General features: G+C 41.0%; 2 protein-coding genes across 2 annotated transcripts; one reads left to right on the forward strand and one right to left on the reverse strand.

Moving 5' to 3' along the window:
* Nucleotides 1-10243: 10243 nt before the first annotated feature.
* Nucleotides 10244-26919, reverse strand: spata2 (spermatogenesis associated 2). Its single transcript, XM_057830448.1, has 3 exons — nt 26737-26919; nt 25278-26084; nt 10244-15560 (listed from the first exon to the last, which is right to left on the reverse strand). Exons 2-3 carry the CDS (start codon nt 25626-25628, stop codon nt 14205-14207), a joined length of 1707 nt encoding a protein of 568 aa, XP_057686431.1. The 5' UTR covers nt 25629-26084; nt 26737-26919; the 3' UTR covers nt 10244-14204.
* An 845-nt stretch (nt 26920-27764) lies between these two features.
* Nucleotides 27765-33831, forward strand: rnf114 (ring finger protein 114). The gene is made up of 6 exons (XM_057827124.1): nt 27765-27939; nt 28895-29045; nt 29263-29369; nt 30811-30925; nt 31007-31114; nt 32493-33831. The coding sequence occupies exons 1-6, from the start codon at nt 27803-27805 to the stop codon at nt 32556-32558; spliced, it is 684 nt and encodes a 227-aa protein (XP_057683107.1). The 5' UTR covers nt 27765-27802; the 3' UTR covers nt 32559-33831.
* Nucleotides 33832-72089: the final 38258 nt, after the last annotated feature.

The raw sequence follows: 72089 nt of genomic DNA on the forward strand, positions 1-72089 counted from the left end.
GCTAACATTCCTCTTTGTACGTTTTTAGTTAGTTTGTATATTGAATTTAAAGGAAAATGTGTGTTTTGTTTTTGGCGAACTTTTTCATGGTGTCCACGAAAATGACTTCCTCACATTGTGTTGTGTTTGTGCTAATTAAACTGCTCACACGTGGAAAAATACTATTGTACAACGTTCATTTTGTATATTTCAGTTAACACGATTCGAGACCTCCATAAATTCAAGAAAAGTATTCCTTGTGTTTGGAGTGTTTCTTTTTTAGTTCACTGGATGTCTAGCAGCACATGCTCACGTGTTGTGAGGACAGCAGACTACAGATGACAGAATAGCGTCACTGACAAAGCAACAACTGGAGGGGGAGGAGGGAGCGTTGCCGCTCCAAGTCACTTCTGGCTGCATTTTTGGGACATGAAAAATAGTGAATAGAGTACTACGGTATGACGGAAAATTTTAATGGTTTTGAAACCGTGACATTTTCATACTAGGGTAAACATTGAAACCGGTAACCGGCACATGCCTCATATATACATATTTATATATATTTTCTTCTTTTCCTTTAGGCTTTTTCCCTTCAGGGGGCGCCACAGCGAATCAGTTGCCTCCATTTTACCCTGTCCATTGCATCCTCTGCTCTCACACGAACTACCTTCATGTCCTCTTTAACTCCATCCATAAACTTCCTCTTTGGTCGTTCTCTAAACCTCCTGCCTGGCATATGAAAATTCAGCATCCTTTTGCCAATATACTCACTCTCCTCTGGACTTGCCCAAACTATCTCAGTCTGGCCTCTCTGACTTTATCCCCAAATCCTCTAAGCATGCACTGTCCCTCTGATATGTTACTTTCACCTTCCAGGCTCTCTCCAGCTCTTCCTTGAAACCTTGGTATTTCTCTAGTTTCTCGTTTTCCTTTTTCCCCTGATATTGTCATCGTTGGGGATTGCTACATCGATCACAACACCTGTCCTCTGTTGGTTATCCATGATCACGATGTCCGGTTGCTTGGCCACAACCATCTTATCAGTCTGTATCCGGACGTCCCACAGGATCTCATTTTCCTCCACCATGGGAGGTTTTCCCCATTGCGATCTAGGGGTCTCCAGTTCATAGTCTGCACAGATGTTTCTGTACACCAGCTAATTGGTTATGGCGTTCCATGCATCTTACACCCTGCAATTATGTGTTGGACTGTTTCAGGGGCCGCTCTGCACAGCCTGCACCGGGGATCATACATCGTATGGTGTATCTGGGCCTCTATTGCTCTGGTGCTCACTGCCTTCTCCTGTGCTGCCATGATTAGCGCCTCTGTGCTGTCGTTCAGTCCAGCTGTCTCTAACCATTGGTAGGACTTGTTCATATCTGCCACTTCAGTTATCTGTTGGTCGTACATCACATACGGGGTTTTTTCCCACCATGATGGTTCCTCCAACTCCTCCTTTTCCAGTTCCAGTGCCTGGGACATTGACTAAGGGTTTCATCTCTTGGGGCAATGTACGTGATGTATTCGTGGAGCTTGGATGTTTCATCCTAGATAATGGTTCTGATACTCACTAATCCTCAGCCTCCCTCCTTGCGCTGAGCGTATAGCCTGTGGATAATACATTTATGGAGGGTGGAACCCTCCGTGGACGGTGAGCAGCTTCCGTGTTTTCACATATGTGGCCTTACCTTCCTTATATGGCCAGCTTATTATCTCAGCAGGTTATCATATCACTAGTAGTGCATAGCTGTTCTTTGCTTGGACCTATCTTAGCTGCTATGGTGCCTAACAGAAGCTTCCATGTTGTGGAGAGGCAGTTTATTGGCCGATAGTTGGATGGGACTGGTCCCTTCTGGGTTTCTTTTTGGATGAGAACTGTTCATCCCTTGGTCAGCTATTCAGCGTGGGTCCCATCTATCAGCAGTTGATTCATTTGTGCTGCAGCTGGAGTTAGCTTTTTTAACCAGTAGCTGTGAATCAATGTCTGGGCCAGGTACTATCCAGTTCTTCATGCCTGGGGTTTTTTGTTGGTCTTTTCTGGTCGCACCTTTCCGGAGTTCTGACAGTTGGCTTACTTCCCTCCGTGTTGCTTTGATTTTGGCATCCAACCTTCTCTGCCATGGTGCCTCCTTGTTGATCTTCATGTTATCATTATATTAACCAAGTATTTCCAGGATTACTGTTGCTGTACTGTATATCAGCTTATTGGTTTCAGTTTCAGGTTTCAGACTTTCAGGTGCTACTTCACTCATTCTCACTAGTCGGTGTCGGGGTTGACAGGCTCTTATCTTAGCAGTGACCTTATCTCTTAGGTCAGTTACTCTCTCAGGCTGCATCTACTCTAGGAAGGATTATGGCTTAAACGTGTAGGTAGCTAGACTAAACGGCATGTTGGCTACACTAATGTACCTCTTCTCCGTATAAGTTCTTGCACTGAGTAGGTAGCCATGTGTGGCAGTAGGGATAGATCGTCCACCTGTTGGCACTTTGGGCTAATCAGCCCAGGATGCCAGGGATCTATCTTGAACTCCCCAATTGCTCTTTGGTGTGGAAGTCTCGCACTTCCAATTGCCCACGTCCACTCCTGTCAGCTGTCAGCCGGGTAAGTTTGCATGGCTGCGAATTTTTATTTTTCCACTAAAAGACACCGATCACTTCAAACAGTGTCGTGACTACCCCCAAAAGCAAATCTCCTGCTGTCATCAGCACAAATGTGTCACACCTGGTGCTTTACTCCAGCTTGGTGACAAAAGTGCACAGACCTCCTCCCTCAGGTGGATCACGAACTCAAATCGGTATGTATGGTGCATTTGAAACCTTTTATTTAGACCATTTTTGATTAATGAGCCTCGTTTTAATTTTGGTCTTCTAGCGTGGAGTGAAAGCGGGCGGGCCATGTGACACGGCTACGGACGAGACACTGCTGTTTTGTTTTACAATATTTCTTTTGCTTCAAAAGCTTCCGTGTTGGGTGGAGCAGACGTCATCGCCGTGCGGGTCAGACGGGTTGCGTGCGCGCACTGCTGCCCTACAGTAGCCGGTATCACACGAACGGTACCCTCTGGCTGGCCCCTGAGGTCTTTGTAAATGGTTGTTTTGTTCTTGCTGTTTAATTTGGGATATTATAACACAAAATGCGACTTGATTATTTGCCATTATAGCTGCTTGTTCCGTTTCTCCTCTGGTCAGGGCTGAGGGCTTGCAGTTGGTGTGGTGGCGGCCCCCAGGTGTGCCGTGCATTTTTGTTAGGGTTTGGTTTTGTTTGCAGTGTTTTTGGGGATTCGCCCCCACTGGTAAGTCCAGGCTCTGCGGGTCCATCAATTTCCTTTGAAAAGTCTATTTATTTTATTTACAAAATAAAGAATTTGTACTTCGCAGACTGCCTCTTGCTATCCTTGTAGCACAAACCGTGGGGCCTTTCTCACCTTTTTAACCTTAATTACCCATCGCTTAATATAGACGGGTGTCTCCGGATAACAATCGGACACAAAGAAAGTGACTTTATTGAGTGCGCTATTGCCATTTTTAGTGCGGCATTACAGCATTGTAAACAATTGAAGGCGATTATCAAGACGTGGTATTCCTGCTCCTCTTTTCTTTTTGACAGCCATTGTTTTACAGTTTACCTACTACAGTCTAAAACAGGTATTAGGAACCTATGTCTCACGAGTCATATCTGGGTCTTTTGATGAGTACATCTTGCTCTCCGCCAACCCGTAATTTTAACCGTGGAACCGGCTGTGATAAGTTGATAGTGCATTCACACATTTTTCTTGGACCTTCAAACGTAGGTTGCAATAATATGCTTCAATTCAGTGCCCATTGATGGTCCTTAAACACACCTTAAACATAGTGCAGACAGGTATAAAAATAATCTGCAAAACAACCGGCAAAAAGTTATCCTTCCTAGTGCAGACCTAGCCTCATTCGGCTCCTCTGTCACTGGATCTTGGTACCCAATCTCTGCAGGGAGTTAGCATCAATTCCCCCCTCTGGCCTGGTGTCCTGACTCCCCCTTGCTGGAGCATTAATGTGTTGTACCTCCTCAATCTCCAGCTGTGATAGCGTTCCAACAACCGCAAATGGCAACTGCTGAGTTACTAGCTGTTTCAGTGTCAACATAGACAGTGGGTATCGAAATACCCATATGTCCCACATTCTCTACATGTAGCCCCGCCCACTAGGGATACTAGGGTAGTAGAATTCCAAACACTCGAAGTGAGAATACATACACAAGCATGGGTAGATTATATCAACTCAACAGAAGTAGAACAAAAGAACAAAGCCAAGATTCCAAGCCCAAACCTCAGCACTGCAATAAAGACATGCTAACTAACCACCAGCGCACCTTTTTCCCTAGATATGATCCATATTACTGGAATTCCAAATCGACACTTAGAGCTGGCCGCTAATGAAATTCTAATTTCTAGACAAAATAGAACAAAAATGAAACAATCGGTTGATTTATAGTATTAAGTTTGGAATGCATGTAAATAAAATGATGGATTTATTTAAAGCCTGAGGGGAGCCGCCTGTTCCTTTTTCATCTCCCTTCAGTGAAATCATTAACTACAGTGCCCGGAACTGTCCAATTTTTAGTCTCGTTTTTGCAGTTCTGACCAAAGCCAACAAAAAAATTAAAAAAGCAGATTGAGTGACTGCTCGAAAGAGTATCCTAAGAGATTATCATGGGTTCTGCGAATGAGAGTACAGTAATAAATAAGATTATGGTCACACCGCAAGGTATGATGTCCAATTCTGATTTTTTGTGTAGCTGTTCATATTGCAAAAATGTGTTACACACCGATATAGAAACATGACATCACATGCACTGTGAAAGGTCACAAGAAAATATGATCACTTAAGGAGGTCTCAACTGTCACGCTTTTGTAGCAATTTTTAAGATTTTATGTTATTGGACTCAACTTTTTTTTTTTTTTTTTTTTTTTTTTAAGATGGTAGCTTTACATGCATTACTAAAAACAAACCTATACCTTCATCCGCCATTGCTCGTTCATGTGTGTTTCGTTGAACAGTAGTATTGTATTTTAATTGTTGATGACGTACGAGTTGGATACATTTAGGTGTTCATACTGAAGAGGTGTTGATTAAAAAATACAAATACAAATAAGCCCCCAAAAAATCAGAATTGGACTGTTGGCACTGTATGAAAAACATCACAGAAATTGCCGATGGACAAAGCAATCAGAATAAACCAGCAGTGTGAATAGATGGCCTATGATACTTACTGGGTATGACTGAGCTTCTCTCCCCAACCACCTTAGAAAAAGTCTAATAGTTGTATATATGAAAAATTAAATTCATTGGAATGACACAGCAAGAAATGATTAATGGCATTTTCAATATTGTCAATGGGGAAAATAATAAAAGAAAATTTATTTTTTTAAAAAATGTAGTAAAAATATTTGAAATCAAAGTGCTTTGAGCCTAACTATTTCAAGTCAATGCTGTACAATACATTTTGTACAGTGCCTTGCAAAAGTATTCGGCCCCCTTGAACCTTGCAACCTTTCGCCACATTTCAGGCTTCAAACATAAAGATATAAAATTTTAATTTTTTGTCAAGAATCAACAACAAGTGGGACACAATCGTGAAGTGGAACAAAATTTATTGGATAATTTAAACTTTTTTAACAAATAAAAAACTGAAAAGTGGGGCGTGCAATATTATTCGGCCCCCTTGCGTTAATACTTTGTAGCGCCACCTTTTGCTCCAATTACAGCTGCAAGTCGCTTGGGGTATGTTTCTATCAGTTTTGCACATCGAGAGACTGACATTCTTGTCCATTCTTCCTTGCAAAACAGCTCGAGCTCAATGAGGTTGGATGGAGAGTGTTTGTGAACAGCAGTTTTCAGCTCTTTCCACAGATTCTCGATTGGATTCAGGTCTGGACTTTGACTTGGCCATTCTAACACCTGGATACGTTTATTTTTGAACCATTCCATTGTAGATTTGGCTTTATGTTTTGGATCATTGTCCTGTTGGAAGATAAATCTCCGTCCCAGTCTCAGGTCTTGTGCAGATACCAACAGGTTTTCTTCCAGAATGTTCCTGTATTTGGCTGCATCCATCTTCCCGTCAATTTTAACCATCTTCCCTGTCCCTGCTGAAGAAAAGCATGATGCTGCCACCACCATGTTTGACAGTGGGGATGGTGTGTTCAGGGTGATGAGCTGTGTTGCTTTTACGCCAAACATATCGTTTTGCATTGTGGCCAAAAAGTTCAATTTTGGTTTCATCTGACCAGAGCACCTTCTTCCACATGTTTGGTGTGTCTCCCAGGTGGCTTGTGGCAAACTTTAAACGAGACTTTTTATGGATATCTTTGAGAAATGGCTTTCTTCTTGCCACTCTTCCATAAAGGCCAGATTTGTACAGTGTACGACTGATTGTTGTCCTATGGACAGACTCTCCCACCTCAGCTGTAGATCTCTGCAGTTCATCCAGAGTGATCATGGGCCTCTTGGCTGCATCTCTGATCAGTTTTCTCCTTGTGTGAGAAGAAAGTTTGGAAGGACGGCCGGGTCTTGGTAGATTTGCAGTGGTCTGATGCTCCTTCCATTTCAATATGATGGCTTGCACAGTGCTCCTTGAGATGTTTAAAGCTTGGGAAATCTTTTTGTATCCAAATCCGGCTTTCAACTTCTCCACAACAGTATCTCGGACCTGCCTGGTGTGTTCCTTGGTTTTCATAATGCTCTCTGCACTTTAAACAGAACCCTGAGACTATCACAGTGCATTTATACGGAGACTTGATTACACACAGGTGGATTCTATTTATCATCATTAGGACAACATTGGATCATTCAGAGGTCCTCACTGAACTTCTGGAGTGAGTTTGCTGCACTGAAAGTAAAGGGGCCGAATAATATTGCACGCCCCACTTTTCAGTTTTTTATTTGTTAAAAAAGTTTAAATTATCCAATAAATGTTGTTCCACTTCACGATTGTGTCCCACTTGTTGTTGATTCTTGACAAAAAAATTAAATTTCATATCTTGATGTTTGAAGCCTGAAATGTGGCGAAACGTTGCAAGATTCAAGGGGGCCGAATACTTTTGCAAGGCACTGTATGTATCAGGTTTATACAGGTAGACCCCGGGTTACAATGTAGCCGACTTACGTGATTTCGCCTTTATGACGCCAGAACATTTGGTCTGTTTTTAAAAAAAAAATCTTTTTTTTAAGACACGTAATATTGTCTTGTCCGCCACCTCTCAGCATTGATCATAGGGACAGTATATTATTTGTCATTTAATTCTGTTATTTATTAAATCTAAATGGTTGATCTGTAATTGCTATGCATATCTGTTATTTCATTATACTCTATGTGCGGTCCGCTTTCCTTTGTTACACTCGGACTTGTTTGACGTCACGCCTGCTCAACTTTGTTAGTTTCGAGCGTTGCTTTCACATTGGAAAGCGGGGTTGAATGCCAATTAACATTACAAGAAGGCAGAAAAAGGGCAAACTACGCAGGCTCTGCGATGCCCTCCGTTAACTCGCTATTAGCCCGCTAGCTTACTAAGCAGCATTCGTTTTTACCGCTGGAACGGTGCCACTATGAGCTGCAGTTTTCCTTGTTGAATTGCCCAGGGTTTAGTATTCAGTGGCGCCACCAGGGGGTGGCTTGGTTGGCCACCCCACTGGCAACCCCGCTTGCCGGTATATCGTTAGATTGTTGTAGCATCAGTTATGCATTTCATCCCAAATGAATGCATTTATTTTGTTTTGTTAAATGTAGGGCTGTCAAATTTCTCGCATTAACGGGCAGTAATTTTTCTTAGTTAATCACGTGAAAATATTTATCACAATTAACGCATTCGCAGTACGACTCATTCACACATTGCCGCAAACAGCCTACAATGGTGCCATTTTACTTCTATACAGAGATAAGAGGCAGTGTCAAGTGAGTGGAATAGATAAAAGCATTCATTGGGGCTGTGCTTTTAATTGGCAAAAGCTTTGTCATCTCTCCCACAGCAGCTATAAATATTGTGGGAAGCGACGTGGGCAAGAATGACAGGTGTTGATCTTTTTCTTAACACCCTGAAGTGTATCCAACGCAGAGAAGACATAGCATTTGCAGCCACCACACACAGTCATGGTTGCACCACTTCCCATCATGCATTTGGGCAGAACAGTTAAGTCGCTACAGTATCATTTACTGAAAGCTCAACACATACACGAGATGGCAATATTTAGTCACAATATACAAACTCACATTTATCCTTTAAGAATTACAAGTCTTTCTATCCGTGGATCCCTTTCACAGAAAGAATGTTAAGAATGTTAATGCCATCTTGTGGATTTATTGTTATAATAAACAAATACAGTACTTATGTACAGTATGTTGAATGTATATATCCGTCTTATCTTTCCATTCCAACAATAATTTACAGAAAAATATGGCATATTTCAGAGATGGTTTGAATTGCGATGAATTACGATTAATTAATTTTTAAGCTGTGATTAACTCGATTAAAATTTTTAATCGTTTGACAGCTCTAGGTAAATGTACACCTTATGCCTAATATATACACAACACAATAAAACAGAATTGTTGGGGAACTCAAAATGTTGACTGGACAGTTACGGACTATGCACATTAAATCATTAGTAACATCAAATATTACACAATACACCAAAGTATATCAGTAGCCGTGTCCTTAAGTCTTTCCGATAGTTTTTCCCTGACCTTTTTACTGCAATAATATAATGAAAACCTGAAATTATGACTTTTAGTTTTGGCCACCCCAAGATTTTAAGTGGCCCCATCTGGCCACCCCTATGAAAAATTTCTGGAGGCGCCACTGTTAGTATTATTGTACAGCCATTGAGGTATGTTTTTGTAAGCAAATATGTCTCTATTGATTTACCTTATAACAATATTGTACAAATGTAAGTTATTACATTCCAGCTAAACCAGGGGTGTCCAAACTTTTTGCAAAGGGGGCCAGATTTGGTGTGGTAAAAATGTGGGGGGGCCGACCTTGGCTGGCGTCCTTTATGTAAAATATATTTAAACAAATTTTAGCAAACCATTCTGTGTGTCACATTTGCTTTGAATTTTTTTTAAATGAATAATTTCAACAATCTTACAGCTAGCCTTTGTGCCGTTCTCTTTCGACTCTCTGTCTCTTGCGAAATACTGCTGCTGTGAAATTAAACTAGCTTCATGTTGTTGTTCATGTTGTTTCTCGCTGCTTATCTTCCCTGAAATCTTGTCGTACATGACAGCGTGTCTTGTTTGGTAATATCGCCTCACATTGAACTCTTTAAAAACGGCGACTGTCTCTGCAAATGAGGCAGACACAGTTGTTGCGTATTTTAGTGATGAAATAGTCCAATTTCCTTGAAGTGTCGGCCATCGCAGTCAACTTTTTTTTCTTGTCGCCATTTTAGAAAATTGGAAGTAGAGGGTCGTTGCTTATAGTGTTGCTGCCTTTTAGTGGGTAAATGAGGAGCAGTATTTAGTGTGTAAGCTACTTCAAATGCTGGTAGCAGTACTGCTGACCAATTTATTAAGTCTGTGTGTGGGCCAGACGTTGATTTTATGACAGAGGCTGGGGGCCGAATGAAATTTGACCACGAGCCGCATTTGGCCCCCGGGCCAGACTTTGGACATGTCCAAGCTAAACAGTGTTTTTGTCCCTTTTACATTGTATACTTTAGCCTTCCTCTTGGCTGTTTGTCAGCACAGCTGTGACATTACCCAAAGAATGATGATGCAGGGCGTTCAGATGGGCACTCAAACAGCATTTCAATCATTGCCATCAGTCCTTCTGATGTCCATCTTGGCTCCCCTTTTCCAGATAATGACTGAACAGCGGCGTCCAGCCCCAACTAACACTGGGAGGATCTCAATCTTCAACAACGCCAGTCTTATAGGCGTTATTTTCAGTCATTATGATTACTTAAGAAGACAATTAAATGTTAAGCATTAGACTCTCACATTTGAGCCATGACTTTCCTCACCTCTATATATATATTTTTTAAATAAGGTGTACAAATCTTGTATGGTGGCGGGGGTGTCGACTTGGCAAGGGGTAACCATCATTCTGTTGGAGAATTTAGCTTGTGACCTACTTCTTGGACATGTATATTTACAGTTCACGAGTGATAACTTTGAGCATCTAATTCGCTTAGACACAGTGAGCGCATAAACATCTGCATGTTTATCCTGAGCATTTGCACATCTCAAAATAGCTTGTGGTAGATGACACCTGCCACGTATATTCGTCTCAATGCTAAAAAGGTATCACCTCGATCAAATCGTTACAATTAAGAGAATTTTCTCTTTGCCCCCTCGGATCTAATTATTTTTGCTATCTGTGTACTTGCAGCTTGTGTTTGAATAATTATAGAGCTATAGTTTACTTTCACATTTATTGTAGGCTTTTAAAAGCAGCTTAACGGAGGCACATTTTAAAAAGTTGCAGTTACAGATCTATGAGTAATTTGCGTCACCTGCTGGTCTATAAATAAAATTACACTCATTCCGAACAGTCTTCCTTCAATGTTTTACAAAAACTTTGGGTAGTTGGCAAAATAATTTCAGAATCTGATATAACAATTTCTCTGCATGCATTTCATTCAAACTCAGACAAGAACCACGTTTTTTCCTGGGTTTTATTCATTAAATTCTTATAAAATATCATTTACATTTGTTTTAGTCATTTACACATATTGTCACCAATCAACAATTTTGGCTATTTTCCCTTCCCATCCCATTTTCAGCCACACATTGATCGTATAAGTTTCATTGCCTTAACCAAGACATTGTGCAATGATCTCCAGTGTCAAAGTGAATGGGCAGGGGTGAAAGAGGAAGGGGGTTGTGAGGTTTTATTGGGTGAAAGGACAGAGGTATGGTTGTGGACTTGTAGAAAGCATGCCAAGAGTGGGCCAAAAACATTGGAAATAGGACAGTCTGACAGTAATACCAGTTAAGTACTTATCAGTGGACAACCACACACACACGCGCACACAGAGGTAAAGGGACCGTCGACCTCCAACCGATAATGTTCAATTGGCCCAATGCACAATTTCATGCCACAAAATAGCAAAGCTCTTGTTTGTCCAAAATCAGTAATTCATATCATGTGATAAATGTAAACTACTGTAGACATTTTCCTTCATTAAACTCAGCAGCAGTCCTGAAAACTGCTTAGCCCTTTTGTGACCTAAATGATCAGTCTGCTGTTCAAAATTGCGCCGGATGATGCACCAGGGCGCTTATTGACATAGATTTGCTTGCTAGGAAAAGGTTTATCGAGTCAAGTCTATACTTTAGCAAAACATTTTTTTTTTTACTAAACAGAACAATGACAAGACATCCAGGGCTGACCTCAGAATTTTATCGTTTATCATTTGTTCTTCATTTGGCAATGTCATCACAATTGCAAAACTTCTCAAAGTCACCTTTCTGCTGGTATGACTCACAATGACAACATCTAAACAACTGAATATACAGCACGTATAATGTATACCTAATATCAAATACATTTAAAAGGCTTTGTTAAATGGAATAAGATTGCACGCTTCCTAAGCTCACTTGAGACATTAGTCATGAATCTCAAAGACCCAAGCAGAGGCAGAACTCCTTGAAGTTTTTGGAAAAGGTTCAACAACTGAAAGCTCAAATACTAAAAAAGACATAAGAACAAAGTGTGTTGGAACAAACATGCCCAACAATCAGTCTTCTCGTAAACAGACTTCATAAATCACACCTGATTTACTGCCAACACTGAAAGACCACAGAGAGGGCTCGCAGTTGCACTGTGGTGATGCCATGCTCACAGGCATTTATAATGGGTACACAACAGGAATTCCTATATGAAAATGGCAGATATGATTGCAAGGCAATTAAACAGAACACAGCAGCCAAGAAAGGGTGTCAAAAAAAAAAAAAAAAAAAAATGCATCCTACAAACTGCATTAATTCATTGGCTGAACTGAGCAAACTGCATTTGAATGAGAAACTCAAAAGGCTTTTGGAAGGAAAGCAGTTCATTGGCATTACCTGCGTGGCATATGAACTAACTGGAATTACTGTGTGTATGAGTACAAAACATCACTAATTTTCATTTGCAATGACATGCAGAAAAACTTGCAGCATGCCATTTTGTAACGCTTCATTATGTGCTTAGATTCCTGCTCAAATGATAATAAAAAAAAAAGGTGGACTAGTTTTGAACCAAATATGGACAAGTGGCTTTATGGTGTTGGTGAGAGTCAGGCAAGTGTATCAAACATTACAAAATTTCACATTAGTATGGGTAGATGATGCCATCTCTCAGCAGCACAGAAAACTGCACCTCCATACGACAGACTCCATATGAAGTAAAAGATGCCATTCGGGTTTAGGGTCACACTTTCCCATTAATTGTAAACAAACCCAAATGTCACTTAAGGGATTTTTTTGTCAGTGTAGAGCAGCAGCTATTACGTGACAATAATTAGTGTTCGTGGGCGGAATATAAGTTCTATATATTTCAAGGAAGCAAAAGGTGGCACATTTATGTTCAAACTAAACGGGTTTTAGTGATGGTCTCTGTTGATTTTTCATAAAGTAGAGCCTAGATGCCCTCAGAGTCATCACAGGAACAATTGTGTAAGTCACATTTAACAGAACACGGCTTTGGTGTTAGTTGTAAAGTGCACAATGTTCTGAACTTTAATGGACATGGCCACCGGTCAAACTCTGGTCTAAAAACAATAATTAACCCTTCAATTGCAAACCTTGTGTGATATTTTAAGATCTCCAATCCTCTGCTGATGCAACATTTTACAGTACTACATTTACAAGTGTTTTTGTTAACATGCAGTTTCACCAGAATTGCGATAAGAATTTTGGCTGTGAAAGAAAAACTTGCATTTAAAAAATACATATTTCCTATTGGACAGCTTTCTTGGGAACCCTGATGGTAGCTCAGTGGTCTGGTGGCACTACTGCCACTGTGTAGGCCCAGGTCGATTCCAGCTTGTGGGTTTGCATCAAGGAAGTGCATCCAATGTAAAAACTATAGTGCCAAATCTATCATGAGAATCGACTGTTTCACTGTGGCGACTCCTGAGGGGAATAGCCCAAAGGGAGGGGGAGACGGACGGACGGACAGCTTGTTTGGGCTAAATATGAAATACAACACATCCAGAATTTTAGAGATTTAGAAGTCTGGAAAGTCACACTGGTTGGAGCGGTTTGAGGTAGACAAAAAGCATGACAAAACTTTCACATTAGATACTGTTTAAAACAAGTTTCGTATGCTTGAAGAGAATATGCATGCAATTGATTTGTGGTCCAGACACTTGCTGAGACTCCACCTGAGACTTGACAGGGAACCTCTGATCTAGTGAGGGGGAAATGCAGCATCCTGAAACGTGAGTTGAATGGGCTCCAAACACGCACACACACCCGAACAATATGATTAAGATGTCAAGAGCAGCACTAAAACAGTCTGCTGGAAACCATGAAGGGACTTGGAGGTTGGTCATTTACAAGGCATGAGTTCATCAAAACAATATGGCATCTGATCATTGTCTCAACATGTCCCTTTGAGATACAGTACTTCCTGTCAATCCTTAAAAGCCACTGTTATCTAAAGGTCTCATACTGCTCTACATAATTGTAGTTTTAAAATATATACTATTATGTTACTATTTCCAGTGTATCTTTTTTCACCATTTTCAAGTTTTAATAAAAGTTTTCTTCACGCAATGTCAGGAGGTCTTCTCAGCACACACATAGACATACAGGATATAGATTCTCTCTCATATATTTATATATATATATATATATATATATATAGTATTTTTTTTCTTAGTTTACAAGTTTATACCATTTTGGACATATTTCTAAGTGAGAAGTCATTCAACTTTTTAATTCCAGATTCCCTTTGAGGGAGCAAAAGTGAGGAACTGGGTAAGCACTATAGTATCACATGACTAGTCAAGAGCAGGTAGCAAGGCAAAATGTAGTAGTCGTCGTAGTAGTATATTAGATGAAAGGCCATAACTTAAAACAGTCAATCTGGCCCTACCAACAGTGAGACAAAATTAACTATTTGGAGTTCAAAAAGACTGTCAGCTTGTGAGTGTTTCGCGAAAAAATGGCAGCAGAGTCGAAGCAACAGTGCGTGGCAATGCCGTCGTTTAAAGGAGGGGGGCTAAAAGCGTAGAACCAAACCCTCAGTCTACCTGGATTATCGGTACACCATGTGAGAGATGGTGCCAGATTTGAAGTTGAGTTGATGGTTGGGTACAAACATGTGCTGGGGATTCTTGCGCGTGCACATATCCTTGGCATACAAGCCAATGCATGAGTCACATGATACCTTGGAGCAGGTGACACATGTTTGAGACGCACCTGGCTTGTTGCAAAACCTGCATCGTGATCCTCCCATGCTCATGCGCTCACTGCTGCTTCCCTTCGGCGTAGTCAAGGCAATTGACTTACTCGGGAACGGCTTTGTGGACAACAGAGGCTTGTCACCCACATGGGGATGAGGGTGGGAGTGAGTATGCGAATGGGTCAGTGTGAGTGGGTGGGGGTGGAGATGGGAGTGGGAGTGAGTGTTCGAGTAGACGGAAAGCTTCTCCTTGACAGGAACGTATCCATCGATTGGTCGGGTTGATTTCAGGTGGTACTCCTGCAGGCTGCAGCATGGGGAGGGCTCGATGTCATGACATGTCGAGCACAGTATCACGTCACAATGCTGGCAGGAGGCCACTGTTGAGCAGCCCATCCCACAGCCCTGACACTTCACACTACCATGGGATTTGAGCAGCCACCCGTCTCGGGCATCTCGGGGCTCTCTGGAAGGAGGCCGCGAGGGTGTTTGTCTTCCACCGGCGCTACCCCCACCCCTCTCTGTGTACAAGTCGATCTCATCCAAAGACGAAAGATGATAGGATGTATAAGCGTCAGCTGGTGGGGGCGACTGTGTGGGGAAGAAATCGGCAATGGGGCTATAAGAAGGGGGTGCTGCCACGGAGAAAAGAGATGCTGAGGTGTTGGGCCTAATGATCTCATCCTTCATATCTTCCTCGGCATCAACAAATACAGGCTCCTTCCTCAGACTCAATGAGGCTTTCAGGATCGGTTTGGTAACTGCTGCGTGCCAGTGACCCGCCCCATCTGTCACATCCACAGACTTCGACGGCCGGCTACCTCGCCTCAGGTGGTGAGCATGAGGCCTCTCGATATCTAGCGGCTGCACAGACAGGCGAGCCATGTCCACCCCGAGGCTGTCACGCCTGCGAAGCGCCTCAGCACAGCCTGCTGCGTCATCTCTGCAGCCCTTGCGGAGCTCTAACGCTTCTAACTCGGAAGCGGAACCCCGGGCCAGTGCCACTACCTCCCCCAGAAGACGACACTCTGCCTGGGCAAGGAAGAGCTCAAAAGACAACTGGCGGAGATGACCCGTGCCTCCTGGATGCTCCTGGAAATAAAACTGCGAGTCGTGGTCACAGGTGTAGCCAATTGTGCACATTAGAGAACGAAGCTCAGCATCTGAAATGGCAGACTTCAGATGGTACACATATGGGCCAGTGAAAGCCTGAAAGAAAAAGAGATTGAATTACAACATGGGTGGACAAACACTGCAGAATTGCAAGTGATAAAACTGTGTAAAAGAGCCTATGAGTACAAGATGGTCCTTTTTTTACTAACAAGTTCCCTTTAACATATTTTTTTGCCTCAGTTGAAGGAAATAAATTGATTTTACGTAACAACAATCCATTTGACCCATCTCTCTCTCTCTCTCTATATTATATATATATATATATATATATATATATATAAATAAATAAATCATTGCCCCGTAATGGCCCTTTTCCATTGCCAGAATTGAAGTGCTCCTCCCTCTTTGTGTGAAGTCAGTGAAGGAATGGACACAAAATTTGATGTACTGCCAATCGTGTGCAGAAAGCAGCATAGTCCACTAAAAAGAAGCAGTTTTAACTGGCATATCATTGCTGTTGGGTGGAATCCCATTGATGGTACACCAGACTCACCGCTGTTCCAGCTATAGAGTCTGGTGACCGTTCGGCGTATCAAATTCCCAGGGTGGCGCAAGCCACAGCAGACAGACAGCGGAGTGGACCAATCAGTGACGGGTGGACGTGCCGTTGATAAAGCGACAAACTAGCGCGAGGGACAAGTTTATTCGACATGGGTAGCATGAGACGGACTGTTGGTTTTAGCGACTCTATGTATTTTAAGTCATTTAAAACTGAATTTACCATGTATTGGAACATATTCTCGGCTCTCCCATTCGCCATCTGTGTTGTTTTGGAGACGACTTCCAAGGCGCAAGAGTGACGTTGCTCATTAAGAAGAAGTCACGGAAATAAACTAATCTGATTGCACGGATGATTTCGTTCGGGTTCGAGAGGCCAACTAGGAGATGGGTCCCAGACTATTCTCACAGTGTTTGAAAAATGCACGGAGAATAGTCTGGCGGTGCCAGGTAAGGAATCCCAATCCCCCTAAATGACCTTTGCCAGGAATGGAATACTTAAATTTGCAAATGTAATTAGTACAATGTGTCACGATTCAAGTATTTCAAGTACTTTGATGCATTTCCGTGCAGTAGTTGAAGAAAAAAAAAAAACGTTACATAGAAATGACAACACCTGCTTTTTACAACCTGAAAACTGTTTCAAACCGAAAAAATGAAAATGTTCAGTGCAAATGAACAAAGTAGGGCTGGACGATATGGCTTTACGTCAGGAGTAGCCAACTCCGGTCCTCGAGGGCCCCAATCCAGCTTGTTTTCCATGTCTCCCACCTTTAAAACACCTGAATCAAATGATCAGCTCATCAGTAAGCTCTGCAGGAGCCTGATAACGATCCTGATTATCTGAATCAGGTGTGTTGGAGGAGGGAGACATGGAAAACAAGCTGGATAGGGGCCCTCGAGGACAGACGTTGGCTACCCCTGCTTTACGTGCTTATCACGGTAGATTGAGCAGCTTTACCTTCATAATGATAAATAACGCTAAATACGCCCAAGCGGACTGTTATGTTACAATATATAATTTGAAAATCTGAATAAATGCATGAAATACAAATTAACCATTTCTCATTAATTTATTTAACAGATTGTATTTAACATATTTATATACAGTGCCTTGCAAAAGTATTCGGCCCCCTTGAATCTTGCAACCTTTCGCCACATTTCAGGCTTCAAACATAAAGATATGAAATTTAATTTTTTTGTCAAGAATCAACAACAAGTGGGACACAATCGTGAAGTGGAACAACATTTATTGGATAATTTAAACTTTTTTAACAAATAAAAAACTGAAAAGTGGGGCGTGCAATATTATTCGGCCCCTTTACTTTCAGTGCAGCAAACTCACTCCAGAAGTTCAGTGAGGATCTCTGAATGATCCAATGTTGTCCTAAATGACCGATGATGATAAAGAGAACCCACCTGTGTGTAATCAAGTCTCCGTATAAATGCACCTTCTCTGTGATAGTCTCAGGGTTCTGTTTAAAGTGCAGAGAGCATTATGAAAACCAAGGAACACACCAGGCAGGTCCGAGATACTGTTGTGGAGAAGTTTAAAGCCGGATTTGGATACAAAAAGATTTCCCAAGCTTTAAACATCTCAAGGAGCACTGTGCAAGCCATCGTATTGAAATGGAAGAATCATCAGACCACTGCAAATCTAACAAGACCCGGCCGTCCTTCCAAACTTTCTTCTCAAACAAGGAGAAAACTGATCAGAGATGCAGCCAAGAGGCCCATGATCACTCTGGATGAACTGCAGAGATCTACAGCTGAGGTGGGAGAGTCTGTCCATAGGACAACAATCAGTCGTACACTGCACAAATCTGGCCTTTATGGAAGAGTGGCAAGAAGAAAGCCATTTCTCAAAAATATCCATAAAAAGTCTCGTTTAAAGTTTGCCACAAGCCACCTGGGAGACACACCAAACATGTGGAAGAAGGTGCTCTGGTCAGATGAAACCAAAATTGAACTTTTTGGCCACAATGCAAACCGATATGTTTGGCGTAAAAGCAACACAGCTCATCACCCTGAACACACCATCCCCACTGTCAAACATGGTGGTGGCAGCATCATGGTTTGGGCCTGCTTTTCTTCAGCAGGGACAGGGAAGATGGTTAAAATTGAGAGGAAGATGGATGCAGCCAAATACAGGAACATTCTGGAAGAAAACCTGTTCGTATCTGCACAAGACCTGAAACTGGGACGGAGATTTATCTTCCAACAGGACAATGATCCAAAACATAAAGCCAAATCTACAATGGAATGGTTAAAAAATAAACGTATCCAGGTGTTAGAATGGCCAAGTCAAAGTCCAGACCTGAATCCAATCGAGAATCTGTGGAAAGAGCTGAAGACTGCTGTTCACAAACACTCTCCATCCAACCTCACTGAGCTCGAGCTGTTTTGCAAGGAAGAATGGGCAAGAATGTCAGTCTCTCGATGTGCAAAACTGATAAAAACATACCCCAAGCGACTTGCAGCTGTAATTGGAGCAAAAGGTGGCGCTACAAAGTTTTAACGCAAGGGGGCCGAATAATATTGCACACCCCACTTTTCAGTTTTTTATTTGTTAAAAAAGTTTAAATTATCCAATAAATTTTGTTCCACTTCACGATTGTGTCCCACTTGTTGTTGATTCTTGACAATAATTTTTTATATCTTTATGTTTGAAGCCTGAAATGTGGCGAAAGGTTGCAAGGTTCAAGGGGGCCGAATACTTTTGCAAGGCTCTGTATATAACAATGAGTATTCAAGTATAAACATTTAAAACTGCTTGTATGACATGAATAATGTACAACATTGTAAATATTGCTATGGCCACTGTGCAAAAATGTCATTGTAACACGAATGACTTACTGAAAGAGGGACTTGAACAGTGCACTTCAAACAAGACTGAGTATTAGACAACTTATTGTTAATGGCTGCTGTGACATGATCACTCAACACGTGTTTACTTCAAGTTCCTACTGCGAAAAAATATCATGTTAACACCAGTTTGGTTTTTTCAGAGCATTTTCTAAAATACACGCACGTTCACATACACCCCCCCAACACACACATTAAGCTATACTACTCTAAATCTTATGCCAGTGAAACATTTAAGAATTTATGATGGCTTCTTGACACAGAAGAAAGCAAGCACACACTGAAAAATAGCTGTGGCCATTAAATAGTCACAGAATACTCTACACTCATGGATTATATTTTATTCTGAGCTGATCCATTGTAAATTTCACCATCAAAAAAGCTATGAGAGAAGTCACACAAACACATACAAAATAACGCGATATACTGATTGCTAGGTGCAGTTCGTACCAAAAGCACTGCTCCAGCATCAACTCACTGAGTTCACCGGCTTCGACAATGTTAGAGCCGCTGTCGGTGTTGATGGCAACCTCACATCCCATGCAGAGAGCATTTGTTTGCAGGCCTGAGCAATCATTTCAATAGTGTGGTAGTCGGAGAAATAATAGGCTGTATCCAGCAGCCGGGGTGTGCATCTCTCACTTGTTGTCTTTGAAATGGACTGTCAAACTGATGTAGGGCTCATGGTTTGTCGTCCTTCGCAAATTCAAAATACAGCCGACGTGAAGTTCTTTCTTGGCACCAACACCACACCATGAGCGTCGACTAATGCTATACTTGAAATGCCTGCGGCTTGGCTACCTGTCGCCGTTTCATTATTATCTGACTTCACCAGGACCACTTGTAGCGTTAGGGTAACGGTTAATAGCAACATGCCCGTCTGATTTTCTGATAGCCATGTGACTTCAACCGTAAGCACACTGGCTGTACTTTCTTAAAGGGAATGAGCATAGCGGAACAACATGTAATCAAAGCGGGCTGATTTTTTTCGTTTAAAAAAACAAACAAACAACTAATTTAACGACATGGTCAAAATGACGTCGGTCATCATGAAGCATCTCTGTAACGGTAAATTTTCGGTAAACCACCCGGCTCAAGGACAAAGTATCAAGGTACCTACATTTCGAGATGTATTTAGTGCGTGTCATGATGCAAGTATCTGAAGTACAGGGAGTCTTCGAGTTATGAACAGGTTCCGTTCCTACACTCGCAAGATAACGAATTTCCGTACAAGTCAGATTTTACCATTAAAGTTGAAATTTACATCTAAGTACTTGGTTTAAAAAAACATACTGCAACAAATCGGGTTACATGTATTTTTCAGGGTGAAACTGTGATGTGTGGAGTGTTGTGTTTAAAAAAATTCTGTCCCTAAACGCACCACATTATTGACTGGCGAGAGAGAGGGCAGGGTGGATAGGTTGGCGGGAGCGTGAAGGCCTTTTTTTGTTTTAGTTATTTTTTTGGCGTCGGTTACGGCTTACAGTAGTCGGGCTCCCTGATTTCGGTCAGAAATACACCATTGGGAAGTAACAAATTTGGCACTGTCCTTGTAGACACCGCAACACAATAAAATTTAAAAAATAAGATGTTGTACTTGCAATGACTACTGAGAGATGGATGGAGAAGACGAAGCGAGGGCTGTGAGAACCGTTGCTGAGGAAACATATGGACCTGACTTTTGGCAACATCAGGTCTGTGTGAACACAAAACCGCTTTTGGCGATGGGTTAGCATAACGCAAAAATAGCTCGAGCAAAGCGTTTTCGCTCGACAGTTTAAATTTGATCTCAACTGAATGTAAAATATTTAAATATCACCCAAAAAGGATCACTATTATTTATATACACAAGTTGTATAGGTTGCCTTGTAAATATATTTTCCTGCCTTTTTTGTATCGAAAATTAAGTGAACCGAGCACGTCGAAAACTGAACCGAAATGACATTTAGTGTACTGTTACACCGTCAAACCTACTGGTGTTTACTCACTTTGTCTTTATTCGTCTGGCTAACAAGCGTTGGAATGAAGCTTTGGTGCCTATGACAGCAAAAGGCATGTGTATTTCATATTTCACGCGGTTTTATGCTCCTGAGTGAAATGGACCGCTTGGATGTGTGTGGAAGCCATCGATTTATATATAAATTTTTTTGGAAGCCATCGATTTGTATATATATATATTTTTTTTTAATCCCGTGCCATGACAATGAGTGACTTCCTAGATTGAGGAAGAAAGCGGATGTGATGTCACCTGGTTCAGCATCTCACAATACAGCATTGCTTTATAGCATGCAGATGGACTGCAGATTCAGCTGATTTTGCAGATTAAGTTATTTATTTTTCGCATCACGCCCAAAAAAATGTGCTGCAGGTTTTTGTTGGTGCACAAGGGAGAGGCGTGTGAGCCTTTTTGGGTTTCAAAAAGTTTCTGTTCACCGTGAGATTGGCCAAAACAAGTCTGACAACTGTGGGACCATTGGACTTACGAGGGAGTAAGTAAACTACGTGTTTTGTATTATGTCAAATACTGGGATCGGGGCACACATTTTAATAAGGATGTGGCTTGCATTTTGTGGCTGACAATGCTCCTTGTCCACCGAGTCGGGTCAGCATGTCGGCTGGCCGTCACGCCTCCTGTTTTGTTTGCGCTCTTTCCTCAGTCTCCGAAGGGCACCGAGGGGCAGGGAAATGACAAAAGCCAGACTAACTCCAGTCGCATAAAATACGGTTCAGGAGGTGCAAAAAGTCGACAGTTTTGACCATTATGCAGTAATTTTGCCCTGTCGTACTGAATAAATACATTTTTAATATTTCATATTCCATATTGAAACAATGACATTTTGCTGCTTCGTCAGATTTTCCTCATTCTGAATCTTCTCCTTCAATGGGCTGAATTCTAAATCAGATGAAATCGTGATCCTGCCAATGTCATCCTACAGCTAGGGATGCTGGAGCACTATAATGCCAGGCGGGGCTAAAGGGCAGATGAAAAGACTAATTTCTCGTCATCTGCACTTTGGTAGATTGTTGCATATAGTCGAATCGTCTCAAAATGATTCTAATTCACATAACAATGCTATCTAAGATTCTTTATGCTGTCAGTGGCACTTTAATGAGGAACTGGGTTTGAAATTCCCCTTGTGCTCTATTGCCATTGACCTTTGTTGATGTTTACAAATTTCAAATCGCCAGCTTTCCATCTGCACTTAATTCGCATAAGGAAAAATATACGTAAAAAGTCGTAAATTAAATCAATCCACCACAAATAACAATATTCCCCATCCATGAATCTGGGATACATAAAAAAACACAAAAAACAAACTTTTAAATAAAACCCTAAATTCATATCAAGTTAATTGAATCAACGGCGATGGAGTGCTACCAGTCCAAATAGCCTGGAACAGTGTTTCTACTATTAATTCAGGAATGATGAGCCAACACTCCTGAATGCTAGCTGCCGCTCATTCAAATGTACTTTTTCTTTTGCCTTTATTAATTGTTAACACAGTGCACCTGCTTTCATACTTAAACGTCGCGCCAGAGGACAATTGCCGTAGGGCAATGGCTGGAGGAGATACTTTTGTCTAATGGCTACTGCGGAGGGGCTCTTCCTCTGTTAGTGTGTAGAGTGTGTTCGTATGCCATAGAGCAAGGGTGCACAAGTCCGGTCCTCGAGAGCCCCTATCCGGCTTGCTTTCCATGTCTCCCTCCTTTAACACACCTGAATCAAATGATCAGCTCATCAGCAAGCGCTGCAGGAGCCTGAGAATAATCCGGATTATTTGATTCAGGTGTGTTGGAGGAGAGCAACATGGAAAACAAGCTGGATAGGGGCTCTTGAGGACCGGACTTGGGCACCACTGCCATAAAGGCTTTTTACTGCCTATAGACAGGGTTAATATCTGATAAGTGTAGTAGAAAATAGGGGCCTTTTTATGATTTAATGTGTTTGCAGGCTTATTTAAGTAAGAAACTAATACTTTTATATACTGTAGTTTTGTTGATGTAGATGGGGTTAGTCAGGAGTGGATATTTGGTTATGTTTCTCATTTTCTAACAGTTTAATTCTGTTGACATGGCTTTAACGCATTTACCCTTAGAGATCTACGAAAAGGGATTCATTCATTGGATTTAGGAAGTCTCAATTAGTGTTGCAACGATTAATCGATTAACTCGAGAATTCGATTAGAAAAAAAGATTCGAATTAAATTTTGCTGCTTCGAGTATTCGTTTAAAGTGGTGTTGTAATGGTTTATTTTGAAAGTGTTTGCATTTAGTTTTATTGATTTGGGTGGATACACTGCCTTCTGGTCTGCCTCATTTCACATGGGTGAATCCAGCTGCTCCCTGTTAAGACCAACATAAGCAAAGTTTTTGTTTGAGCCAATGTTTTTTTTTAATGAATTCGTAATTTAGTTTAGAAGTATATTTAGCCACATAGCCACATATTGCCGCCATTGTTTGCGGGAATATGTGTCTGAACCATTTGTTAAGAGCACTGTTTAAAAAAAAAAATTTTTTTTGCATTTTATAGCATTTAAGCTATCAGACTTTTGCTATGAAAGTTAGCCAATTGTCTTTTTGTTGTACATAGATTCTCATTTATTTTCTCTACTGTTTGAGGCTGAACTGAGGTACTTTAATTTTTCATGTACAGGTACACAATAATTATTTGTCCGATAATAGGAATTGTTACATCATTTGGAGCCCACCTTCATCACTCCAAGCCGCCGCCACTTTTCAGATGAATGTTTACCGGCAAAGTATGATGAGATTGCCACACTCCTCCGTACTTTGATCGGCAACCATGCACGGCACATATAGGTTTCACCACGGACATACGGACGTGTTAGTCCTGTCAGCATGCTTGGTCTGACGGCGCAGTGGCTGGATAAGGATTTCGTATTGTACAGAAAAGAAACCTCGTGCTTCATTGAAAATGGGTTCACTCACTGCCGTTCATATGGATTATTACAAGGCAAGCCATTAATGCTTTTTGTTCTACCATATTTGATAATGAGGAATGCACTTTCACTAAATTTATAACGTTTCAGTGTCATAGTTATTTACTTGTAAGTATTTCTTTACTTGAATCCTAGCCTTGGCTTATGCAAAGTTTTGTTACTGTTCTAGAGTCCTTATTTTTCTATCATTGAGTGATGAACCTGACTATGGCAATTAGCAAATGTTTGCATTTTAAAGTTATTTTTACTAGTAATTGAGAGGCCTTTTGGTTATCGATAGGCTTGCTGTCCCATAATTGCCAGGTTAAGTTGTTTCATAGACCAAGACCACAATTGTCTAATCTCCTGTAGCACCAAATGTTTTACTGCTGACAAAGCACAATACCTGTTGGGTTTCTTTTAGTTCAGTGCTCATTGTTCAGGGAACACCTATTCAATGACATTGACCAATTGATTGTGAATGACTCAAATTATATTTGAAAAAATAAAATACTGGCACTGTATTTGAAGTAGAACTGTCTTGTCTTTGCTTTGTTCATTATAATAATGTTCATGTCATCATGAAAAATCTGGTTAGGTCAAATGCAGATCTATGTTGAATCCACCACTAGCTTTTTTTTTTTAACCGTCAGGGGTTCAAGAACTGAATATACATTTTAAAAAGTATATATTTATAATCGGTTATCGACATCGGTATCGGTTTTGAGGAGCAGGAAGTTAGCGATATTGGTTTCAAAAAATGGATAGCGTGCACCCCTATTTTCATGTTCCTTATCCGATTACTCGATTATTTGAACTAACAAGTTCATCGATTAATTGACTACTAAAATAATCAATAGCTGCAGCCCTAGTCTCAATAACCCTAGGTACGAAATGTACCAAAAAATAAACATCTGGTGAATATTCTAAAATGGTCCTATCGAGCGATTGCCATTTTGTGGCATAGGTGAAAGAAGGCCTTGGAAACATTTTTGGAGCTTAATATCCCCAATAGTTGGCATGTCAGACCCTTCAAAAATAGGTTCACTGTCCCAACATATTTGATTGAGGAAATAATAGATTTAGACTTCAGAAAAGTTCACACTGTGTGTTATGAAGCTCTCAAAATGCCATTTTCACCATACTAATGGGGTAGAAATGATGAAAATGGCAGTTTTTTTTTTTTTTTTCAATATATATCTAGAAGTTGGCATTTACAGCTTTTTAAAAGTGTACCGTACATTAATTTCTATATAACGGAGGGTAGGTTGTAGCAGAAATTAGGGAACAACTGGGTCATCTAGGGAGGTACCAGTCCTGCCAAATATCTGAACAATATTAAATATATCAAGAATCTTGCTGAAAAAAACTCATCGATGTTACACTCATAATAGTGGTATGAATGAGTCGTCAATGTGAGCAGCAAAATGGCCTCAAGCACTAAACTTACCTTTATACATCTAAACTCTTTCTTCCAGGGGAAGAGTAAGAGATTGGTGCATATGGTTTCCAGGGTGTGGAACGCTCTCTCCAGGCTCCTGAGATTGCCTCCCCTTTGACAGCGCAGCGAACCCTCAACAACTTCATAAAACCGCACCATGCGGAAACGCTGTCCTGGATCTGGCTGATAGGCACCAAGTAGTGCTGTAGCTGTAGAAAGCAGGGCCTCACTGTCTTTGTGTCTGCCATAGTCCCCCTCATGAGAGTTTGCTATTCCATATTTTTCCCCTCCATCTTGAAGGCGCCTTTCCAGTGCCCCCACATATCTCCGGAACAGGTCTTCTTTTAACTTTGCATCCATTATATGCAGCAGACTATCAGTCAGCTGGTTTGCTTATTTTGCGAGTGCATCACTCTCTTTGCATATTATGCACAAAGCTGTTACACTGAAGCATTATTTCAGAGCACCAAGACTCACTTTGTGCAGCAGCACACAGGCAGTGGTGGCGATATGGTTGGGGGAGAGAAAAACAACACTCAGCAGCGCATCCTCTTCTCCAGCGATGGCACCTTCAATTTTTGCAGCTTAGCCGTAGGCTGCATGGATATCTTATGGCCATCTCTGATCAGGCTTAAAGCCTGACTTGACACACTGGCCAAAGCAGTTCTAGATGACGGCCGACAGGCTTTTGTTTCGCTCTCTGTTTATGCAATGTTGTTGTCCATCCGTTGGAAGTAGCACATGCAGTGATCCAAGGTCAATGGGACTCACCAAGTCAAGATTTGAATGGTATGATTGTCCTGAGTCAGCCCCGAGCTGTAGAGACAGGAGAACAAGTCAGGGACGCACACAAAAGTAAGAAATCAGGAAATTTGTGTAATATTGTTATTAATTTAAATCTCATCAAAAGGTGTAAAGGTTTACTCGAAATCGAGCTGTGCACATGCATGAATATCTCACTATCGAACAGTCATACACTATTAGCGACTAAATATCACAATGCAATCTTCAAATGGGGTTTGGAATATAACAGAAGTGCGCAGTGACTAGTTACTGGTTATTCCAGTCCACACACGCAACAAACAGACTGAATATGAACTGACGAGAAATAGAGCAAGAGTAACATCGGAAGCTAGCATTACTACACCAAACCATTCCGCATCGTTGCTCCATCCAATCTGACACCGTGATAAACTTAAGACTAGATGGCGTTCGCTTCATCACTGGTTCACCCACCAAAAAATAAATGACACAAACTCCGGAAAACCACCCCAAATGAGCGAGGTCAGTGAACGCCCATTTCACCGTAACTGATTAGCTATAGCTACCAGGGTAATCTTTACGGCTAAATCAATGCATTTTGTTCTATATCCCGGAGCAATTTAACATGAGTAACAGGTGGTTTATGTATAACCGTGCTCAATTTGGCCTCATAGCGACAAAAAACGGCAAAAGTAGACCATCTTACCTTTCACAAGTGTTAGCCGGAGCTACCGAAGCCTCAGCTGTTGGAAATTCCCATCACCTCAAAGCGCATGCGCGTTCCTGAAGCGTCATTGGCTCACGCAGTAGCCTGATACGACACGTATCTATAGATTGTGTACCTAATGAACACTAAGCTAGTAGGGGCAAATATGTAAGTGCATGCGATATATTCAGTCAACAAGAAAGCAAACACACAAGGAATGCACGCTTATTCTTTGACATACAGTTGCACAAGACGACCTACGTTCACAGCAAAGGAAATGTGAATAAAAAAATAATCGCTTAAAAAAACCTTTTTCTCCCTGCACGTTGAATGCATTGCATCTATAAAGACTATTGTGTATTTTGAAAAGTTACGCCTATTAATCTATGTGAAAAGTGATGATTTTTTTTTTTTTTAGCAGCAGTACCTCCAAAGAAAACGTTGACAGCAAACAATTTGGCCGCCACGTCGCCACGCTGCTAGGCATATTTGCGTATCTACTCTTCTTTTCAGATCTTTGTGCTCACGTGCTTCATGTAGAAAGGCGTGACTACGAGCTATAAATGAATAATACGCAGTAACGTCGGGGATGATCGATCCATATTACTGTCGATTAGATCTAACTTAAGAAAGTGATGGGTCATTTTACTTGCGTCACATCACTTTTTTTGTTGTATTCGTCTGGTTGTTTACTGCTTGTCACTTATCTGCGAAGAACAAAATGTCACCCAAAAATTGAATAAAACCATACTGATTTTTGCTTTGTTTTTGCAAACGTTTTAGCAATATAGATTTCGTATATTGTCATTTTTAGATATGCATTACTTTATATTAAAAATAATAATAATAATAACGAGGAACACGAGATGTCTACTAATGATAATGATGTTGCTTATAAAACATTTTTATTTAAGACGTAAAGCTAGGCAGGGATTTCTCAAATGAGATCATTTTAATGTATAATTCCGACTGATGATTAAAGCCGTAGGCTCCGCCCCCGCACGGAGTACATATTATGACGGGATCACGTGGTTTGTGGGAATTGAACACAGTGAAGAGAAAGGAAATGGCGATGCTAGGAGGTTTTAGTGCTACACAGCACAAAAAAAACGTCTCCGACACGAACGGCGATGTATCAGAATTTCTCTGCCCTGTTTGTCTCGAGATATTTGACAGTCCAGTCACAACACAGTGCGGCCACACGTAAGTAATATTCGTACCCTCTGACAGCTATTCTCATTGACACCTTCTCCCATCAGCAACGCGTCGTCTATGGAAATAATTTGGGAAGAGAATGGTTGTTTAATCAACTCATTAACTCGATCTGGCCTTACATCATGTGAAACATTTTGTTTTTGAAGGCCTCCTAGCACAATGCAGCTGACTGTGATGTGCGTGACCGTGTAAACGTTTTTTCTTCCTTCCTCGGTCTTTGAACCTCCGTCTACGGGAGTAAACATGAAGGAAATAACTACTTCCACTATGTCGTTCTTGTTTTATTGGCACAATAGGTTGAACACATCGACTTTTTTGATTATTCTTCGTCTTTTTTGCCTACTTGGTTATTTAGCAAAACGCTAGTTTTCCCCACAAGTCTTGGTTTTGTTTACATCAAAGACCGTAGATGGATGGGAGTTGTAGTCCTTTACTTCGCCTTGTTTATCACACAAACCATGATTAAAGACTTCAAGTCCTTGTCGTCCAAATAATGTCATTGTTAGTGCTGTACATTACTGCAGTTGTACTTTTAATGTCACATTACCAAACGAAAACTATGTGTTAGTGTTGACTACATAAGAATATAAGACCACATTTTCTCCTCCCGAAATTGTAACATAAAATTGTAAAGAAAAAGGAGCAATAGAAAGAATCAAGTTAATAATCAAATCTTTGGCTGAACTTACCTCCAATGGCTGTTGATGTTAGATTCATGGGACATATTTCCATATCATTTCTTTTCCGATCGGTATAGGCCTTACAATTGGGGATATTGGCTCATTTCATAAAACGTATATTTCAAACATGAAAGGAATTTTCAAAGCAGTCAATGCAGGGTACTGAATTGTAACTTAAGGTCACTCCTCATTAGACAGTGATTATGTATGAAACTCCTTTTTTGTCCCGCTTGCTAATCATCTCCATCGCTTCCAACCTTTAGGTTCTGCCAGACTTGTTTGCAGAAATGTTTGCGTCCACAGAAACCCGCGTGTGCTGTGTGCCGAGCTGCGCTAGGCCATTGCACAAAAGCTGTAGAGCTTGAGGCCCTCATCCAATCATCTGTAGCGGCGTGCAAAGGGTGTGGCGCTCAGGTGTGTTTTGATTAAATTTCTTGACTTCAAGCTTTAAATATGGTCTTGCTGGTATGTTGCATACGGAATCGAAAAATATCTATCAACAAACTGAAAAAGAGTTGGATTTCCTTGGGGGTTGGGGAGGGTGATAGTATGTTATTCAAATAAGTAGGGGTTGGTGTTACTTTTAATCCTTATACAGGGTGTGTTCCTAATTTATTGTCTTATTTTTCAGGTTGGTCTTTCTCAGATGAGAACTCACACAGGAGCTTGTCCAAAATACCAGGAGTACATTGAGGAAGGAGTTAGGACCACTGCTCAAAGCCAGCCTGCTATCATCAGGTCAAGAAATAACATTAAACTGTGTAAAAATACTACTTCTGTATTTAATTTTGTCCTACTGTAAAATGTAGTCAATTGATATCACAGGTAGGATTAGCTATAGTCCAGCAGGAATATGAGATTTAAACCTCCACATGGAAATTAGAAGTTAAACACCGGTTTCAGGTCATCAGGATAAGTGTTTGACACAAATAAAGGTACGGTAAAACCTATATGAACAGGAAATTATAACTGTATCAGGCACCATGTCAATGATGACAGGGTCAGTGATACGGTCTATTTCCTGGCAACAAAGCGAAAATCCATACAATGCAATTTACAGTGTTGCCTGTAGATACAAGTGTAATTCTCTATTGAACACGCCTGTAACTCTTAACATTTTTATCCCTGTAGTTATCTTTTGCCCATTAAAATAAATGGCAATGCTTCCTGTTTTCAAAGCAACCTATAGAACAAGGTGTTCTACGCCTAAGTATATACTATACTACAAATCGATCGAATGAAAAATACAAGTTTGATCCTGCCTTCTGGCAATTTTTTTTAGGAAGGGTTGACCAAAATGCCAACATTTCTTTTGGAGCATGGGCTGATCGCTTATCTAAAATGGTGTAAGGCTGATGGTTCTATGGCTGTAAGATAATTCCCAAACTTTATAGTAGCAGTAGAGCACATTTTGTCACATTATTTACTTCAACTTTACAAACGGAATGCTGCTGCTGCAGCTGCTGCTGCTGCTGCTGCTGCTTCTGCTTCTGGTGTCCACGTATCGGCCACCTGGGGGCAGTATAATGACATCAAGAAGCTGCGCATGGATGTCTGCACATTAATACGCAGTAATTATAGTTCTTCAAACTGGATTAAACTATAGTCTTTGAATATTTTTCTATTATAATACTGTGTGTGTTGTTTCTCACTTTATTTTCAAATATACTTGGCTTAAAGGGTTATCAAATTGACACCAATCCTACTGGTAGCCTGTCTATGGGTTTTTAAATTAGGATCCTAATATAATCTTGTTTTTGGTGTTTTTTGAATTATGTTTTCACTTTAAGATAGTGGAATTTAAGACAAATGCACAATGTATAGTCTAATGTTTTGCTCAGTTTATTGTTTAGTTTGGAAGTAGATTTCGAAACAACATTAAAAACCGCTTCAGTCATTGTTTTTGAAGAACTCTGGGGTGGGGTGGGGGGGTCATGCGTGGTGTGAGGTTAATTGAGGCCTCTGCCACCAAACAGTTTTATCACTTTTTTTCTCTAGGAAGTCATAGCAAAGAAATCTTAATGACAGCTCGCATCAAAAAACATAATCCCAAATTGGCTCACTCTTATCTCAAGGTACCACTGTGATTCAATCTGCTATCATTTTATACTTCTTAGAAACAGCAGTGAGGTTAAAAGAAAATCAAGCAGTATGGCTGTTTTCAATTGTGTCTCCACAGTCCGGTGCCAAATCGTTATACTTTTACCTGCCCTTACTGCAACTGCCAGAATCTTGATCAAGACGGCCTGGTTGAGCACTGCACTACCCAGCATGCCCGCGATTCACGCCAAGTGGTGAGAAGTCCTCTTCCGGCTGCTGTATTACCTGCACTTCATGCACAGAATGAAGAATGAAAATTCCTTTCTTGTCTGTAGGTTTGCCCCATTTGTGCTTCGATGCCTTGGGGGGATCCAAACTACAGGAGTACTGACTTCTTCCAGCATCTGAAGATTCGACACACGTTTTCATATGATACTTTTGTTGTGAGTTCACACTCTTCCCATCATGGGAATGATTGCTTCTAAAGTTGCACCGATACCGATACCAGTATCGGCAGGGGGCGCCGATCCGGCCCGAATTGGTGGTATCGGTATCGACGAGTACCAACATTTAGGGTGCCGATTCCATCTACTGGCATCACTTGAACGCAAATATACTGTCCTCCCCACGTGAGCTAACTTCCCAAATCATTAAATCTGTATGTCATTGTCTCGAAATTACCAAACGAAATTAACACCTTCGTTTTCAATATTACGGATGTACACTACAACGCATGTCCGCGATGTCACGCTGCTCATTTAACATGGTATTCACAAACGATTAGCATGGGTAAGCTAACGCTTGCTGTTGTAGCGCCGATGGGATCAGAAAGGTTAAGACCGTGGGAGACTAAGCAAACTCATGGTTTCATGATGAACAATGAGTGGCAAATTAAGAGTGCCGTACTTCAAACTCGTCCTGTTTATGAAAGTCGATTGTAATATGCTGGTGTGGTGCAGTAATGAGCAGAAGTGACTTCTGTGGCCAGAAAACACTCAAGCGGCGCAGCGCACACACTAGATATCATCAAATAGCAACCTAGATGTCCTATGTTAGATCCCATGCCAACTCTTGCGCGCACACACTAGATATCATCAAATAGCAACCTAGATGTACTTCATTAGATCCCATGCCATTAGCTGCGTGAGCCCAGAGCGACGGGTAGTCCATATACTACATTGATTAAATAGAAACCGCCATGACTAAATGGAAGTTAAGCAGGCCAAATCAATCCATACCAGTGACTATATTTAATTCTGCAAATACTGTTAATTCAGTACATGTTACAGATGGACTCGGACCACAAATAGGATGTTTTGCCTATATGGTAAATATAGCTGCTAAGAGAGCTGCAGTAATCAACAGTGTGACCCACTTTACAAACAGTAAAAATTGTTCTCAGCACTTATATACAAATTTTTTCTTCAGATCAATAAGAAGTAAGCACATAAATATTATGCACTAAAATGCTTGTTTATATGATGGCACTGTTATTTTTGCTTATTAGCACAAAAAAAAAAAAAAAAAAAAAAATTAAAGCATTAAATGTATTGTATCGAAAATCGTACTGACCCGTGACTTAACTGTATCATTGCATCCCTTATACGCACATATATGTATATATATATATATATATATAAATATATATATATATATACACATATGTATTTTTTTTTTTGCAAACAGTGGTATCGGAATGGTATCGGTATTGGCCGATACCGCACAGCCAGGTATCGGTATCGGGCCCAAAAAATGGTATCGGTGCAACACTAATTGCTTCATCTCCAATGTAATTAATATGCTTCATCATATTTTGCACAGGATTACTCCACTGATGAGCACACGATGATACAGGAGGCTTTACAGCGCTCCCTTCTGGACAACTGAAGTGTGAAAAACACTCCTAAGGAGGAAACGGAGGATCGAGATGTGATTTTTTTTTTTTTTTTTTTTTTTTTTTTTTTAAAGAAGGCAGAACAGCACGCTTGTATTGTCATTTGTTAGTCATAATATTGGTGGATGACTAATGAGTTTCAGAAGAGATTGTACCCTTGAATATAGAGGTTTGATATGGTAGGAATAAACCATGCACCACAGTGGAGCATATTGTCAGATTTATAGGTGTTTGTTTTATTGTCTCAAATACTCCTCTCCATTGCAACCTGTTTAATATTTACTCATCACTAAATCAATTCATTAGTTGATAGCAAAGTGATGAAACGGTCTTTTTTCAGTCTTACAGTTCAGTAACACCATCACGAACCTGACTGAACGGAAGATTAATGTTAATATTTTATGGGAATCCCACACTGAGCGTGGTTCACAGGGTAGAGGGAGGGTGTTGTCCCATTTATTTATACGTTTTGTCCTACTACCCTGGCGTATAATGTGTTCATTTTACAGATTTTTTTTAACACATCTGTGTATAATCTGTGTTCCAGAAAGGAAAAATGTGTGGGTCAAACCCAATTTTTTCCCCCTCAAATTTATAGTTCTTTTCTTATGTATCTGTTGTCTATGTGCCTGATGGTAGATCTTTCTTATCCCCCAGTTTCTCAAATCATAGGGCTAATGGTTCATGGAACAAATAATGCAAGTGTGCTGTACTGCAGCCACCTCAGTGATTTTTATGTGGCTAATCTTTTTGCATGTATTTTGACCACTGGAGGGCAGTAGCATCCTAGCCTTCCTCTGGCAGCCGCTTTGGACAGTTGATACTGTACTACTGTACATACATGTGCTCTACTGTACTGCTGCTCTTCAAATTATTTGAAGTAGTATGACTACAATTTACGTACATGAGCAGTTCTCGGTCATAGTCAAGCAGAATAACAACCGCCCCACTTGTAAACGATTCACAGGAGATCAAATGTATCTTATATTTAGTTTTGTATGTCATGTTCCCCATCTAGTTGCTCCGGATGCACTTCATCACTGTTGACTGTTGAAAATTTGAAGACAAGCAGACAGTTTAAAGGCCAGTCTCATTGCTTCCTTAAAACGGCAGCAGATTGTTACACAGCTATTTCACATAATGGCAATAGTGTGTTTGTGTTCACTGTCATTGTGTTTTTCTTTGCCAAACACCAGTGTTTTACATTGACATGTACTATGAACAAAGACGTTATACTTATGCTGCACAATAAACCCAGATGGAGTAGCTGTGGAGCTTCAGTCATTTAATGACTTGAATAGTCTTTGGTGCCGCTCTCCATTTAAATGTGTAACAATTTGTATCGCATCTTTTAACCCTTTCAATATACCAATCACAGCACTACATGTATGACCACTATTACAATGTAATGATTTCCATAAACTTGTCTTTACAAGGGTAATGAAGATAAGGTTGGACTGAAAGTAGCAGATATTAATAATGCACATAGTGTTGTCGAAATTAACCAAATAGGGGATCTTAGTATGATGCACCTTCACAAAATACTAGCACAATAGGAATTGTCTTTGAAAAGGCACAATATTGATCTGGATCGTGTGTTAAATAAAACTTAGGTATTTATGAAAATACTCTTACCTACAGCTTTCTCTCATTCTTACGATATGAGCTTTCATTTCGTGGAGGTGCTGGAGCCTGTTTCAGCTGAACATGGGCTGTATGCAGGGTCCAACCTGAACTGGTTGCCATGCAGCCAATCACAAGCCTGATTTTAGTGGGCAGTGACCATACGTGGAGTTTAAGTGGGGGCTGAGGGGGCCAGCCTCCCCTTGGTGGCTGAAATGTGTCATTGCATGTAATTGACTTTCCTATATATGATTTTAAAATTAAGAGTTTTCCGGTAAAATGTTGTCTATAAAAATTGTAAAGCAATAAACGAACAAAAATAGATGAAATGAACAACAAAAATATTTCTATAATGGGTCAAAATTATTTTTCGAACAGAACATGTGACTAGTACCTTAGTCATTTGCTTTGCTTAGCCAAAACCACCTGAGTACTAAAGAGTTAAGATAGATACATATAGATATATATAGATATATAATCTTTTCAAACCTAAGCCTTCAAAAGCGACAATAACGACTGAGCAAGAACCAAGCATTGAAAATGTGGACCACGAAAATCCAGAGAGCACCGGCAAAATGGTGAGCGGAGTTCCAATTTGCCCCACTAGGGACGCTAATTGTAAAACAGAGCCACCAGCTTTGTCTTGCCATTTTAGTTACCCCCCGTCAAAAATTGTATCCCCTGGCCGCGGGAGCGCACACACACACATTGGTTATGAGTTATGTCAACTTAAACGATTGAAGCCAGAAAAGAACCACAGTTATATATTTTGGACATCGACGTTTATTAAACTGGAGAAACTTGATACAGGACTTGAATTAGAGTAATAACAGTTATAAGTCATCCTATGAGTAAAACAGTAAAACATCGCCTTTTTTACATTCAGTACGCATGTTACATTATACGACAGATAAAAATACGTTGTTGTTTTTTTTTTTATGGATGGGCCATGTTTTAAAACTTCATACATCACCAAAACATGGAAATCATGTAAATCAGTACAGCGCAGTGGCTCCGCCCAGGGGATACAATTTTTGACAGGGGTAACTACATTGGCAAGACACCGGCGGGCGTACCATATTCAATGGATGACGATCTTGGCGAAAAGTATAGCTGTCCCAAGCAGCCTGATTTAGAATTCCCATTAAAAATACTGGGAATTGGGAAATAAAAAAAACAGTCATTTTCAACTTATTATTATATACTGTATGTTGAAGATAACTTCAAGTTGTATTTAATGTTTTAAGCTCAAATGTGAGCACCACCAGCAGCACAGACAAAATTAAGCCGAGAAGAGAATTCCTCTCAAACGTGTGCATGTTGCAGTCCATTGGCTTGATTGCAACTGTTGTTCGATATTTCATGTCATCGGTACTTGCTGGAGGTGTTGGTATGTTAAAGACAAAGTTCATTATCCATCTTTATGGCACATAATGTATGTTATACACTAAGTGTATGTTCCACAACTTCCAGCAAATATTGATGACATGAAAGTTCGAATAACAGACGCAATCAATGCCGTGGAACCCGACATTAGGGAGGAATTCTCATGTCAACGTGATGTTGTCCGTGCTGCTGGTAATGGCCATATTTGAATACTCTGAAAACCTGAAATTGAACTTCAAAGTTACTTCCAACATCTGTCCAAGGTAGATTTTCATGTTTTTCATTTTTGACATGCCGTTGTAATTTTGGCACAGTCTTTTTGAATCACACTGTATATACACAAAAGGTTGGAATCATTCACAAAAACAACATTTATTTAAACATGGTAGTGTCTCATCATATGAAAATACACATTATTACACATACAAATATTGAAAAACTAAGTAAAAAAAAATATATAGAAATAATAAATCGTAAAACGGTACATTACAACATTACTCCTCAAAATCGTTTTCACCAAAGTCATCATCCCATCCGAGTGTCTTCTGTTTCTTTGGAAACATTCTCGCATGCTTGGCACCGACATAAATCAGTACAAGAAAGTTTTGCAGACATACAAGAACATCTCCCTGTGTCACATTTGATCGTTTACTCTCCTGTGTTGGTACAGAGCATCAGTTGTTGGTGGAATTGAGGGTTCTGGCAAGGCTGACGAGGCCACACAGAAAGATCTGTATCTGGCATCATTTAAATTTTTGGCAGATGACTGGCCATATAGGTGGCACACATATTTACACAACTTGTTAAAAGTTTGTAAGACAAGTTTAAAACTGCTGCCCAGCTTTGCAAACCCAGTCAGGTATTCTTTTTCATGACATGCAACAGAAAATGTTTTTTTTTTGCCTTTGCCATGAAAGGCACTAGCAGAGTCACAACCTGTGAATGTATGGATGCCAATGAGTGCTGAACACACACTAGTGCCAAGAGCTTCGGAGACATTAGAGATGTCAGTCCTCGTTCAGTTGCCTACTCCTGTGAAAAAATACAATCTACACTGTAAATCTTTCTGAAGACTTACAGAAATCACTGCCACGTCAGTATCAGGACTTTTTATGACAACAGCTTGATGTTCTTGAGCCAAAAGGTTTATTTAACAAGTCAACCATACCAGGTACTGTATGTAATAAAAAGTTCCACTGGATTCACTTTCTATACACTGTCCATAAATTTTAAAACAAAGTGGTATCGATATCTGGGTCAAAAAAATGGTATTGGTAGATCACTAGTTTAAATAAGAATTTTGTGAGAATAAGTAAATAACAATTAATTTGGTAGTATATCCTTCTTGTTTATAAGAACCATGAGAGGGAAACATATTTTGGTTTCCTGTATTCTGAAGCATCAAGACCCTCTTGATTCTTCACTATGTCCACAAATTGAAGCTTGTACATTCGCAGCACTTCCTTGTCAACTATAATATTTTGACAGTTGACCGCCACACAGAAGTTGCAGCTGTCAGTAAAGGATGTTTCCGTTCTGAAAAACAAGCACACACACATAAACCATGTTTGAACTGTTTCATCCATATCATATTTACATAATCATCCAATCAAAATTATCTAAGCTTGTCTATTTTGCCAATTTTTCCTGAAAAATGACTGGAATGCGTGAGTAGATTTTTTTTTTTTTGGTACTGATTAGCAACGTATGTACAGTATATTATAAAGCAGAGTTCATGTACATCCATTTGAGTGGAATGAACCAACACAATTTCGCTCAGCCAATACAGCCTAATATACTGTAAAGCTGGCTAAACTGGAAGTTATGTTGTTGCAAGGTTTAATATACCTATTCCTGTTCATATGCCCCTTTTGATCCATGAGCACTTGCCCCTCCATTGGTCTCTGCACGGCCCTGCAGTACAAGACAAATAAAAGCCTGCATGGAGTTTGTTAAAAACACCCCAAGGACTCCATGATTGTGAGAAATAAGATTATCTTGTCAGATGAGAACAAGAAATAACATTTTGGCCCTAATTCTATGCAATGTGTGAGGCGAAAACCAGGCAGTACTCATCACCTGTCCAATACAGTCCTAACAGTAAACCATAGTCTTGGCAGTATCATAATCAGCAGGATGACTAGTTGGAATCGAAAGAAAGATGAATGAAGCCAAGTAAAGGGAAATCCTGTACGAAAGCCTTCTCCAGATTGCTCAGGACCAGAGACTGGACCGGTGATTCACCTTGCAAAATGGTGAACCTAAGCACACGGCTCAAGTAACAAACGAGTGGCTTCAGAACAACTCAATGTTGTTCAACACTCAACAGTTTTTGAATGGCTCAGCCTGAGCCCTGACATAAACTTATTTGAGCATCTCTGCAGCGACCTGAAAATGACCGTTGACAAACATTTCTTATTCAACCTAACAGAATTAGAGAGGATCTACAAGGAGGAATGGCAGAAGGTCCGTAAATCCACATGTCGAAAAACTTGTTGTATCATTCCTGGAAAGACTCATGAGTGTATTACCTCAAAAGACTGCTTCAGCTACTACTAAATACTAAATTACTACTGAATATTTATGGCTGTGTCATATTTCAATTTTTCTTTCAAATAAATCTTCAACGATGTCAATTTTTTTTGTTTTTCTGTGAATATGGGTAACCTTGTATACATTAATGAAGAATAAATTAACAAATATTTATATAACTACATTTTTAAAGGGTCTGAACTCTGAATAATTTCCGTACCCCTGGTATCTGCCACACTTTGACCAAAACATTTGAGCACCTTAACTTAGTGATGTCATTTAGTTGAAGCACGGAAATCAAACCAATGGGCACCACCCATTTTTTCGGACTAGAAGGCGCACAAAATTGACAGTGCGCCTTATGTATGAATTCTGGTTGTCCTCGAAACTATTTTGGTGTTGCATAACTGTATTACACTGCTACAGTAAAGTAGTCAAGATACACACTCATCATTTATCAAACCCATTAATGAAACAAACTAAATGAAATAATAAAGCAATAATTATCATGTTATAAGGTAAAGAACAAACAATAATTATCATGTTATAAGATAAAGAACAAATGAAAAATGCAGTACATTGCTATAACTAATGCGCCTTACAAGGTGTGCCTGATGTATGAAAATAAACTCAATAATTGAAAAAAACATCTAAGGTATTTTTCCTGACCGTGTAAGTGCACATGCATTACAAAATGCTGTGCAGACCTGAGGTCATACATTAGTTCAATGTATTGTAATCACAGGAGGAAAGGTAGAAAATGAGTTGTGATAAACCCGATAATGTTGGTACAGTGTATCTAGATGCAATGATGGTACGATACATAAAAAAAAAAAAAAATGCTCCTTTCGCAGCAGGCCTCCGGCTACGTGTAGCATTAATTGCTACCTCCACAGAGCCCGCAGACTCCACACAGTAGCTAAGGCTTGCATCAAAGACACTACTCAGTGAACTTTATGAAATTTTTATTTAATGTGTTCACTTCTCTTCCTTTTTTCCCATCTTTCTTCCTATTCCCTACCTTGCCCCCCTTCTCCATTTTTAGCTCTGCCATCAAACAGACAAGAAAGACTTCTCGCTGCCATGTTTTTCGGCTCCACTTCCTTCCTGCCCAGGAGCACTGGAGTATCTCGTTAGTTCTCTCACAGCTAACATCTCTTCTCCATCTGCCGAGAGCAAAACTAGAAAGGGGGGCTACATCAAGAAGTTTGGTGGTTGAGAGTCTCTACAGAGCAAGGTGAGACAATGTAATACCATTTAGTGAAAATAATTGTGTCGAATAGAGATGAGAAGCTTTCCTCTCCCCATAGACAACAAACACCAAAGGGCTTGAATTGCATCATAGGTTTAGCACAACTGCATGCAATAAATACAATGCAACATGTTTGTTGGTGTGACAAGACTGTCCTGAGTTCTATTGGGTCTTGTTTAATGCAATTAGGACCAAAAGGCTGAATGTTCTTATTTGGTTTTTAACTCTGCAGCACTTGATTTGAAATTGTAAACTTTGTTTATTGATCCCATGCGGTACAGGAAAATGAGGTAACACCATGAGCATTTTTTTACATATCATAACAAAAAACAACCAAAACAAATGAACAGCAAAAAAATAAAATAAAAATACCCCAAAAAAATCTCACCCCCACATTACCCAGGGCACATATTCTCAAAAACAATATATTATTGTTTCCCTCTACAGGGGAAAAGAGCACTGATCAAGTGAGGAAAATATATATATACAGTATATATACATACGTGGCAGAAAACTCTAAGGTGACTTGAAGTTCCGCTCCGAGAGCCCCAATTTGTCCAAACTCAAAATTGTCCTATATGCATGTGTGATACAACACTGGAAAGCTTAAAATCTCAATTTTCTGGGGGAAGAAAAACTTTGAGAAGGGCATTTAAAAATAAATAAATAAATAAATAAATAAACAGCAAACCCCTATCTGGAGGTGAGAGCACGCGAGAGCAGAATTACAGACGCCATGCCTTTAATGAGATATTATCGCGTACTTACCTTGTTTCAATCCAAAAACTCTATGTTGCATGTATCACCAAGTGTCAAGACACAGCTGTGAATGGGCACAGCTAGATTTTTGGGGGATTTTATGGGTGAAACATGGTAATATAACAAGGGTTGCGATGTAGAAATTGCAGAGATTTTCTTTTTCAGATATTTACTTTTTTGAACGTTTTTTTTCAATTTTTCTTTTTTTTTTTTTTTGATCGATTATTTATCGTCTAACATATTGGAGAAAATGCGACAGTAACAAAAAAATACAATTAAGTGATAGTTATGAGGTAGATGACCGACAGTCGGACCAATCATAGTCCATTTTCACCATGTCACACGCGTTGATGCGACGCGAAGTCAAAAAAATGAGAAGGAGCCAGAGAGTTGATCCACATGGCGACGCCTAACACCATCAGCTGTCTGAACTGTGTAGGAAACAGCAATGCATTTTGAGCAATGAGGGTGGCAGGGGCCCACTTTTCCTTACACTGATAACTCCGGGCCATAACAGAGTCACCTGGTGCAAAAACTCGGTTCTTGGAATGCAGGTCTCTGTACTTGACTTGTTTCCGTTGATCCATTTGAACAATCTCTCTCAGGGTTGGTGGTTTCAGCAGGTCCATGCCAGTACATGGCTCTCGAGAAAACATTAGGCTGGCGATACCTTGGTAGTTGCATGCACAGATGTTCGGTATTTGAGGAGAAATTCGTGTAGTCTCTGATGGAGTGTACTTTGCCCTTGTGATGCTTTGAGAGCATGTTTGAGGGTCTGCACAAACCTCTCTGCGAAGCCGTTGGTTGCCGGGTGATAGGGAGCCGACTTGATGTATTGAACCCCATTGGCTTGCAGGAATTCACCCATTTCGGCACAATTGGTGTCGCCCATTTGCTGGTGGTGACTGGTTCCAAAACACCACTTTTGACCAAAGCATCCAGGTCAGCCTCGCCTTTGTCACGCATTGCATACAGCACTGTCCTAGCCTTCATAAACACAGGCTTGCTTCCTGGTTAAATGTGCAATTTCACTGTAATGTCCTTCATGCTGTCCAATTCCTCACGGAAAACCTCTTCATTCTTGTCCAGGATGATTTGTAGTTGTGAAGAACCGTCTGACAGCCGCCAAACTTCTAGCCAATTTACACCAAGTGCATTAATCCACAGTCGTCCCATTATGGAAGCAAAATTCCCTTTTGTGACATACACTGGAAGTTTGGCAGTTTGCTCATTGAATTGCACAGTAATGTCAGTCATTCCTTTCATGTGCACTTTGTGTCCAGTGTACGCTTTGAACACAGTGTCTGACGGTCTAAATGGAAGGTGTCTCAAACACGGTTTATAGACTTGATAAGACACAAGTGATGCCTTTGATCCAGTGAGCATTTGCATTTTGACTGGGTGACCCTCTTACTTTGGTGTGACCCAGTAACACTCTGAGTTTCCGTCCACGCTAATTACATGCACGGTGTGCACGTCACTGTCATCTTCGGAAGTAGAGGCACTCTCTACTGCTTTGATATATTTCTTTATATTTTCTTACCTTTTCTGTGCTTGTTTTATTCCAACAGGCACTCTCAACATGACCCTTCTTTCCACAATTACGACAGTTCATTTCTTTGGACCAGCAGGTGGAGGCAAGGTAGCCCGTTTTACCGCACCTAAAACAGGGACCAGCAACATTGCTTTGGGCACTTGCCACATGGTGTATTCTGCTCGTTATGTTCAGTTGTTGAGCCTCCTATGAAGCCATTTGCATAGCAAAGGCTTTCTTTAATGTCAGTCCACTTTCTGAGAGTAACTTCTTTTGGGTTGCTTCATTTCTCAGTCCACATACCAATCTGTCTCTTAATGTGTCTTCTAAAACATCACCAAACTCACAAGGTTCAGCCAGCTTCCGCAGCGCCGCTAAAAACATAGTGACAGATTCCCCCTCTTCCTGATTTTTCCTGTGAAATCGGAATCTCTCTGCAATCACAAGGGACTTGAGTGAAAAATGTCCGTTTCCACGATTTGCCTGTACGCGCTGCTGCCAGGTTTATCAGGTTGAAGCAAGTTTCTCAGTAAATTGAAAGTCTTTGGCCCAATAACGCTAAAAAACATGGGCACCACTTTCTCTTCCGCTATTTTGTTAGCTTCCACCAAATCTCTATGTACGAGCTCCAGTGTTCCACAAGCTCATCAAAAGGACCAACAGAGCCGATAACACCCACCATAGCGCCTGGTTATACAGCACCTTCATGCTCACTTTGAAATCTCCGCTCGTCCTCCTCCTCACGAAGTCACAACGTGTAAGCGGAGGTCAGCGCCGTCTGTCCCCTGGAGCACCGCAACTCGCAGCAAACTCCAAAACAGCACGGCTGAGCTGATGCAGGTCCATACATCCTCGTCGCCACTTTTTGGTATGTACTTCCGTAATCCAACTACATTTAAGGCCGAGACTTGAATGGAATAACACTTCTTTATTCAGTGTGCTTCTCAGCATATGTGCCCACCGACACATCACAGAGATTCCTTTTATACTGTAATACAACACCCACAGGAAGTGCACACTATGGCAACAGCAGTGTGACATACATATGTTACAATGTTATTTTTCAAAATAAATGACAAAACAATTTTATTTTCCCGTTGTAAACTTTGAAGTAATTACCCTTCCAAGAGAATGCCTGTGTCGTCAGGAGATCCTAGACGTGTGAGCCAAACTTGAGGAGGCTAAAGCACTGACAGGGCCATGAATTACATAAAAAAAATAAAACCATAAACTGTAAACAACATGGACATATTTTGTTGACTGTTTAATATATTCTATTGGTATATATATAATATATTGACATTTTATGACATTCTGAAACAATATTCAGTAGGCCACAATAATAACAGATTTATGTTGAATCAGCATGAGCTTTCACTGTCAGATTGTGACACAACATAGAAAGCTAATGTATACCAAGCAAACAATGGCACACATCGAAGAACATACATTTAGTAAGCAACACAAAGTTAGGATAGCAACAGACTAGCGCGACATTGAAAAATGATAATGGCAAAAGACTGAAAAGCAGTTTAGAGTGGGAAAAAATGTATTTACTCTTTTCTGTAGCAACAAGTTTCTTAAATCATTATAATTATTTAAATATGAAAGTAACTACATTTTTGTTTTAAATATCTGTACTATATATCTGACTAATTTATGATTTCATTTCATCAAAATTTGCTACATTTATTTGTCCTAAGTCGCAGACGGAAGAAATTCAGCATCTGATAGTCCTCAGGATCTCTTCCGTCGTCATCGCTGGACTCCGCATCACTTGTGTCATCATCTGACTCGACCCACTCTCTCTTGATTTCGGGAATCTATGTGGCGACTGACTTGCAACGCTTTTTTCATTGTGTTGAGGGTTTCCGCCGCTTAATTTTTTATATTTAGCATCTTGAAAAAAAATTACAGTAGCATGAAAATATAGGATGAATCCCAATTTTAATTTAATAATTATTAATAATAATTTCTTGGTGATCAAATAATGCCCCAGTCAAAGCAGCATCTATTTGACGTTATTGTTCCCTCTTCAAATAGGCAGTCATTGATGTTGATGCTGCAGTACAATAGTCATTGTTTTATTGAGATGTATTTGGTACACCAGTGGCCTATACTACGAACGGAGTTCAACCTCCCCAGAAGTAATCCAGTTTACTAGCGGGTAACCGGAGTTGACAAAACCTGGTTGTCTAGTTTGTGGTCAATCGGTGCTACGACGCTGATTATGAGGTTGATTAGTCGAACCTGTGTCAACCCAGTCAGAGTTACTGCGCGTTCACATAAAAGGGGGCGGAGACCAGAGTCAAACACTACTTGTGACGATGGCACGGGCACCTTACTTCACGGAGGAGGAATGCGCGATGATTAAAATCCACCCTCACCGCGAAATCCAACACCGATTCGGCGTGAATGCGTCAATATGCCAGTTTACTTATGTCCATCAAAAGAAATAAAGCCTGCTGTTAGGACAATAAAAGAAGATTTGGTACGTTAACAGTAAGAAATAATTTATCGCGCATCACCACATGAAGCAGGAGGATTGTATGTTTAGTCCCCTTGACTGTATGAATACGTATGTTCTTTTTTTAGTTTGGGGCTAAAAAATCCAGCCCGACCCGAGTCCGATCAATCAACTTGTTTTACAGGCCCAAGCCCGACCAAAAAAAAAAAAAAAAAAAATGTTATATTTGTGAGGACTCAAGGAGAAGAAGGAAATGCGGGATGCCATGCGTTGTTGCGTCAATTAAAGCCCGTCTTTTATAACGAATTTTCACAGTTAGACAAGACTGTAAGATGCATATTCAATAAACATTTCTGTCTTTTATATTTGTGCGTCTGTCCTATCAGTGGATTTGACAATTTAATCTCTTCGAGTTGGCAGAAAAAAACGCAAGTTTTCTCAGTTTAAATAGTCTACATTTTTTTATGATTATTATAACTGCATTTACACAACGAAATAACGCTGGAAAGTTCGTTAAATATATTTCTTGTATGAGAGCAATGCTCCGCATTCGTTTACATTCAGCGATTTTAACAATCAATTTGAAGCGTTTCCATACCCCACTCCGAATCGCACGGCATACAGTGTTCTTACGCAGGTATTCAGCATCACAGATGGAATACATATATTGTCCCTAGCAAAAGAGCGCACGGACAGGCACACAGGCTGCGCGGTTGTGAGGGCCTGACTCGGCGGGTTACATTAGTGACGTCCGTTTCGATCATTTGTCACAGGTAAAGAATTCCCTAAGCTGAAAATCTATATCTTTCATGGAGAACATCTTCCTGGTACGCCAGCGGATTCTGGCGGTCTCCAAAAACCCATGCCCTCCGAAGAGAGCCCCTCACAATCTGCGCGCCAATGTCGTTTGGGTCGTCCAGGTACGCTGTCATTGTCAGGAGGACACGTCCGCGGAGGAGTGCTGTTTAAATATAGCGTGGTTAATTAGAATTCTGGGGTTAAGCAAGATCTAACTCTGAGACGACCAGGTTTGGCGTGTGGCGTGTGTTGCCATGGCAACACTTCTCGGTTCCAACATATCCACCTTTCGTAGTCTCGCTTAGCTGCGAACTTAGGTCGCACGTGATGAAGTTACTCTCGAAGTTACCCTGCTAAGCCAGAAAACCGGCTTCGTAGTATAGGCCACAGGGCCTGACAGGTGGATTGTTTTATACTAGTATGTAGGCTTTATATTTACCCTGTGACAGGCCAAAAAAATAACTAGCCGAGGACCTATTTGGTGCTGGAGACTTTTGAATTTACATAATACCTATTGATCAAGTAACAAAATCACACGAGTAGATGACCTGTCAGCAAACCTATCTACTTATGACAGGCCAACAGCAACAACAAAAAAATGTCGCACTTCAACAAACAGCCAGTAGGATTTCCCCTTGTTTATCAACAGAGGTGCATCAAATTTTAGAATCAGATAAGCCAGTAAGGGTCAACTTACGGCGACTTAATGGAGACATTATATTTCAGGACTGTAAATACTTGGTAGGACTAATTAACTCATTGACTGCAATTAACAGTGCTCGATGTTTAATGCGTTTTGAATGGGAGAGGCTCTTAGCGATCATTTGTCTCCCAGTCAAAATGGATTGGATGACTGTTCCTGTCAATGTCACTGATAGATGAGCATTCATAGCCAGTCCTCACAATTTAAATTAATTGGATGACTATCGTTGTCAGTGGCAGGTAATGAGTTAAAGAACATGCCAGTGGTACGCACGTACAGGATGTGCCCTTCATCTCATACTTTGCCCACCTCTGCTCTGAAATACTGTATGAACAAAGTATGACAAGAGGTAGACTCTCTTCAAATGCCAGAAAGTACTCTGCACACGTCTCTCTCTTTATAATTTTGCTGAGCAGGTATCTGCCACGAGGTGCGAGCCTTGCAAGAGGAGCACTGGGAGTTTGTTCACCGCAAAATTCCTCAAAGTCAGGAGAACAGGAAGAACGTGAATCCTGCTACTCGGGCGCTGCAGCCAGGCAAGTTGGTCCTCTCAAATGTTTGAACACAAACTGCCAGTGGCTTACCCGACTTCAATACTGGATCTGTACCAATTCCGCTTCCGCTTTTAAACTCTACCCCCTTTTTCAACCAAACACGCACACATGCACGTACACACACACGGAGACACATAGAAGGCTACTCTGTATCAGCTAACCTGCAACTTGTGTGTTTCACATTATGTTTTAGTAGCCTCTCAACTTTGACTCTTGTCAATAGCAAGTATAAAACAGGTTTGGAACATTTTTTCAACTAAGGAAAGGCATACACATGTTCAAAGCTGAATTGACTGTCGAGAGCTTATGTGGGGAAAAAGTTTTAGGTGCTTAAAGAGTTTTCCAAAATCCTAGCTACTGCAGAAATGTTCTTCTGGAAGTGAAAATGAACATCAATGATTCATACAGCTGTCAAGAGAATTGCTAATCATTATATCCCTAGTTATTTATTTATTGGAGATCTGTGCTGCTGCTGGCTGTACTAATATTTGAAAGTTGAGCCCTCTGGGGTGTAAACAAAAGTAGTGGTGTCGTTCCCCACACCACCTTAACATCCCGTGTGGGTGTCATAGTGGAATAGCATGCCGAGTGGATCTAAGTTTTAGTCCTTCTCCCTCTCTTTACCCCAGTGGGCCAAGCTAAATTTGTAAGTACTGTATGTCTGTGGAAGGGAACTAGCCCCCAGAGCTATTATTCTCACATTAATTTTTCCATTTGAAATCAAACCTTAGCAGTCCTTCATGAGGGAGTTGGAGGAGATGACGAGAGTGCCGATAACCTTATCAAGACGGGTTGAACAAATGTTGGTTGTAGCAGCCCCAAAGTCCAACAGGGGAGGCTATTTTCCTTTCAAATGAAAACCTTAACAGTTAATGAGAATTTTCTTTCCTTCTTCCAAAGTGGTTGGTTTGGTAAATATCCAGAAACCTTGGAAATGTTTCATGAAGTTTAAATGACGATTTTTGAAACTTACTTGGACATGTTTATATGGAAATAACTGGAAATGTAGCATACTTAAAAATATATTGTTGTCATTCGGGACAGGTGGCACTAATATATGTATTTGCAAAAGTTACTAAAGCATTATTTCATTGAAGATAAGTGCATGGTGAATTCAAATTTTGCTGCCGTATCCAGGATTTAAAGATAATCTGTGGATGGAAAGGAAAAATGAGGATTGCCTGAGGTGTTGTCTGCGTAAGGGAGACACATGAATGGTAAAATTGTTCTTTTATTTTTTTGTATTTTTTTACAGAATTTTACTTCATTTGCCTGACCACACTTTTACCTTTTTTAATCACCATCAATTTATATAAATTGAAATATATTTTCCAACCCTAGCTACACAACTATCAGAGCAGATGACAGGCACATATTCTCACCTTGACATCTTTAGATTTCTGCTGATTTCTTAACCCAATCTCAGATGTTACTTGTTTTTATTCTCTTGGAGAAGACCTGTTGACCTCCATTCCTCTACATCCAGTAAATGCACACCCCCTGCACGCCACCTCAATGAGTCTCCATCAATTCCAATCAGCACACTCCACCCTGTTTTCCCAGTTTTTCTTTGCAAAAAGCGGCAGCGCTTGCTAATCTGTCAATCACAGAATGCCGCTTTGTGGCACTGACGGGGGTGTGTGACGACGGGCCCCGCACCTCCAACAGCTCACACAAGCTCGATGATTAACCAGGCAGGTAGTGAGTCAAAGTGCTGACAGCAGAAACAAACTGACAACTGATCTGAGAGACAATTGCCCCGTTCCCTCTATTTATCTTGTCATGGCAATTAAAGAATTTGTTCTGAAAAAAAAAAAAAAAAAAAAATACACACACATACCTCCACGCTTCCCTCACACACACACATATTTAATACAGTATATATACGTCTATACAGTGTTGTTAATAACGGCGTTAGAATATAACGGCGTTACTAACGGCGTTATTTTCTTCAGTAGTGAGTAATCTAATGAATTACTTTTCTCATCTTGGCAACGCTGTTACTGTTACTGAGGCGGAAAAGGCATACGTTACTATGCGTTACCATGTTGGTTGACTGCCGCGAGAAAAGTCTGGAAAAAGACGGACTCACGGAGACGAGAGAGCAGAGCAGGAGTGGGGAGGAGGCAAGGAGTGTGATGCAGCTGCAAACACGATGCTTCTATGATAGGTGGCTCCAGTAATACCTGACTTTAGAACATAGCCTACAAACTATGCCCACATGACGCTTCGGTAGATATCACATATACAGTGGGGCAAATAAGTATTTAGTCAACCACCAATTGTGCAAGTTCTCCCTCTTGAAAAGATTAGAGAGGCCTGTAATGGTCAACATGGGTACACCTCAACCATGAGAGACAGAATGTGGAAAAAAAAACAGAAAATCGCATTGTTTAATTTTTAAAGAATTTATTTCCAAATTACAGAGGAAAATAAGTATTTAGTCACCAACAAACAAGCAAGATTCCTGGCTGTCAAAGAGGTCTAACTTCTTCTAACGAGGTCTAACGAGGCTCCACTCGTTACCTGTATTAATGGCACCTGTTTTAACTCATTATCGGTATAAAAGACACCTGTCCACAACACTCAGTCAGTCACACTCCAAACTCCACTATGGCCAAGACCAAAGAGTTGTCGAAGGACACCAGAGACAAAATTGTAGACCTGCACTAGGCTGGGAAGACTGAATCTGCAATAGGTAAAACGCTTGGTGTAAAGAAATCAACTCTGGGACCAATTATTAGAAAATGGAAGACACACAAGACCACTGATAATCTCCCTTAATCTGGGGCTCCAAGCAAGATCTCACCCCCTGGCATCAAAATGATAACAAGAATGGTGAGCAAAAATCCCAGAACCACACGGGGGGACCTAGTGAATGACCTACAGAGAGCTGGGACTACAGTAACAAAGGCTACTATCAGTAACGCAATGCGCCGCCAGGGACTCAAATCCTGCACTGCCAGACGTGTCCCCCTGCTGAAGAAAGTACACGTCCAGGCCCGTCTGCGGTTCGCTAGAGAGCATTTGGATGATCCAGAAGAGGACTGGGAGAATGTGTTATGGTCAGATGAAACCAAAATAGAACTTTTTGGTAGAAACACAGGTTCTCGTGTTCGGAGGAGAAAGAATACTGAATTGCATCCGAAGAACACCATATCCACTGTGAAGCATGGGGGTGGAAACATCATGCTTTGGGGCTGTTTTTCTGCAAAGGAACCAGGACAACTGATCTGTGTAAAGGAAAGAATGAATGGGGCCATGTATCGAGAGATTTTGAGTAAAAATCAGCGAGGGCATTGAAGATGAGACGTGACTAGGTCTTTCAGCATGACAATGATCCCAAACACACAGCCAGGGCAACAAAGGAGTGGCTTCGTAAGAAGCATTTCAAGGTCCTGGAGTGGCCTAGCCAGTCTCCAGATCGCAACCCCATAGAAAATCTGGGGAGAGAGTTGAAAGTCCGTGTTGGCCAACGACAGCCCAAAAACATCACTGCTCTAGAGGAGATCTGCATGATGGAGTGGGCCAAAATACCAGCAACAGTGTGTGAAAAGCTTGTGAAGAGTTACAGAAAACCTTTGGCCTCCGTTATTGCCAACAAAGGGTACGTAACAAAGTATTGCGATGAACTTTTGGTGTTGACCAAATACTTATTTTCCACCATGATTTGCAAATAAATTGTTTAAAAATCAAACAATGTGATTTTTGATTGATGAGATTTGATATCTATATATTATTATTATCTAGTAATTGCAATACCCGCAATACCCATGTTGTCCCAAAAACCCTTTAAACTTCAGATTGTGTGATCTTTTTTAGGGAAAAAAAAAAAAAAAGAAAATTATCACCAGTTACTTTGTCAAGTAACTAATTACTTTTACATTCAAGTAACTGAGTTACTAACGCAATTACTTTTTGGGAGAAGTAATTTGTAACTTTAATTAATTACTTTTTTAAAGTAAGATTAACAACACTGTATGTATATATAAATATAAATATATATATATATATATATATATACACACAAGTCCTCAAAAAAATAGCATATTGTGATAAAGTTCACTATTTTCTGTAATGTACTGATAAACATTAGACTTTCATATATTTTAGATTCATTACACACAACTGAAGTAGTTCAAGCCTTTTATTGTTTTAATGTTGATGATTTTGGCAAAAAAGTCAAGAAAAAACAAAAATCCCTATCTCAAAAAATTAGCATATTTCATCCGACCAATACAAAAAGTGTTTTTTAATACAAAAAAAGTCAACCTTCAATTAATTTGATCAGCTATGCACACAATACTTGGTCGGAATCCTTTTGCCAAAATGACTGCTTCAATGCGGCGTGGCATGGAGGCAATCAGCCTGTGGCACTGCTGAGGTGTTATGGAGGCCTAGGATGCTTCGCTAGCGGCCTTAAGCTTATCCACAGTGTTGGGTCTCGTGTCTCTGAACTTCTTCACAATATCCCACAGCTTATCTATGGGGCTCAGGTCAGGAGAGTTGGCAGGCCAATTAAGCACAGTAATGCCATGGTCAGTAAACCATTTACCAGTGGTTTTGGCACTGTGAGCAGGTGCCAGGTCGTGCTGAAAAATGAATTTTCATCTCAATAAAGCTTTTCAGCAGATGGAAGCATGAAGTGCTCCAAAATCTCCTGATAGTTAGCTGCATTGACCCTGCCCTTGATATAACATAGTAGACCAACACCATCAGCTGACATGGCACCCCATACCATCACTGACTATGGGTACTTGACACTGGACTTCAGGCATTTTGGCATTTCCTTCGCCCCAGTCTTCCTCCAAACTCTGGCACCTTGATTTCCGAATGACATGCAAAATTTGCTTTCATCTGAAAAAAGTACTTTGGATCACTGAGCAACAGTCAACTGCTACCTCTCTGTAGCCCAGGTCAGGCGCTTCTGCCGCTATTTCAGGTTCAAAAGTGGCTTGACCTCGGGAATGCGGCACCTGTAGCCCATTTCCAGAACACACCTATGCACGGTGGCTCTAGATGTTTCTACTCCAAACTCAGTCAACTGTTTCTGCAGGTCCCCCAAGGTCTGGAATCGGCCCTTCTCCACAATCTTTCTCAGGGTGCAGTCACCTCTTCTGGTTGTGCAGCGTTTCCTGCCACACTTTTTCCTTCCCACGCACTTCCCACTGAGGTGCCTTGAAACAGCACTCTGGGAACAGCCTATTCGCTCAGAAATTTATTTCTGTGTCTTAGCCTCTTGCTTGAGGGTGTCAATGATGGCCTTCTGGACAGCAGTCAGGTCGGCAGTCTTGCCCATGATTGCGGTTTTGAGTAATGAACCAGGCTGGGAGCTTTTAAAAGCCTCACGAATCTTTCGCAGGGGTTTTGAGTTAATTCGTTGATTCAGATGATTAGGTTAGTAGCTTCTGTTGAGTACCTTTTCATGATATGCTAATTTTTTTTTTTTTTTTTGCCAAAATCATTAATATTAAAACAATAAAAGGTTAGAACTACTTCAGTTGTGTGTAATGAATCTAGAATATACGAAAGTCAAATGTTTATCAGGAAATTACAGAAAATAATGAACTTTATCACAATATGCTAATTTCTTGATCACCAGTTTGATACATATATCACTAGTTTGATACAGTGCCTTGCAAAAGTATTCGGCCCCCTTTAATCTTGCAACCTTTCGCCACATTTCAGGCTTCAAACATAAAGATATGAAATTAAATTTTTTTGTCAAGAATCAACAACAAGTGGGACACAATCGTGAAGTGGAACAACATTTATTGGATAATTTAAACTTTTTTAAGAAATAAAAAACTGAAAAGTGGGGCGTGCAATATTATTCAGCCCCTCCAAAACATAAAGCCAAATCTACAATGAACTGGTTCAAAAATAAACGTATCCAGGTGTTAGAATGGCCAAGTCAAAGTCCAGACCTAAATCCAATCGAGAATCTGTGGAAAGAGCTGAAGACTGCTGTTCACAAACACTTTCCATCCAACCTCACTGAGCTCGAGCTGTTTTGCAAGGAAGAATGGGCAAGAATGTCAGTCTCTCGATGTGCAGAACTGATAGAAACATACCCCAAGCGACTTGCAGCTGTAATTGGAGCAAAAGGTGGGGCTACAAAGTATTAACGCAAGGGGGCCGAATAATAATGCACGCCCCACTTTTCAGTTTTTTATTTGTTAAAAAAGTTTAAATTATCCAATAAATGTTGTTCCACTTCACGATTGTGTCCCACTTGTTGTTGATTCTTGACAAAAAAATTAAATTTCATATCTTTATGTTTGAAGCCTGAAATGTGGCGAAAGGTTGCAAGATTCAAGGGGGCCGAATACTTTTGCAAGGCACTTACAGTGCCTTGCAAAAGTATTCGGCAGCAGTCTTCAGCTCTTCAGCTCTTTCCACAGATTCTCGATTGGATTCAGGTCTGGACTTTGACTTGGCCATTCTAACACCTGGATACGTTTATTTTTGAACCATTGCATTGTAGATTTGGCTTTATGTTTTGGATCATTGTCCTGTTGGAAGATAAATATCTGTCCCAGTCTCAGGTCTTGTGCAGATACCAACAGGTTTTCTTCCAGAATGTTCCTGTATTTGGCTGCATCCATCTTCCCGTCAATTTTAACCATCTTCCCTGTCCCTGCTGAGGAAAAGCAGGCCCAAACCATGATGCTGCCACCACCATGTTTGACAGTGGGGATGGTGTGTTCAGGGTGATGAGCTGTGTTGCTTTTACGCCAAACATATCGTCTTGCATTGTGGCCAAAAAGTTCAGTTTTGGTTTCATCTGACCAGAGCACCTTCTTCCACATGTTTGGTGTGTCTCCCAGGTGGCTTGTGGCAAACTTTAAACAGACCTTTTATGGATACCTTTGAGAAATGGCTTTCTTCTTGCCACTCTTCCATAAAGGCCAGATTTGTGCAGTGTACGACTGATTGTTGTCCTATGGACAGACTCTCCCACCTCAGCTGTAGATCTCTGCAGTTCATCCAGAGTGATCATGGGCCTCTTGGCTGCATCTCTGATCAGTTTTCTCCTTGTTTGAGAAGAAAGTTTGGAAGGACGGCCGGGTCTTGGTAGATTTGCAGTGGTCTTATGCTCCTTCCATTTCAATATGATGGCTTGCACAATGCTCCTTGAGATGTTTAAAGCTTGGGAAATCTTTTTGTATCCAAATCCGGCTTTAAACTTCTCCACAACAGTATCTCGGACCTGCCTGGTGTGTTCCTTGGTTTTCATAATGCTCCACTTTTCAGTTTTTTATTTGTTAAAAAAGTTTAAATTATCCAATAAATGTTGTTCCACTTCACGATTGTGTCCCACTTGTTGTTGATTCTTGACAAAAAAATTAAATTTCATATCTTTATGTTTGAAGCCTGAAATGTGGCGAAAGGTTGCAAGATTCAAGGGGGCCGAATACTTTTGCAAGGCACTGTATATATATTGATATATGCTAGTGGTGACATAGTGGTGGTGGATAAAAATCAGAAGACAGCATTAGTGATAGATGTAGCAATCCCGAGCGATAGCAACATCAGGAAAAAAGAACACGAAAAGCTGGAGAAATATCAAGGGTTGAAGGAAGAGTTGGAGAAAATGTGGGGAGTAAAGGCAAGAGTGGTGCCAGTTGTGTTCGGGACACTAGGGGCAGTAACCTCCAAGCTGGGTGCATGGCTCCAACAGATACCAGGAACAACGTCCGACGTCTCCATTCAGAAGAGCGCAATCCTAGGGACAGCTAAGATCCTGCGCAGGACCCTCAAACTCCCAGGCCTCTGGTAGAGGACCCGAGCTTGAAAGGAGAGACCAGACCGCCCGGGTGGGCGAGACAGCGATTTTTTTATATAGTGAGGAGAAGAAGTATTTGCACTCCTTTTGATTTTGCAAGTTCAACCACTTAGAAAATAGGTAGAGGTCTGAAATTTTAATCATAAATGTATTTCCAGTGATGAAGACGTAGCGGTAATCTAAAAAAATCTGGAACTCACTGTGCAGTCGTACACTGCACAAATCCGCAGGACCCTCAAACTCCCAGGCCTCTGGTAGAGGACCCGAGCTTGAAAGGAGAGACCAGACCGCCCGGGTGGGCGAGGCAGCGATTTTTTTATATGGTGAGGAGAAGTATTTGCACTCCTTTTGATTTTGCAAGTTCAACCACTTAGAAAATAGGTAGAGGTCTGAAATTTTAATCATAAATGTATTTCCAGTGATGAAGACGTAGCGGTAATCTAAAAAAATCTGGAACTCACATTGTATGATTTTTCAATAATTTATATGTAATTTACAGGGGTTAACTTCTTTCTAATTTACTGGGGTTCTTAAGAAATTGTACCCCTGAGAAAATTAGTGCTAATATTTAGTGCAAAAGCCTTTATTTGCAATTACAGAGATCAGACGCTTTCTGTAGTTTTTTTCCCAGGTTTTCACATATGGAAACAGGGATTTTGGCCCATTGCCCCACACAAATCTTTTCTAGATCCGTCAGGTTTCGGGGCTGTTGTTGAAAAACACGACAATTCAGCTCCGTCCAAAGATTTTCTATTGGATTGAGACTGGCTAGACCACTCCAGAACCTTGATATGCTTTTTATGCAGCCACTCCTTGGTCAGATGGCTGTGTGCTTTGGATCATTGTCATGTTGCAAGATGCAGCCACGAATCGTCTTCAAGTCTCTGACTGAGGGAAGGAAGTTGCGGCTCAAAATCTGACGATAAGATTTCACCTCGGCTTTATACATTACAGTCGCCCTGTTCCCTTTGCTGGAAAGCAGTCCCAAAACATGAGGTTTCCACCCCCATACTTCACAGTGGGGATGGTGTTCTTGGGATTGTACTCATCATTCTTTTTCCTCCATGCACGACGAGTAAAGTTTGCACCAAAAAGTTCTATTTTGGTCTAATCTGATCACATGACTTTCCCCCATTACCCCCATGCATCATTCAGGTGGTGGCTGGCAAACTTCAGACGGGAATCACAGCTACTGGCTTCAACAGGGGAACCTTCTCAGCAATGCATGATTTTAAACCATTGCACCGTAGTGTTCTACTGACAGTAGCCTTTGAAACTGTGCATCCAGCACTCTTTAGGTCATTGACTAGCTCCTGCCGTGTAGTTCTAGGCTGAGCCCTCACTTTGCTCATCATGAATGATGCCCCACGAGGAGAGATTTTACATGGAGGCCCAGTCTGAGGTAGATTATCAGTCATGTTTAGCCTTTTCCATTTTCTCACAATTGCTGCAACTCTTGATTTATTAGCACCAAGCTGCTTTCCAATTGTCCCATAGCCTTTCCAGCTTTGTGGAGCTCAACAATTTTTTCTCTGTGTCTTTCGAAAACTCTCTGGTCTTGCCCATGGTAGCAGTTGGATTATGATTGACTGTGGGGTAAAGGTTAACTTTTTTTTTTTTTTAGGTTAGACTGACAACTCTTTGAGTGTAATAATTATAGCTGATTCTCAGGGGTACAAATACTTATAAATTCCAGTAAATTACAAATAAATTATTGAAAAATCATAAAATGTGAGTTCCGTCTTTTTCTTTTTTTTTCCCCCCAAGGGGTGTAAATACTTCTGCTCTTCACTATATATATATATATATATATATATATATATATATATATATATATATATACTGGACTGTCTCAGAAAATTAGAATACACAATATTCTAATTTTCTGAGACAGTCCTGTATATTGTTCTATGTAAAGGACGTCAGCCAAGGTCGGCCCCCCACATTTTTACCACGCCAAATCTGGTCCCCTTTGCAAAAAGTTTGGACACCCCTGCTTTAAATGGTGGATTAATGTACAGGACTGTCTCAGAAAATTAGAATATTGTGTATTCTAATTTTCTGAGACAGTCCAGTATATATATATATATACATATGTATACACACACACAATACTAGTATAAGTATATGGTATTTGGCACACAACAATTGTCCAAATTATTTTACTTTAAAAGATAAGAGGAAAACTTCAGCTGTTAAAGACAGAAAAAACAAAGTATTCAGTGAATAGCAAAAATTCACCTTAATGCTTTGTAATCTTTTCAGTTATTATGACAGAAGTCAACCATTTCCTGTAGTTCTTCACCAGGTTCTTACACACTGTTGCGTGTATTTTAGCTCCACTCTTACAGTTGTTTGGGATTTGAAGAGAGCACACTCCAATTTTGATTTGACCTTTTCTTGGTTGTTTTTAGCTGTGTTATTTAGCTGTGTATACACACTTGATCTGCAACTGACACCAATTTTTATGACCCTGGGCAGCATATTTCTCTCCAGAATGTCTTAATAGTTTTAATATTTCACTGTAAACTGCTTAAATTATATGTGCCTGATAATGCAAAGCAGCACTAGAACATATCTTTCACAGTATGTACAGTGTACATTTCTAATGACAATTGTAGGTTTAATAGAGCTGTATCAATACATTTTCTTTTGACCACATGTGTAAATCATTAAAAAACTGATAGTGAGTTTGCTGAATTGCATTTTGACAAGCCACAAAGCTTCTGGGAGTATCCTATGGTTTGGTAAAATCCAATCTCGCATTTCTGTATGATTTACACAAAGTGACAAAAAGTATTTTGACTAAAAAAAATTCAGATGTTGTGATATTTTCTCATCATTTTACCTACTCTGTGTGAAACCTGGACCTGTCTAGCTAAACTATAATTCCACCCCCACCCCCTTTTTGTATGACTTGTATTAGATGAAAACCCAAATAAATTCTACCTATATTGTGCAAGTGCATTTATATTTTTTTCAGTCTTCACTCTGTTCCACACTGGAAGAAGAAAAATACACTAATTGTTCAATATTAATAATAACTTTTGGACAAATTATTAAATTGATTTGCAATTCTTTTTGATAGAAAATCACTTTTTGTCATATTAACAGTCATAGTAGTCAAAAGAAACACAAGATCAAAGAAACACAAATCATAATGTGTGAATTCATACATTTTACAAAAAGGAGAACATAAAGGATAATGGCAAACACCCCATTGAAGTGCAACTGCTTGATTTCCAAAACCTGCCGATCTCTTGCAGCGCACTAATGTGCGAGTCTCATTTATTGGTAATCACTACTCTTAAGACTTCCCAATTATTAACTACACCTGCTGTGTAGCATTCATATTAAAAAACGTTTTACCTCCCTCCACTTCCTGTTTGTTGTGTCTTTACAGGAAGGAATGGACGACACCAGCACATCTGTCAGTCAAACACTCCCCCCTTCCCCGCCTCATAGTCAGCCGTCCATGCAGCTCCACTGGAACCAGCACTTCCTCGGCTCAATGAGTAACTAACCTGCAGGTATTGAATCAAACTGCTGACAAGCAAATGGAGGGCTGGGGATATAGGGAGTGCGTAGGTGGATATAGAGAAAGCTATAAAGGGAGGGGAGACTAGGGATGACAATCACATCAATTTGTGGCCCACCTCTATGACGTAACCTTTAACTATGCAAAGAAAGATGGCTCCTTTCCTTGTCCGTCCAGCTTTTTCCCTCCTCCCTCATTTCTTTTGCTATAAGTGGCACCCTTTGATGGGCTGTCCCTCTTCCTCATCTTGTCTCCTTAGACAGATGAATGCTGTCAGTGCTGCCATCACTGGCCAGCTAAACATTAATGGCTCTCTCGCTTGACAAGTGTTGGCAGGACAGAAGGGAGGTGAAAGGGGTATGCTCGTGGACAAAAAAAAAAGGGATGAAAAGGAAAAGTAATGGCTTTATCTGCTTGACAGAACCTCTTTTGTCTCTCTGAACTTGTGTATATGTATTTGTACTATCAGCAGATTCTTGCTCCACATGACGGTTTTATTGCCTTGTTTATCCTCCCTTCGTTGGAGATGGACCCCTTTGTATTCCCATTACCCCTCATCCTTCCTATTGGCATATCTGACATTCCTTCAAGCATCTGTGCATGTTGGTGTGTGTTTATCAGCCTTTGCTGGCCATGCACGCTTCCGTTGGACACCTTTTTTCTGTGTCTTGGAGTGTCCTGGACTTTGATGCTGTTACTTGCTGTGGTAATGAGGGTCATAAGGAAAAGTCATTCAAGAGGGATGTCCTGCAAGCAAAAAGGAGGTTAAAGTGAGAAGAGTGACGATAATGTAAAGTCTAGTTAGTTGTTTAATCAATTCCATCATCAATTTTTAGATTCCATCTCTGTCTGTTCCGCAGCAGCCTTCTAATGCTTTCTGGCTCCCGTGTGTGTCCCCTCTCTCCCAGCATCCTGCCTGGGCCCCTAAGTGTGGCCGACACACTACTCTGACGGGTGGAATTGGGGCATCTTTGTCACCCTGGTCTAAATGGTGCTGCATCGGCTATGTCCGAGGGTGGGGGCGTACGCTGGGCCTTCTGGCCCCCAAGTGGATGTGACTTTCTTGTTCGACGGCTCCTGCACATCATTTTAATTCTCCGCATGACTAACACACGCATGAGTAGGCACACACGATTACATATCATCAGACACATACTGGTATATCACTGCTTTTCAGGCGCGGGCTGGGCAAGTGTGTGGGTGTGTCTGTCATCCCATTACAAGGCCAGCACCTGAGGGTTGGAGCAGCGGCAGGTGTCAGCAATCACAATTGGCCTGCATAAGCCAGCCAGAGCTCCACAACGTTGCTGGATCATCTCTTTCAGTCCACTGTTATCGATTACTCACGTGAATATTTTCAAGTAAACTCATCTTATAATCAACCTTTTTGCTTTGGACTAGGATCTCGCCTACGCCTCTTTTCAACTGATACCTTCGCCCAGGCTCTCCGCACGAAAGACCTCCCAGTCCTGTATTAAATAAATTGTTTGCCTATCCTCGCCATCTCACATGCCTGCTTTGGGGTTCTCTGCCCACGAGCATAAAACTGCTGGTACAAGAATAGGTGATTGCATACAGTAGTTAAAAGCAGGTGGACGACTCATTTATGTTCACCAGTGATTTGTCCGAATACTTCCCGTTCCCCACGACAAATCAGTAACATTGCTCGAACACTCACCCTGCCCTATCACACCACTTTCTGTATCTCCATTCTTGTTATACTTCTGCTTACCTAAGCCCCTTTCAGTCTTATATCCCAATTAAATACCGTTTAAGATTATGTGGGATTTACCAGTTTCATGGCTTTCAGACATGGGGAGATGTACTGGGAATTTCCTTGGTTGGACACTTTCAAACTTCTTCCCTGTTGTTCCGAGTTGGGGTACTCATTGCGGATCGGGTCGGGGGCAGGATTTTATAACCCCGACTGATGTCATTTTTGGTTGGTTTGGCAACAAACTAAACCACACATTTCCAAAGATGGAAAATGGTTTGTCTCTTCCTTGGCTCCAAGATCCAGTAGCAATTTAATTTCATTATGTCTGCAGTTTAATATTGCTATCTTTCCAGTTTGCCATGTTGAAAATTGCTATGTTTGACTTTACCTTACTGCGAAGAAAGAGGAAATGACGATCAGCCTGCCATGATATTTAGGTCATCAGCCTTTATGCTGTGACCCGCGAATTAAACAGCTGCTTTCACGGATGCCGCGTCCCGGGTAAATCTCGGACATTAAACTAAGACGCGACCCGGTTAATGTCTGTGTCATCTCCGTGTCAGTCGATCCGGGAAATTGCTTTCAGACATAAGGGCTACTCGTTTAAATCCCAGGAATTAACCAGAGTTCAGCATACGTTTGAAAGTGGCCCAAGTGTATTACCTCCTCATATGTTGCAAGATTAGTCATATTGAACTTGCAACGGTACTTACAATTAGGTAGCATATATATTCAATCCTGATTTTGTGTCACCATTTCCTTTGTTCTTTCTTTCTGTCCCACGATACCCTCTTCTTTCCTGTGCATTTTCTGAATGGAGAATACAGTATAATCAACCACAAGGGGAGTACACTAAACTGCCATGTAACACATTAAAACTGTTTCAGCCTTTAAAGACACTCAGATTTCCCATTCTCCATGTCTAAGCAGCTGAACAGGACAGGTGGTAAAAAAATCTGTTCATTATCCGTACTGCTTATCCTCACAAAGGTAGTGGGTGTGCTCGAGCCCATCCCAGCTGACTATGGGCAGGAGACATTGTACACCATAACTGGTTGCCACCTAATTGCATAGCTCATAGTATAGGAAATGCTTGCCAAGGAAAAACTAGAGTGTTCGACCGACATAACATGCATGGTTTGCGGATATGGAAGGAAGCCATGAGTATCTGGAGTTCCTTGGTATGCACTTTTATTTCAAATGTGCTACTAATAACTGAATCCCATTGGTTAAAGGAAACAATACAGTATTTCTTAATTCTGCTCTGTGGCTACCGCTGGATCCATGGTGACTTTTCCAAACATGCTTGAGTCTTTATCACTCAGCATATTGTCTGTTAGGCCTGTACCCTCATGCACAGGTTCTCTTGAAATGTTATCATAATTCAGGCTTCGCATTGCAAATATTTCAGAAATTTGTTTATTTCAAGGGATTACTCTATGAACTCTATGCACAGCGCCTTTGGTTTAGTTTTGGATGCTTGTTTCTCTTTCAGCCAGCATTCCTTTACTGTTGACCCACAGGCCTCCTGGGGTGAAGCTACCCACTCGTCCAGCTTCTTCTCCCCAGGTAGTCTCTATCCTCTCTGGGTTCCCAGAGCAATGATTAACTCTGGTTCTGATCAATGCTTTTGCTGACTCCGATTCATCACTTGAGCCTTGCAACTGCCATGTAAAGGAAGCGTCACCTCTCTACTACTCATGACGGAGCATACCCGCTCCATCATTTACACAACGAGGCACATGCACATACACACAAGGGGTGTCTAAAATACTCTAATAGCTACACATGGAAATGCCAGGTAATCTAGGTTTTATACATAGTTAATAACCGCTCCAGATTTAATTATTGTGGGTCCATCTTCTAGGTGCTGTTGTGTACACGTCTTGTTCCTGCAGCTTCGTCCACCCTCTGCTCCCTCTTGCCCAATATTGAATGGTCAGCCATGATTTTATTTTTACAATGAGCTCTTTAATTTTCGATAACATAGAGAAGTTGAGATAAGTACTGTGTAGGGGACAAAACAAAGGAGGAATCAGAAGAAAGATTGACATCACTCGTCACCCACTGGTGCTTTACCTTGACAGCAGGGGAAACCCTGGTTTCCTGAAGATGACAGTGAGTACAATGGCTATGTGTTCCGTCAGCACATCCTTCTCACACGGCTAGTTAATGATTCTGCAGCCGCTGCCGACATGGAGAGAGGGATGAACTGAGGAGGAGGTAGAAGGGCTCCTTCTTTAAAGGTGTCATTACAGCAAGATTAAGAAGGATGGTGTGTTTTTTTCATATTAATTGCCATCAATCTAATATCTTCATACTCCGACAACAGTTTTTGTTGATGAAGCAAATCAAAAAGTACACATGCAGTATGTACGAGCCGAGCAGTAAACCATACTTTGGATTAATATAAAGTAGTCATAAAGCAAATATGACACTGTAGGTAAAGTAGTAATTTTTTAATGAAATCTGAGTTTCATACATTTTTTGACCCAAATGGTGTGTCACAATAGTTCTCGGGACTCGTATCACAAAAGACATACCGTTTTTTTTAAACCTAAACACAAAACTTCAAATGTTCTCAATCGAAGTGATCCTTCAGGGGTCCAGCACATTTTCCTAGCCTTTCCTAGTTTTACCTTTTACCATCTTTCCATAAAGCATTTTTCCACTACATTCCTCGTTTTTTACAAGGTTAAATATCCTGTTAAACAACTCGCCAGGATTACACCATAAAAAAAATAATAAAAAAAAGTTAACTGTATTTTTACCTCAAAGGACTGTCACAAAGTACATGTGTAAGTCTGACGGTGGGACATCACAGCACTTTTTATCTTGTACTTCCCCGTGTCCAATGTTGTCACTGTGGGAGTCAGGCATGCTGACTACTGAGCCAACAGCGCAGTTTAGCTTCAGCTGCCAATTTACTTTTTTAGGTTATCAGAGTGTAATGCTGTCCTGAACCTCTGCACACACAGCACCTGCATCAAACTGCCTATAATAGCTCAGTAGTTAGCACATTTGACTGTCAAGATGACAATATTTATTTTTGCCCCCATGATTTTCAGTTTAATTTTACAAAAATCTACAGTAATATTTGTGGTTGCAAAAGCACGTTACAAATTTTACGTTTTTTTTTTTTTTTTTTACGGTTTTCCATATTTTAACAGTAAAATTCTGGCAACCACACCTGCCAGTATTTTACCGTAAATTTATTATTATTTTTTTTTAATTACTTAATATACAGTATACAGTACATATACTTAGCATAATAAATTTATAGTGTAAATCTATCACCATGTACGTTCTTGTCTGATGGAAAGCAAAAATGTTTTTATTTTAAATCGAAAACTCAAAGGCATGTGAAAATACAGTAAAGCTACAGTAAAAGAGTGAAGCGTAGCTGGTGGTTTCACATTTCCTCTCTTAGGAACTGCACAGCATGAGTTAGTTAAAGTATTAACCCACTGCGGCTTAACAATATTGCGAACTGGTGGGTAGAAACAGGAGGGATCAAAGTTATCATGTCAAGGAAAAAGGTGCCTTTCACTCAGCCTATACAGCCTGTCCACTCCATCTTAACCAGTCCATTGAGAGGACCCACCCGGAGCAGCGCTCAAGACACTCCCATCCTCCCACTCCTCATTCTCCGCTTATTTTGTCAGTCCCCCCTTTAATTGCACCCTCTACCTACTTTTCTGCACTCTTCCTTCAGTTACTAACTAATCATCAATTTTCCCCTCTCTCCCCCTATTCCTGCGCACTTCACCCCCTCCTTTATCTGTCCTCCATCTCGCCATCTGTCACCTGGCGGAATAATCACATCCACATTTGATACGTCTGGTTAGGTGAGTCATAAAAAGTTTATGCTTGTGATGCTGGAGCCTCATTTATTTTCTACTAATGTAGCTGTATGGAGTGGGACGAGAGGAGGATAAGAGTGCAAGAGGTTGGGACCCAGAGGGAGGCCACCGCATTAAGAGTTCATTACCCATCTATATGCTCTGTCCCACACTTTTAATGCTACAAGTTTTTTTTTATGCTTTATGGTCTTGATGAGGCAATAGCTTTCTGTATTTAAGTGTTCCATAGCCACTAAGAGTTCAAGATGCTTATAGCACAGGACGTAGTTACCATTCTCTAACCACAAAACTATTGGCTTTAGCCCTAATGCTTGCTTCTCCACTGTTTACTTTGCATTTATGTCCATGCATTGGCTTTCAGAAGCATTATATAGTATTGAATGCAATTAGAAGACTAATAATTAAATAAATATATGAATAAATAAAACCATCCTATAGTTTCTTGATCGGTCAGTATATTATCATTGCTATAATAATTGCAATTAAGATTTAGCTCTTTTTGTGACATAACTACAACACTTTGAAATCTGTCGTTATTTTAATCAAGTTGTCATACCCACCTAAATTCCAGTGGAAGTATTTGCACCATTAGCAAGCGTCTAGTAGCTCCATGGGTTCCATTTGCGAGAAAAATAGTTGGTTTCAGGAACATACCAATCTGTTACCAAGATAAGACTTTTTCTGCCATAGCAGAGGAACTACTTAAGTCCAACTATGGATGATTAGACATATTTGGAAAGACTGAGTATTCAAAGTTTGTGTGTCCCAATGATCCTAGGATGTTATCTTTGGGTTTGTGCCCCTAGAAGGGTCACCCATGGCAAATATGTCCTAGGTGAGGGACCACACAAAGAATACCTCATAAGACCACTTATGATGAGCAATAACACTGAACTTTGTTTTCCCACGTCCGGAGACGGGTCACCAAGGTCCTTCTTTGGAGCCTGGCTTGGAGGTGGGGCTCAGTGGCAAACGCCTTGTGGCTTGGCCTGCACCCATTGGGCCCAGCTGGGCACAACCTGAAGAGACAATGTGGGTTCCCTTCCCATGGGTTCACCACCTGTGGGAGGGGACAAAGAGGTCAGATGCACAGGTAATTGGCTGCAGCCAAAGGAGGAGTCCTTGGCAGTCCGATCCACAGCTGCATAAGCTGTCTCTCGAGATGTGGAATGTCACTTCTCTGGTTGGGAAGGAGCCCGACCTAGTGTGTGAGGTTGAGAACTTCCAACTTGGCGTAGTCGGGCTCATCTCCACGCACAGCTAGGGCTATAGTACAACTCCTCTCTGTTGGGGGTTGGACACTCTTTCACTCTGGAGTTGCTCATGGTGAGAGGCGATGAGCAGGTCTGGGCATACTTACTCCCCCCCACCCCCCAGACTCGGTGTCTGTATATTGGGGTTCACCCTGGTAGATGTGAGAGTAGCCTCGCTCCGCCTTCTAGTGGGGGAATGGGTTCTGACTGTTGTTTGTGCTTATGCACCAAACAGCACTCAGAGTACCCACCCTTTTTGGGGTCCTTGGAGGGCGGGGTGGCACAGTGCTCCTTCTGAAGACTCCCTGGTTCTGCTGGGGGACTTTAATACACATCTGGGCAATGACAGCGAGACCTGGAGGAGTATGATTGGGAGAAACAGCCCCCCGATCAGAACCAGAGCAGTGTTCTATTGTTGGACTTCTGCTCTCGTCACGAATTGTCAATAATGAACAATATGTTGAAGCATATGGGTGTCCATGTGTGTACTAAGACACGACAACCTAGGCCGCAGTTCAATGATTGACTTTGTAGTCGTGTCATCGGACTTTCCGCCACATGCCTTGGACATTTGGGTGAAAAGAGGGACGAAGCTGTCAACCAATCACCACCTTGTGGTGAGTTGGCTCCGATGGTGGAAAAAAGATTCCGGTTCTGCCCGGTAGCCCCAAACCTTTTGTCAGGGTCTGCTGGCAAAGTCCCTGTCAGAAGGAGCATCAACTACCATGTTGGGGAGGTGGGGGACACTGAGTCTGAGTGGACCATGTTCTGCGCCTTTATTGCCAAGGCAGCCGACAGGAGCTGCGTCTGCAAGGTGCTTGGTGCCTGTCGTGGCAGCAATCCCAGAACCTGCTGATAGACACCAGTGATGAGAGTTGCCATTAAGCTGAGTCCTATTGTGTTTGTTTGGCCTGCGGGACTCAAGAAGCAACTGATGGGTACCAGCTTGAAAAGCAGTGGGCTCTGGTGGTAACTGAGGCAAAAACCCAGGCATTGGAGGAGTTCGGTGAGACAACGGAGTACGACTTTGGGACGGTTTCAAAGAAATTTTGGTCCACCATCCAGCGTCTCAGGAGAGGAACGCAGAGCACAACCAACACTGTGTGGATGGGGCCTGCTGACCTCGACTAGGGATGTTGGGAGTCGGTGGCTTCAGTACTTTGAAGACCTCCTAAACTCCACCAACATGCCTTCCCATGGGGAACCAGAGCCCGAGGGGCTCTGAGGCAGGTCCTCCTATCTCTGGGGTTGAAGTCACTATGGTGATTAAAAAGCTTCTCGGTGGCAAGGCCCCGGGCATGGATGAGATCCACCAGGAGTTTCTAAAGGCTCTGGATGTTGTGGGGTTGTCTTGTTTTATGTGCCTCTGCTAAATTGCATAGACATCGGGGACAGTGCCTCTCTGGATTGACAGATTAAAGTTGTTGTCCCCCCTTTTTAATAAGGAGTAACGGAACGTGTGTTCCAATTTTTCACACTTCTCAGCCTACCTGGGAATGTGTTTCAGTGGCACTTGAGAGGAGGGTCCATCGGGAAGTCAAATCTCAGATTCAGGCAGAGTGGTGTGTTTCTTACCCAAGCTGCAGAACAGTGGGTCAGTTTTATACCATTCGACTGTGTCCCCCGGGGAGTCCTTGTGGGGGGTTCCCGGTTAGCCTAGGAAGCCTTAGGATTCCCCGGCAGCGCCCAATGAAGTAAATTGGGAGAGGGAAATCTGGGCGTCAGGGAAGTCTGCTGTCCTTACGACTCAACTTCGGATAAGCGGGATAAAATGGATGGATGGATGAATGGATGGAAATTTAAATTTTGCCATGACATGGCTCTCTGCTGCTTCACTCGCACTGACAAAGCTTGCCAGAAGCTTTGTCAGACGTCATCAAAAAATTTATAGATGAATAGGACGTCAAGTGATGCTATATGCTGCTAAAAAAGAACAAATTTAAAAGGATGAGTATTCATTGTTTACTACGACAAGAGTATGCAATGCTAGTGCGAATTAGCTTTAGTTTTCAACCAGCAATCAAAGGACTTTATTAGAGCTGAAACGAATACTCGAGCAACTCGAGTAACTGGAGTTTAAAAACTGATCCGAGTAATTTTATTTTCCTCGGGAATCGTTTAATTTTGCCAGCTCTAAGCATCACGTTTTGCCCGGACTCCTTTTAATGTGGGACAACGCGCTGACTTCACGTGCGTAGAGGAAGAAGCTATAAAAAAATACCTTACCGCAGCCGACAGCCGCTACAAACTGTGCCAACGTTGCTAAAAACTACGCCCGCATGTCGCTACGGTCGTAGCAGCCTAGCAGTTAGCGTCTGATGTCTGAGGTTTTTGAGGAGGACGCAATGTGTGTTAATTTGGTTGAAGATATTTTTAATCAATCAAATACTTCTGTGTCTCACTGCTTCAATATCCTATAGTAAGATATTGACACACGCGACTTAGAGTCAGATGCAGGGTATGTTTTCTTTTCCCGTTAGATTTCGTGGAATTTGGGCAGTGCGTCTTACACTGAGGTAGGCTCTGTAGTGCGTATTGGGGCTATCAAATTTGATGTAGGGTGTGCGGGAAAAGGTTTTGCAAAGATGATATATGCATTTAATAGTTAATTTAGGCAAGTCCTGGTAATATGGCATTTGGAACGATGACATTTTCCTGAGACCGGAAATGACTGAGCAGCTTTTCACAGCACGGACATTTTCGTGCAATTACAAAAACAAATGCTGGAAATGTCTGTCTGTCTGTCTGTCTGTCTGTCTAATCTGCAATGATTTTAATATATATATGTATATATATATATATATAAGTTCAACCTTATTAAATGATAGTCAAAAATATCCATCTTTTTCACAATGTTTGAATTATATGAGACACACCTGAACATTTGAAGTCTAATAAACTTGCCCAACCCAAACTACTTCTAGCAAACATCAAATGTGATTTTGTGAGGAAAGCCTTCCATTATGGGAACATGCAGATGGTCTATGGGCATGTGTTAGTGCAGGAGGAGGGGGCTGCGAGGGAAACTACCCAGAGGCAGAGATAGTGATAGATTGGCCTGGGAGAACTGCGATGCAGATCCACTCATCAAGATTGATGTTCTGCCATTGTGCTTTAAGTGCAATTAAATTGCCCCCTGTGTTAAAAGGCCCAGCCGATAACATGGCTGAGGATGAGATTACGCTACATTTCCCTTGCGTTTTCCTCCACCTGCCGATCCCTGCCGCACCTCTCTGGCCTCCGTCAGAGTTTTCCTGGCATACCTGATGTACACGAAGCTTGGGCTTTTTCCACAAAGGCGGTAAAGTAGTTTATAAATCAATGCACCCTAAAAGTTGTAATCACTTTCTGGTTCTTGCCATACCACAGAATTGATTAGTTGTACATTAGTGCATGTTTAATGTGTAATAATGTATGGTGATTACTAAGAGATGCAGAGAGGAAGTTAAATGTCTTTGTGAACATTTTGAACGTAATGTAAGGCTGCAGATTTGACAAGCTTGTCGATCAGTCATAAAGTAATCATCTGACATCAGTACATGAACAGATAAATGTTGGTTTTCGCTGAACAAGCAGAACTTGGACATATAGTAACAACAAGAAATGCCTCAGTTTAAATCCCCCTTTGACAGACTGCAGTTTATTACGTACTCATTTCCCTGCTAAATGAAAATATTTGCAATCATTCAAATTAAATGTCGATCACAGTCCAATCCATCTTTCTGTCTCAGTCTCTGTGTTGCCTCAAGCGTCGCCTACCTCTGTCAGTGTCAAGTTGTTAACCTTGTGTCAACAGTGGCACATGGGGTATTTGGCCATACTTGATTGATGGGTCTTGGTGGACTTGTCCCACACAAACATATTCTGCATGTCAGCTGAGAGTGTTGCAACACGCGTGTGTCAAAGACTCCACCTACACACGCAGGCTACTACTCGCAAGTCCGCCTGTGATCGGGTCTCTTGTTCTCTCCATGACAAGACATTTGGGCCCAAATGGGTGGAGCTCTGACCCCATTTTCACAATGCCAATGAAAAACAGATTCACTATAACACCCCCCCTCCCAGCAAATGGCAAAATTGACCCATGTCCTTCGCATCGGTGCATTTTGTACTGAAGGCGTGACACCTTGTCCCCTAAGATATGGTCAAATTAACTGCAAGAGCACTACAAGGGAAACAGGCAGTAATCAAGATCAAGATAGTTTGCCTTCTGCAAACTAACATGATTTGATTTCTTTTGTCACAATCTTCATTTGCTAAACTTTTACCTAACTTGATGAGTATTTGCTATTGTTTTATGATGTGGAAGTATTGCAATAAAAATGATAGCAAATGTTTCTTCAGCACCAGCGGCTTCTGCATCTGTGATGAATTATGCATTGATTATAAAAACGTATACATAAAATTGGTTTATTATATGGGGCATTTTCATTTAAATTTATTAATAGCAATGAAGACAACTGATTTTTTTTTTCTTCACCATATTTCAAAGAGACTTATTTAATTGTGGGTAAATGTCATAGTAAAACAGCTTTTCTCGATGTCCTATTTTCATGATTGCAATTGCCATTTCACGATGATTTCAAGATTATTTTAATTTTAAGGCCACAATAGCGAAAATTAATCACGGGACAAACACATGTACACAACTTTCACGGCAGTCCAACAGAAAGAAAAAAATATAAACAACACAATTTCTGAAATTAATATGAGAAAATTATAAACAATGATAACTTTTTTTGATGAAGTACAACTTTTTCCTATATTAAAACAAAATCTGCAGTGAATTTTAAAAGCTAAATTAAATTGATTAGTTTTAAAACTCCCTTAAACCATCAGTAATTGAAAATGTCATTTTCCATTTTAGCTTTAAAAACAATGAATACTTTATTCAATAATCAATCTTATCTCTACTTGAATACTGCCACTGCATTATTGACTGAACACACAGACAGAGCAAAAGTGGGAAAGACAAAAGTGGGTAATGGAAGTTAGGTAAATAGAGGCATAGCCATCATGTCAGTTGCACAATTTACACTTTGAGCAAAAAATGTGTGAATAATTCTAAATGCTCACCATTGGAGTCATTATAAATTCTCAATATAGGCAGTGACATGTTCCACTATTCATCCAGAAAAGTTTCAAATATTAGGCAACTGTCCTCAGGCTGGATATACTCAGTAAGATATTAACAGCATTTTGATTGAATGTCATTATTTATGACAGCATGGTGGATGGTTATAAATTAAATCTGAGCAATGGCCTTCTTGTCTATACATTCTAATGAACTCCCCGTCCCTTAATATTTGTTGTTTGTTTGTTTGTTTTGTGGTGGGTGCTGTACTCCTGATTCCCCCCACATCCCAGAAATATGCAGTATTTATTGCGGACCTTAAAGTACCTATGACAGCAAAAAGCATGTTTATTTCATATTCCACGTGGTATTTTATGCTCCTGAATTAAATGGACTGCTTGGATGTGTGTGGAAGCCATCGATATACAGTATATATTCAATTTTTTGATCCCACGCCATGAAAATGAGTCACTTCCTGATTTTACGAAAAATGCAAATTTAACCTCAGTGGGATAAACATCTTCAATATACAGCCAATACTACAGGATATAAAACGACTGCGGATCCAGCTGATTTCGCCGATTGTTTCGTTTATTTTTCACATCACGCTAGTTAGCCCAGTGTGCTGCAGGCTTTTGTTGCACCAGGGAGAGGCGTATGAGCCTTTTTGGGTTTCAAAACGTTCCCATTCACTGCTGATAATGGCCAAAACAAGTCCGACAACTGTGGGACCATTGTGAGGTGAGTAAGCTACAGGACATGTTTTATATTAAGTCAATAGTGGGATCATTGCACACGTTTTAATAAGGAGGCGGCTTGCATTTTGTGGGTGAACTGAAAATACTCCCTGTCCACCGAGAAGGCCACACGGCCGAGGACCAGCGGCTTGTCCCACACCATGGTCGCCGGCCGATGAAGGCATGCCCGGCGAGTATGCACTTTCCTCGGCTTGGCCACGAGGAATACCACGCTCCGACATTGACGGTATTGTCCACCGAGAATGGGATATTTTGGGCGTTTATTCCCGGCGACGAGCACTTCCGGGGCCACACAACCTCCTACTTGTTATTGCATTGTTATTGTTTGTCATAAAAAAAATAAATAAATGAAAAGCTGTACCCTATGCTACAACCATACGGTTTAGGACAGAGATGGCATCAGTGCATGGCTGATCTCTTGTCAATAACATGATTTCCTGCAGCATCATTAGTCATCAGTGCTGCGTCATGTCACTCCACACATCTGCTAGCCATCTCTCTCTGTTCCTATTTTGTTCATTTTTCTCTTTCTTACCAACAATATCTGGATAGTGTGGATATGTGCAGCTTTTGGGCGGGGGGGGGGGGGGGGGGGGGGTCCTGTGGACAACTTAAAAAGGACGAGTGTGTTGCATGTCTAGCCTAGGTGAGTGAGTTTAGCTACGTACCATGTGTTCTTTTTTGTCTTTTTCAAAGGGGGTTGTCATAATGTGTCGTCCACTCTGGCTCAGAGGGTCAGATTAACAAGAAGCCTGGTTCCCTCTCTGCAGCGGTCCCCTCACAGTGCACAATGACAGGAGCGATCCATCACTCGTGTCTCTAACGTGGTGGGGGTCAGTAGGGGTGGAGGCAATGGGTCTGGCTGATGGAGGGTTACGGAGAACAGGATAGGTCTAGTTAAACTTTAACCAGCTCTCTTCCTACACACTAAAGCTCAATTCAGCAAAGATTGTGGGATGCAGGGAGATTCTGATGTCTCGTCAACAAAGATACGTGACCCGTCGCCCACTTGGACCCCCTTTCGCCCACTCACAGCCCGCTTCGTTGCCTATCAATATGGTGAAACACCAAACTTTAGGGCCATTGCATGGGAAGGAAGAAACTTTTGTGCTTTTCTATGTCAATATGTTTATACTGTAAACGAAGCAAATAGGCATTTGTACACATCATACAAAACTTGGTAAATGTACAAACCATCATATTATTTCCATCTGCCTCACCTCGGTACTTTCATACACTGTGTCGACACTTTTACAATAGCCATTGCCACTGGATCAATAGCAATAGCCGTGCTTGTGATTGCAGAAGGGTTAGTCCCGGGGCACGTCATGGTTATGGCATGAAAAATGATGGCCAGCCTTTGATAGTCATTTAATACACAGTTGCACGCTTTGATAGAATTTGGCAAAGCTCTTTCCCCAGTGAGTTAACAATGCGTTCTGAAAATCATATTTCCATGCCGGCCCGTTCAATCTTTGGCCCTGACTCCAGGAAAAACTGCAGTGACAAATGGGATGTGAGCGCACCCTGGGTGGCTGTGAGTCACGTCAGGTGTGGAGCAGGTTGGAGGTGTTAACCCAATGTGTTCCTGTTCACTGGTCCAATCAACTCCATTGATTGAGCCAATGATTGAGAGGGTCTTACCTTTCTTTTATGATACCAGCAGGAGGAGGTGAGGGCTGCTGTAAGAAGAAAATACATAAAGCCTAAGATTTGCTGTTGATTCACTCACAATGTCTACGCAGTTACAGTATTTTTAGTTAAAGGTTAGATATTTGCCGAAGTGACAAGTAAGTACTGTAGGTTTTTTAATGTTCCGCGGGTCTATAAGAGGGGCTCCAGTGGCAGTATGATTGAATTAGATTTGATGAGATGACTTGACTGTCCACGCACACTTAATAATGCAGTGATTTCTGCCCATTTG

This window comes from Corythoichthys intestinalis, chromosome 2 (assembly GCF_030265065.1).
Source record: "Corythoichthys intestinalis isolate RoL2023-P3 chromosome 2, ASM3026506v1, whole genome shotgun sequence".
NCBI classification, from domain to species: Eukaryota; Metazoa; Chordata; class Actinopteri; order Syngnathiformes; family Syngnathidae; genus Corythoichthys; species Corythoichthys intestinalis.

Excerpts from the sequence above, each read along its gene's own strand:
- rnf114 (XM_057827124.1), top strand. The coding sequence starts at position 27,803 with ATGGCGATGCTAGGAGGTTTTAGTGCTACACAGCACAAAAAAAACGTC. Across the intron at positions 27,940-28,894 it reads ACAACACAGTGCGGCCACAC|GTTCTGCCAGACTTGTTTGC; the intron begins GTAAGTAATATT and ends TCCAACCTTTAG. Across the intron at positions 30,926-31,006 it reads CCCGCGATTCACGCCAAGTG|GTTTGCCCCATTTGTGCTTC; the intron begins GTGAGAAGTCCT and ends TCTTGTCTGTAG.
- spata2 (XM_057830448.1), bottom strand. The coding sequence starts at position 25,628 with ATGGATGCAAAGTTAAAAGAAGACCTGTTCCGGAGATATGTGGGGGCA. Across the intron at positions 15,561-25,277 it reads AAGAGTTTAGATGTATAAAG|GCTTTCACTGGCCCATATGT; the intron begins GTAAGTTTAGTG and ends TTTTTCTTTCAG.